Genomic DNA, 72,089 nt, shown 5'->3' on the forward strand with positions numbered 1-72,089 from the left:
TCCATTCCCGAACAATTCTCTGATACAATGAACGGACTGTCGATGTCCAAGCAGGATCGTTGATGCCAGCGGAAGAAGGGTCATCGTGAAATGAAAATAGCAACGAGTCTAAGCAGGATGAATCCCATAGAACCTGCAAAGATATAGTTTTAATCTTAAATATAAATGACAATTCCAAGAAAAGAAAAAATATAGGAGACACTGGGAAAACTACACACGTGCATACACATTTTTTTTACCTGTGGAAACTTATCTCTAAGTTGAATTAGCAAGTTCTCTGCAATATCTCGTATATGATCCTCCCTCTGGGACAGACTTTTGATTAGGAAACAGGTATGCATTGTAAGTATTGAGTCTCGGCCCTCAGCTTCCTGGCCTATCTCAGATATTCGATCTTCCTGCAGGCAGACCAATCAGTTATGCATATATAGAGTGACACAAATAACATACGGATCAGCCTTTAAAAAAGTCAACGGCATAGACACGGTCAGACACGTAAATGAAAGCACTAGTAGGTCAGATAACTACAACCCCATTGCAGCACTTGAAGGGGTGTGAATCTATGCCATTTGTTGATGTACATAAACATGAAACAACATTCAGTTTGATTTTATTATAGTGGGGGAGGGGAGTCCAGTTTTGGACGAAAAGATATGTGGATATCATCATACAGATGCTAATTATTTATAGAATAAACTCTTAAATTGGTCCTCCAAATATTTTTGTCACCAAATTAGTTTCTAAAATATACAAAATAGTTACTAAATTCATCTTTTGTTTCATCATTTCAGTTCTACATAAAGATAAATGTAATAAAAAAACTCTGTCATAGACCAATGTGGTGATAATGTAAAGCTTTGGAGGATCAATATAGGAGCTTACTCGTAAATGGAACAAAAATAATTTTTACAAACAACTAGTGACTTTTTGTTAAAAAAGTTCTAGGTATTGGATTAGAAAAAAAAAATGACAAGCATACAATGAATTATATGCACATTAAGAAAAACACTCACAAAAAAGAAAAGGAAAAAATAAAGAAAATATAAAACTTAAATTAGAGTGAAGAGGGATGCTCACTTTGAAAAAAGTGTAAAGTAAAACAGCTAATATAATAAAAAGCATAACGGAACAAGTACAAATTTCAAAGGAAAATTTACTTCAATGAAAACTATTGTACTTTTATGACAATTTCTCGTCAAACTTTCTGCACAGATTGATTAAATTGTGAAGGCTTTGTAGTTAACAATCAATAAATTGTAGTACTTCCTTGATGCATAAATAAAATCAACGGTTCAGGCCCCTTGCCTTTATTCATAATAAACAATAAATTGTGAATACAACAAGCAATATTCTCAATATGAGAAAATAGAGAACATATAATTGTTTTGCATATGCATAGGAATTTTATGCTACTACATGCAGCCTTTTAGATGAATAGTAAACAATGCTCAGTTAAAACATGATTTTTCAGTATCAAGTTGATACCTCAAATTTATATAAAAAATGCTACTAAGAAAACATGGTATCGTAAGAAAAAAACTTGGTATATTCCTTGTTTTGAAACCTACAACCCTTTAAGATTATACATAAAGGAAGTATAATCAAGTTAAACACAGATAATTTAGTTGAACCTGTTTCAAATCAGCTAAAGCTTTTGCAACAACTGAATTCAGACGAAAACATTGTGAAACTAAAACCTACCATCCATGACACAGCTGTTTCAAAAGCCCTGTGAACGATCGCAGTTAAGCACTGAAAGACAGCTGGCATTAGATTTGGAGTCTTAAGATATTCAAAGACACAAGTAAAAGCACTTCTAGCAGTATCCATAGTGGTGCCACCATTTAGGATTCCACCATTGCTGCTAAAGCGGATGATCTCGAGAAAAGCTACAGCAAGAAGATAAGTAGCCTTCACCCCTGTAAACAAATAATGAGAAAGACAATCACCATGCCAGTCACGATAGAGTGGGGGCAGTAAAAATTAACAGGAGTTAAGAAGGAGCAAGGCAGTGGATTCCAACCCAAACCGAAAGCATGAGAGACATAAGAATTTAATGTAGAAAACAAGGGGTGAGTGAAATTTTAGTTGCTTGTCAACAGCACAAGGCTATGAACAAGTTTTCGTGTAACCAATATTCTATTAATTCTACTAATTAAATAATAAAAACAATCACATCAATCATGAAAGTTTACATTTGCATATACAAACCAGAAAAAACTAAGTATACACTTCCATAGAATATGACATTGATCACAAAACACATGCCATCATGTCACCTAAGAAATAATCATTTGTCTTACTGCTTGTTATTGGAACAATGCTATGAACAAGTTGAATGGGAAATGTCAGTCTAAGAGATTCCAGCACATGTCCAAATGTGTTAAGTGTTAAAACATTCAAAATATATCTTGATTTCACAGTGAATTGTTTCCAGTCAACAATGCATTTGACATGGGAGGAAGTGTTATACAAGAGATGAAACTGATATGTTCCCAAGGCGAGGCAGCCCCTCTACAAACTGATGGTATTGACAGTTTCGTAGAAATATAAGGAATATGGTAAATGCAATCCACCTGAGATTGTGGTCATTGATGCCACATCAACTCTCCCACCTAAAGCGGCAGAAAGAGCAGTTCTCTGTGCAAGAGCGGCTTTCTCATTGCCACTGCCTTGGCGACTGCCTGGGTTGTGCAGAGCATTTAGTTCTAACTCGTCCTCAAGCCATTTCACTGAGCTAACAACCTGGACAGAAACAGAGAGACATAAGTAAAACTTCAGTTCAGACAGATACCTAGCAAACGGACAAATTAAGGGAGGTGAAAGGGAGTTGCTGAATTTGTAGCATTAAAGTTTACTTTAATCATCGGAATGACAACTTTTCTTTAGGATAAAGAGACTTGTGTAAAATAGAATGCAACAAAACTATACAGGTTAAAAATAATATCATAGGCTGAAAACAACGTCACTCATAACTCACTGTTAAAATGGGAGGGGTTCCTGCAGTTGATATGAAGTTCATACTACCACAATCATATTTAACATCTTCCCAGGATTTTAAAAGTAATAATAATATAATAAGCCATCCTACAAATCAACGTCCCCAGCAGACATGGTATTTGGTGAGAACTTAAGGGTTTAACAGATCTTTGATTTTACCATTGGCCTCTCATGTTAAATATCCTATCAGGGGCAAATTTTAACAAGCAATGTCATATGTTTTGCACATGTCTAATTTTTTTTTTTAATAGTTTGATAACTCTGGAGGTCTCTCAATTATATGGGGAATTTTAAATATAAACTAAAAAAGTTTATAATTGGGTCCATAAATAAACTAGTCAATGATTTGCACTTAGATCCCGGAGGCAAAAAAATTAATCTGATCCTTGAACTTTTAAATAATATGCAATTAGGTCCCTGAACTTTCAAACAATTTGTAATTAGATGCTGAACTTTTAAATAATTTGTAATTGGGCCTCTAAATTCAAAGACTTAATTACAAAAAAAATTGACCTGATAAAAAAAAATAGTTAAGGAACCTAATTACAAATTATTGATGATTTTATGGACCCAATTACAAACTTTGCAAGTTCAGAGACCTATTTAAAATCTTCAAATAGTTTAGAAACTATTTTCATAATAATGGATTTAAATTTCACAACATTATACAACCACTGTCATCAGTTTCCATAACTGTCCCTGGCACTCTAGTTTGAAACCTTGTAGCCACCATGCCAGAATCAATAAAAATAGTGCAACTATCATGCAACATAAATATTTGTATTATGTGCATCAGTAGCTACATTAATAAATTTAATCATAAACTTCCTGGTGCAAATCCGCAGTTGCAGAATAAATATATCCAACCTTTTAGTTATTATTATATAGAAGAAAAATGGCAATGCTACTTATCTACTTATTATTTCAATATTTGCATTCTAAAATCAAGGCATTACTTCAAAACAATACCTTCATTACGAATATAGTTCAAATCCTTATGAAGTCCACCTTTATTAAAGCATTCAACAGAAAAGAAGCCCACCTCTACTAAAAAAGAATAAGTATGCATGCATTGAACTGAACAAAAGAAGTCCACCTCAACTAAAGCATTCAACAAAAATGAGATGGAATAACATTGTAGATAAATTTTCTTAGACTGCTTTGCATAGACCTGACACATTCAACCTAGTGCACATTTGGTACATGAAATAGTCATTGCATTCATATATCTATTCCACAGAAATCATAATTCTTTAGTTGGTTAGAAATTAAAAAAATAAATATGAAACGATGATTTCATTCTGGTGTTTGGTTCAGGAATATTTATTCCCTCCTAGAGGTGAGAATGGCCAGTCCAAACAAGCTGGGATTATTAATAATTGTCTTTTTTCCTTGTCTTATAATGATGACTCCATTCTATATCAATTCTTATTAACAATCATACGAAATCCATGTGATTCCCTTCTCTTACTCTAAGTCTTGGAGGGAAAAAATCAATTATTTGTGTATCAGTATTACAAGGAAAAAGACCATCCATAAGCATGAGGCTTTAAATAACACAGTTCAAAATTCAAATCATAGTAAAAGTAAACGTGGTAAAGATCCCGATAGATAGCTAAATGGTATTGAAGTTTTTCCAAGTAATGATGAATCATAAAAATACTTTTAGGCTTTGTTTGGGAGTTTGGAGGGGAGGGCTATGGGGGGTGGGAAATATAGGGGAAAATGCAGAAGTCTTTCAAATTTTTTTAAAAAGTATTTTTTTACAGAATGATAAATTAACGCTTATAATTACATAGATTGAATTTGAAGAAATCTTATAAACCCTCTAAAACCCTCCAAAGTCCTCCCCCAATATAATTTTTTACTCCAATTCCCCCAAATTAGGGGGATTTTGTATTATGAAGAAAATTAAAAACCCCAAAACCCTCCCCTCCCAAAACTCTAAATTCTTTCCACTTGCTCCTTCCTTTTTCCCAAAGTCTTCCCCTCCCTTCCCCTCCAAACTCGCAAACAAAGCCTACGACAAAAACAACCCAAAAGTCAAAGCAACAAATGCACTAATGTATTCTATTAAAAAAAAAAACATGTTGCAAATAAACACCAATTGAATTCTTTCCCCGATAACTAGTATATTTTGGGATCAACTTACTAGTGGAGGAGTCCCTTGTGCAATTTGATTAACAGCAGAAGACCACTCCATATTCCACATATATGGTCCATTTACAGCTTGAAGGGCAATTGCACCCATGCTTCCCATACTGTTCAGTGTACTGGAAACTGATTTTGTAGTCACCTGAGTCTTTTGTACAGGAGGGGCTAGGCCAAAAAGAGCAACATAGAACCAAAGGTTTCGAAACAGCTTTAAAACCGATGGCTCCACGTTTGAAGTAGGATCAAAATCAGAACAAGCTGCAGCAACTGCAGGGAGCAAAGGACCCAGAAAATCTGCTCCACTCCTGTAGTGAGTAAGCATCAGATGTGAAATCTTCAGAAAACATGATCCATCAAGGAAATGAAGTTGAATAAAGGCCTACTAAAATTCTCAGCAAAACATTGCATATTATATATGTATGTGTGTGTGTGTGTCATGTGCTCAGCGTAAAAAATAGGTATACCTTCCACTTTTAGACTCGGCAGCTAAACCAACATCTGAGCACAGGGAGAGTAATCGATGGCGATAATCTGAACGTAATCTATCAGTAGTAAGACCAGTGGCAATAAGAAGAAACCCTGCAGGTAGAGTCTAGAATTTAATTGAACTAGTGAGAATCCATTTGATATTTACACCAAACTAATCAAATTGAACATGTGTTGTTGACATTTTGAGATACTACATACTTCAACTCTCTCAGTTGTAGCTTCAGGTGCTTCTGTTTTGCTTTCAGCTGATCCCACGCTAGAGAGTTTATTCAAGTAACTTCGAGTCATCAAAACCACTGTCTCACGGTAAGATTTCTCAAAACCTAAACTGGCCATTCGAGACACTGCATCTAGAAGCTGTATGGTTTGCAATAAAAACTATATAAGATTCATATACAGCCGCCAAAGGATTAATAGATTGGAGCTATTCTTGCATAAGCATAATGCCTCTAGACAGTGTACTTGTACAGGAATTACTCTTACGGATAATTTATAAAAACAGAGTCACAATAAATTTAAGAATTTCAGATCAATTTTATAATATATTGAATACAAAGTTCCATACTCGGAGTCTCAATAAACTAGGAGTTGAAGCATCGCCCTCTTCTAAGCTTTCTATAAAAAGAGGTAATATCACATCTACCAGCTCAGACTTGTTGACTGCAGCACTTAGTTCAGCAAACAGGCGTATAACGTTTAGCTGTACAAAAGGAACTGCAGGTTTCTCTTGGTTGTCCTGAGGGAAACGAGATTTCGAAAGTAAGTGAATGTTTAACGCATAAATAGATATACGATAAAATATCATGTTTAGAGTAAAAAAATATGTCAACTATTTCGGCACAAGAAAAAATGCTGAAGAAACAGGAAAACCTACTGACCGTATAAATAGATATCATTACCGATGAAAATGATGAAATTAAGGGGAATAAATAGGCACGTATCAGAAAGCACATGTGTACTGAAGTCCACAAAGTATATGGAAATGTAAAAAAAATGGCAGCCCGTTGCACTAAAGCTCCCGCATACGCAGGGTCCAGTAAGGGATCCCACCATTTTGGTAGATTGTACACAGCCTTACCCTGTTTTTTACACAAGAGGCTGTTTCCAAGACTTGAACCCGTGACCTTTCAGTCACGTGACAACAAATAAAAATGTATACATGAATATATAGACGTAATATATGTTATGTTATATAGATAGATATGTACTCACACACAAAAAAACAAAATACAGTACAACATGGACACACTCAAATATATTTTTATTTATTATCAGTTTCTGCCTCGTGGATGCACAAAAAATTAGTACACAAACCTGTTCCCCATAATCATTCCGTTCACGTATGCTTGTAGCTAACCCCATTATGTACGTGTCTACCGGGGCTCGCTCCTTAGTCCAGCAGGATTCGATAATCTGACAGCTGGCCTTTGTGACACTCTCGAACATGGTTCCCTGGTTGCTACTCCATGTTTCAGGCTGCTAAGTAACATTTCAAAAGCATTTAAAAAACAAGCAAAGCAAACTTCATGAAGTTATATGTCAATTGGAATGAAAGTTTGAAAACAAAATGTTAATGGAGATATGATATTGAAAAGTAACCAAAGTGCACCTGAGCACAAACGTTGAGAACAATTGGTTTTAGGCGAATGAGCAAAATCCGCAATGGCTGACCTCCTCGGGCAATAGCAATTTGTGCTACCCCAAGAAGCAAGGAACCAAAGAGCTCTTCACATGTTCTCAACTTCCTCCATCCAGATAGCAAGCACGCCTCGGCTGCATCTATCAATATTGCAACTGCCTCATAAACCAATCTCTTGACGGATCTCGAATCAGAATCCAATGCCGAGAGGCTCTTGATTTTCATAGAAACTGCAGCTTTATAAACTGACAATTTGGTATTAATTCTAGCTTTTAGACTTGACCCCTGCTCGTGCCAATCCCTCTTCCTTATCTGCAAGAACTTGCAAGCATTAAAACATGTCTCACTCCTCAAATAAACCTAAACTTTAACCACTATAGTGGCACTATACCGTTATAGCATAGCTGTATTTGGACAAACCGCTATTGTTCCGCAATACGCTATTTGGTACAAAATGTTATCAAATAGCCGCTATAGTGGCGCTACTGTTGCATAGCGGAATTTTAACAATGCGCAATTAACGACACTAGGTTAAAATTTAACCTCACTCCATTATCCACATTCAACAGTGTAAACCATGACGAATCATAACAGAGAAAATAAATACAAACCGAAGGCATTGTACGAAAAAATGATTACCTTTAGAAAAGCAGACATGGATTGAATCTGCTTCTTCCCAATCAACCTAGCCTGCTCCAAAAGCGCGGGATCAACATGAACCTTTTCCAACACATGAGCAATCACTTTAAAAGCAATTTCTTGTCTCTCCAAAAAGTCCACAGACTCTTCCTCAAAGGAAGTAACCTGTTGCCCAGAAGAGCCTCCACCAGGACCACCATCATTTAAACCTAAATTTTGCGCCAATTGATCGGCATTACTCCTCCATATATGACTTCCCCCATTAGTCACAACCGAACCTCTTGATGAAGCGGTGCTAGCAGTGGCATCATCACCAGCAGCCTTAGAAGCCGCGCCACTCGAATTACTAGTCGGACTACCATTATAATTGGTCTGAGATTGATGGTTTCCACTCAAAGGCGAGCTCTGAGCAGAAGAATTATCCAAATTTCCGGCATTTTGCTCCCCAGGCGTGCTCGGAACAGCCACAGCAATCTGTGCCGCATATTGTTCAATCAAACAAGTAACCAATTTATTTCCATCCGAAGACGAAATAGGAAGAAAATTCTGCGACACAGCGATCAAAAAAGCCCTAGCAATAACAGAATCCTGTTCCGCAAACGCGGATAACACAACTTCACCGGTGAATCCAGCAACCTCGTCGGCGAAATCCGACGAAGATTGTGCAGCTTTGGAAACATAACCAATGAAATCGTTGAAGAAAGATGCAACGAAATCGGCGTTGAACGGTTGAGGCCAAAAGGAGTGAGTAAAGGAATGCGGAATTGAACGGAGGAACTCGATTGCGACTGATTTAGGTCGTAGATCGGTGGAATCTACGCAGTTAGATAAGAAACGAGCGACGGCGGTAACGGCATTGAGCTGAGAACGCGAAACCCTAGGCGATCCGGCGGAGAGATACTCCGGCGGTGGACATTTATCGCAAATCCATGAGAGTTTATCGGAGAATTGAGATGGATTTTGTGCAATGAGGTCGCATAATTCGATCAACGCTTCCATCACGAATAAGGGTGAAAATTCAAACGAAAAATGAGAGAATGTTGAGAATTTCAGAAGAGATCGTGGCGTTCGATTCTCTCTCTAACCACGTACCAACATTGTTACTCTTCTTCTCGTCGTTGCAGTTTCCATGCCATGGTTAATGCTTTCTTTTCTCTTTTTCTCTTTCTTTTTTACTTTTTCTTTTTATATTTTTTAATTCATTTTTTTTTTTCCTTTTGGGTTTGCGATAATTTTAGATTCGGGTTTTGGATTTGTCTAATTTGAACTAGAATTGGGGGTGGGGTCAGTGGGCCACGGCGTGTGTACTGTGCCTCAGCGATACGGCATCCGTTTTCAGTTTCTCACGCGTGGGAAATACATGGTGTTCATTTCATAATTATTTTTGGTTGGTAAATTCATTTTTCTTTTTTTCATACTTCGAAGGCATTCGTTTTTCTTTATTACTACAATAAATAATGATAATGACTTTTTATCTATATTCTCAACTAGATTTCATCGAAATAAATAGGGAAAATATAGATAGACACTTTTTTTCCATACCACTCTTGTACACATTAGGAGGGTATTATTTTGGTAATGTGCAATAAAGAATAGTACTATGTAGTTATTTTGACCCACATTGCCATATGTTGCATTTATGTGTGGGGGTCTAAGGGGTGTATGTCACATATGTGTGTCTATGTATAAGCACTCAAATAAATATAAATAAACTAAAGATCAAAATACGTCCTATGTAGGGCCTTTGGAATGTGTTTTTCAAGCAATTTAGTATTTACCCCTTCTCGTCACATCTTATAGAAAAAAACAATTTTTTAGGTTTATTTAAATAATTAATATATTTGGTATATATATAGCTCATAATACATTAATTATTCAATAAACTTAAAAAGTTGTTTTCTTTATAAATGTGACCAATATTTTTCAATAAAACATAACAAGTTATTTATAATTTTATTTTATCACCGTCGTGTTTGTGTGTTAAAAACATCATTTTTTTTAGAGAAGTTGTAAGCACAGTCGCTTAGACACTCTCTCTTGGCCACTTACTCAACAATTGGACCATGTGGCTATTTTTGAAATCCTTGTAACAGGCAATCAAGTGAACCGACACCCATGGTTTAATTTATTGTAATTTTAAATCCTTCAAAAAATAAAATCAAGTCTTTTAAAATTACTTCGGTGCGGATCCGTCTTCATCGTCATGCTCTATGGTAAGTGAAAAATCGTTAAAGTGAGGTAGTTGCAGAGACAAACAGAGGTCATTGACTAAAACACAAACTTTTGATGAAGAAAATAACTAAAAGTGTTGGAGTTTCAGATTTTAGGGACTGGATTGAAAAAGTTAGATTCAACCATATTTTAACTTGTTAGATTGAGATATGGTTTCTGCAAATGAGAAAATATGGGGACATAGAGGGTGTTAAAACACAATGTATGGTGTTGAATTAGAAAAATACATACCAAAAGAGATGAGACAAGGGTAGAAGTCATAATAAGCAAGCACAGAAGAATGAGATTCTTGTTTCAATCATCATCGTTGATTTTTCGTTTGAACGTGTGTGTTTTTTGTGACACACAGCGCAACACAAATGTAAGCGAGTTGAGTTGTGGGGAGTTAAATAGTGAATATTAAAATTGAAATTTCTACATTTTGTTGCTATTGGTGTTGTGAAATTGGGTTGGATTTGATGTGGCTGAGTGTGGGGTTGTTGCACATCTGATAAAGATGAAAAAATAGATAGAAAAATCAAAGAATCTATTCTTTAATTAGAGAAGTGACTCAATTTTAAACGTAAAAAAGGATAAAGTTTTTAACGTGTTGAACTATGGTTGTTGTGTTTTTGTTTTATCGGATGTTTTTTTTTTTTGTGATTATCAGAAGTGGGTTTCAGATTCATAAGTCACAACCAACAAGGCAACTGACTTTTCATTTATTGATGTTTGAATAGAAAAGAATTGTATTTTTCATATTTAATACATAAGATAAAAAGCCTATGTAAATAAACCAGAACAGTCAGTTATCACGTAAATGGTTTATAAAAAATGATGACATGGACCAATCAATGAAAGAGTATTTAAGAGAGAGTGTGCCACTGATTGTCCATAACATTCCTCTTCTTTTTTTTTTTTTAATGTGATGGAAAGCATAAGAAGGAAGAGTTTAAATTGTGTTGATCATTTTTAAAAGGGTCTTGTTAACCAGTGCCCCGGGGGGCACTGGTTAAGAAATGCAAAAGTAGCAAAGTTGTCTTGGAAATATAAACTGTTACTTTTGACTAACTAATTATTACACCACTTTTTAATAAAATCTTACCTCTTTTAGCTGCTTAACCAATGCCCTGAGGGCACTGGTTAACATTCTCCTTTTTAAAATAGTGTTGATACGTGAACATCCTTGCGTGGCATAAATCTCTTTGACCTCCATCTACAAATTTGACACGTGCACATGTGGCCACTGCACACAGACACACAAGAACTATCTCTCACTCTCTCTTTCATCTATCTCTTCTCCCTCTTCCTGCACTTTCATTTGTCACACCCACCACCATCCCATTGTTCAGTCATCGGCGGGTCACCTATCTGTCTATCTCTTTCTCGTCTCGACCACCGGTGTCAGCTTCAAAATGAAACATTTCCCTGTCTTCTCTCCCCTCTCTATTTCTCCGTTGTCTCTTTCTATCTCTCTCTCTCTCTCTCCCTCCTTATACGGTGGTGGTTAGATCAACGATGGTGGAGGTGTTGAGGTTTGAGAGTGAGGATGACAACGGTGGTTGTGAAATATGAGGATGATGAGATCTGATGAAGTGGGTGGTGGCGACGTTGGTGGGTGAGTGTGGTCGTGACTGCGATGACGACGCTCGTAATCGTTGAAATGGAGACAGACCGACGACGCTCGTAATGGTCGTGACCGGTGATGGTGATGGTCGTCGGCATATGTGATGGTCGTGTCACTGAGAAACCAACACCCTTGATAAAATGATTTTGCCTTCTTACAATAAAAACTTAATTCGCTAACTAAATAATTTTCACACTCCATCTATATACTTTGCAACTATTCTTTAACAACCTTTCTAAGTCACTCGGGTAGATTTTCACATTTTGCTTCACTGTACTGTTGGAACATGATAAGTGCTAGGAAGTGATATTTTCATGTTATATTTTAAGCACTTTTGTTATTTGTTTTGCAAGAAATTTAAGGAAAAGCCGAGATAAAAGCGATAATTGCCTTATTACGCTTTAATTGCCTTACTTTACCCAATTGTGCAGGATTTAACCTCAAGACACTAAGCAAGCATGAAAAAGCCAAGAAAAGTGCAAAAGGCCGCAGGTACTACACTGCTCGCGAGGCGAGCACAGCAGCTCGCAGTGGCGAGCTTCAAAACAAAGCCAAAAGGCCGTGAGCACCCCCTTGCTCGCGAGGCGAGCAGAGCTACTCGCCGTTGCGAGTAAGGGCGGTTTGACCCTCCCAGGGTGACGTGGCAGAATCTTAATGGTGGATGAATCAGAACTCGCCATGGCGAGTAATGCTGCTCGCGAGGCGAGCTCAAGCATAGTGGGAATTCTATAAATAGCCCACTTGCTATTCTTTGTAAATATCTTGTCATATCTTAGCTTGATATTTTCTTAGCTTCTCTTAGGTTTTAATTTAGATATTTTCATAGGGAGAAGTAAGGTAGTTCTTCATTGAGTAAGATTGGTTTTGGAAGTTGGATCTTAATACTTTGTTGAGACATCACAAGTGTAATGAATCCTTCCTTTTCAATCCATCCTTGCATGGCTTCCATGATGATGAGTAGCTAAATCCCTTTTGTTGGGATGAGAGGTACTTGATCTTTGCTTAACATGTAATCTTTTGATTTTGCAAAATATGATTCTAGCAATTTATATTCAATATTGTTGTTATTCTTGTGTTAATGCTTTCAATGAGATTCAAAGATGATTTGGACACAAACTCTTGAATCTTGAGCTAGAATAGCAATATATCTTAGGTTAACTTACTTGACATCTTTGTTAATCTTGCGATAATCACCATAATCAAGAGCTAAATGCTTTCGTATAACTTAACCAGGCTGGACACGGTCGATTAGGTTATCCGATCGACTTTGTTATCGTTTAAGGAATTTGGACACGAATGTTTAAACGATAACTTAGAAATAATTATATCACTTTGGACACGAAGGATAGTTTAGAATTGATTGTGATAATGTTGCTTATGAAGCTAGAATTCATATGGATCAATTAGGTTACGTGTGACTCTTGGTTAAGGAACGCTACTCCTAACAAGTTTCAATCCTTATTTATCTCAACTTTTACTTTTTGCAATTAGTTTAGCTAGATACATTTCTATTCAAACAAACAAGTACTCTTAATTCTTTGAATGATAATCGATGTTAAACTATCATTGATAACGCACTATTCCCTGTGGAGACGATACACAAATACTTATCTTGTTTGATGCAAAATATACTATCATCAAAATGGCGCCGTTGTCGGGGAATGGTGTTTAGTTATCATAGATAGAACGATTGATTTATCGTTTTGAGTATTTGTATATAATCCGTAAATAGTTTTCTTTATTTGATCGTTGTTTATGCTAACCCCTTGTTGATAAACAAAGAAAAGTTTCTTGTTAGTTGTTTCCATTTTAGGATCACTACCTAGCCAAAATCATGGCTGATCATGGTTACTTCAATTTCTATACTCCACCCGAGTATGAATCCTATCTACAGTATCAGCAACATTCTTATGAAGATGAGAAATACAAGGTGATTGAAGATACTTTGAACATCTTCATGCGACAATCCATGATAAACATGCAAGATACCAACCAAAGATTGAAGACTTTATCACTTCAAATTGAGTTGATTCAAGCACAAATCATGGATAACCAAGCCAACAATCAATCCACTCTTGGAGAACAAGAAAAAAATCCAAACATGTTTGAGAGAGTCGGAGAGATTGTTGAAGAAGTTGTTGTTCAAAATGAGGAAGTTACAACCGTTGATATTGAAGAAGCAATGGTGGTTGAGAAAAAGGAACGGTTACTAATCAAGGAAGATTTAATGGAAGTAAGGGGAAAGAAGGTGAACAAGGTAGAAATCGATCGAGTCGTTGATGAAATTTGTGCCTTGTTCAAATCAAAGTTAAGGAGGTCATGGACTCCTCATCATCTGTACTTAAAGTTCATGGAATTCCTCCCAAAGCGTAGGGTTTCGAAAGCTGATGTGCTATCCGTCTCATTTTGGCCACCCTAACGGAAAAGGCGTCGAGCTAACGACGTTAAACAAGCGCTAGTTGGGAGGCAACCCAACTTTGTAAGTTTATTTATTGTTTTACGGCATTTTAGTTATTAGGGTCATGTGCATGTATCAAAACATCCAAAGCAGGAGCCAAAAATTCAAAATTGTCACCACTCGCGAGGCGAGTAAAACTGCTCGCCACTGCGAGCAAGCTGGTAGTCAACATGGTCAAAGACCAAATCACTCGCCACTGCGAGTAGAATTGCTCGCGAGGCGAGTAAGTGCAGTTTTGGTCAGTTACGTATCCCAAGACCACTAACTCACATTAACTCCCCCATTATTTTCCTTAACCACCCATCATTATCCTTTCCCTTATCATTTTCGTTTTACACTCTCTCTCATCAAAATTTTTCACATTCTTCTCTCTATTTTTCATCACTAACCCTAAATCTTCAAAGTATCCAAATCTTTTCTCTTTATTTTGCAATTGCATCAGTTTAATCTTCCCACAGGTTTGTTTCTTCAACTTCTATTTTTCAATTTCGAATTCATGTAAACCCTAGGATTAGAAGATTGATTTTTGTTGAAACTGTTGTTCTGATTTAGAACCCATATGCCTAAGAGAAAACAGAATCATGTACAATTTTGTATTGCTTTTCTTTCTTAGCCACATCTTTTGATTAACCCTTTTTGTAAATTTTTGAAAATAAAAATTAGGGTTTTGTGGCATAAAATTAAATTATAAAGCAAAGGCATGATTCAGTTCATATTTAGGTCACTAAAAGGGGCGCAATTGCTTTATTTAGGGTTAGGATACCTTTTGAAACTGAACCACTGTTATAAAAATTCGATTTTGGCCAATATCTGGGTCACTCGCCGTGGCGAGCTTCATCACTCGCGAGGCGAGTGTTCTTCTTAAACCCAGATTTTTTCTGCTTACTCGCCATGGCGAGTAGAGCTGCTCGCGAGGCGAGTAGCTTCAGAACTTGAAAATTTTTGTTCTGGTTTCCATTCTTAGTGATGCCAGTTATGCTGATTTGTTTCCATACTGATATTTAACTGTTATATTGTATTGTGTATGGATTTCCTGGCTGTTTTGCAGGTATGGCTCCTAAGAATCCTCAAAAGAGAAAGAAGGGTGAAACCTCTGCACCCCAACCCTCTAGAAACCAAAACTTCGACTCATCCAGATTTAAAACCCGTTACCATCAGGATAGGTACGTCGAGTTACTCGACCAAAACATGTGGGCTGAGAGAGTGTTTAACATAAGCCCTAACGGACCTTACGGGGAAATTGCTAAACTTTTAAAAGATCAAGGGTGGGATAGGCTTTGTAACCCCATGACCAACCTAAATGCTGAGCTTGTGCGTGAGTTTTACGCCAATGCTCTTCCAGAAAACCCCCTCACTGATATCTTTCCATATGAGACGGTTGTCCGGGGTCACACCATTAAATTTGATAGGGCAGCCATCAACAAATACCTTGGCAATCCCTTCGAACTAACCCATGACCATGAGTATGATGAATTTCACACCAAACAAAACTTGGGGCACTTTAAGGTTGATGAAACTCATGAAGAAATCAAACGATTTCTTTTGCTTGAGGGTTTCAACTATGACAAGAGTGAAGCCGGGAGAGAACACCGCTGCCAATACAAATTCATGACTAACCCGGCCAAAATAATCCAAAAGTTTATCCTCTACAATGTCATGCCAAGTAGCCACATGTCCGATTGTGTTGTGGAAGTGTGCCCTCTTATCTACTACATTCTTAAGGGCAAACCCGTGGATATAGCTCGAACCATTGCTTGAGAGTTGAGGAAAGTCGCTTTACAAGGGAAGGGTGAGCCAGCAGCCCGCCTATTCTTCCCCGGTCTCATCATGGGACTCATTAAGGATACCGGTATGAAGCTTCCTTCTGCCGTTCATGAGAAAATTCGCAACCCCATCAATGATATTTTCATCACCCGTTTCATCATGGGTGAATCTAAGAAAGATAAAGGTAAGGGGAAGCAAGCTTCATCTTCACAGGCACCGCCTCCACAGGAAGAACCCATGCCATTCCAACCCACTGCTGCCTTTGATTTTGCTAGCTACGTTCAGTGGCAACATCAAAGCAATATGCACACTTGGAATATGCTGACAGCCCAAAACCGTGCAAACACCTACTTCCAACAATCTCAGTATGTCATGCAGCAGCAAGTAGGCTACCCACAGGAGGTGATGGATCAGTTCATGACACCACAGGCTTTTCAGAACTATGTTAATTGGCCTGAGGGCATGCCAGGTCCATATGGAGGGGTTGGAGACTTTGCAGGGCATGAGAATGCAACCATGGGAGAAAATGTAGGTGGTGATGAGGATGATGATAGAGATGATCCAGCAAATGTACCGAGTGCTACATCTTCTCACGATGGCTCGGATGATGATATGCAATCTTAAGGAGGAGGAAAAGTCTTGAAAGCCAGTTCTTCATAGAGTGATTTTATCAAGCTTTCATTCAATTCTTGCTGTCTTCCTTATATTTCATTTGCTTTCTCTTTTGATACTTTTTGAACAATGTTACTTCTTTTGTGTTTTGATTTAGCACTAATGACTCAGTTTATTTTTGTATTAGTACAATCGTTTTGTGTTTTGTTGTATTGTGTTTCGTTGGCACAATTAATTTAATTAGTATTGTGATGTTTTTATTTATCTTAGTATTGTTTATTTTGTATTATGATTAGTTAAATTCATGTTTAGTATATATTTTTTTTGGTATGATCAAGTACCCTTTTGGTTTTAATAGCCAAAGCTTAAATTTCAATTCTCAGATGATTGATATTGATTCATAGTTATGATTAAAAGCGCAAAGCCAAGGTACAAGTTTCCAGTTTTTCTAGGTTTTTACTCTAATATGGAACGAGTACTTTGTGCAAATTTCATTTCATTTAGTTCTTTACAATAATTTATTTGTTTGTGAACCACGTAGTACTAGCCTAAAGTGAGGAAACCTCAAATGTTTGTACATATGCAAGGAGACCGGTATTCATTGTTTAACTCAGTTGTTTTATGTTAAATCAAATAATTGTTTTAAATTGTGTGAAGGCATGGAAGTGATCAAGGCACATTTTTTGTTTATAAGTGAAACTTACTTGACCACAAATAGCCTACCTTGTGAGAAGAGCGAGTACTTGCTAACCCATTTGAGCCAAATGAATCGGAGTCATCAATTATGAACTGTCAATTCATAAGCACAATGCTTGATGAAGTTGCCTTTAAATTTTTCAAAATTCAGTTCATCTTTGACGCACTTTAGGACTCTGATATGTTTTTAATTGTTGAACCCTAAAATTTCAATGTTATTTGTCCCTTTTGCCTTAGAGTAGAGGAACATTCAATTAGGGTATTTGTTGATTCAAGTTGGGGAGAGAAGGTAGATGTAAATCTTTTGTCAAGTACAATGGTGTAATTTTATCTTTGATCAAGACAACATGTTGTTGTAAATACAAAAATAAAAGAAAAACAATGTGTACATGAAAAGAAAAAGAAAAAGAGAAAAAGAAAGAAAAATCCAAAAAGAAAATAAGTTGTCAAGATCAAAGTGCTTCATGTTTAAGCACCAAGGGTTTGTAATGATTGGTAGGAAAGGTTGTGAAATTTAATGGTTGATACAAGGAATGTTCATGATTGTTAGGCTTTTTGATTTCAATTGCCCCACATATGACATTTCTTTTGTAGCCAAGCCAAGTTATAACCCTCAAAGACCTTTTGATCCATGTTCTTTATGCCTTTTGAAATGATATTTGGATGGACACATAACTTGATTGGAATGTTAACTTGATTTCCGGATGTGTGTTCATAACCCTCATTTGTTTGTTTTCAATTGTTTATCTACTTTCAAAGAAGTGTGTTAGGTGTGGTTCGTGAATATATGTATTATTGTTTTGAACTATTTGGCATGAGCTTTGTACATAGGACTCATCTCATATTAGTCGTAGAATTCTAAATTAGTTGGAAACTTAGCCTTGCACGCACATTCATTTTGAATCATTATCTGAGAAAGTTTTCAAAACCTTTTGTACTTGTGTCTTGTTCTATTAACTTGTTTGATTTTCAATCTTTTGTTTGAGGACAAACAAAGAGTTAAGTTGGGGAGAGTTTGATAAGTGCTAGGAAGTGATATTTTCATGTTATATTTTAAGCACTTTTGTTATTTGTTTTGCAAGAAATTTAAGGAAAAGCCGAGATAAAAGCGATAATTGCCTTATTACGCTTTAATTGCCTTACTTTACCCAATTGTGCAGGATTTAACCTCAAGACACTAAGCAAGCATGAAAAAGCCAAGAAAAGTGCAAAAGGCCGCAGGTACTACACTGCTCGCGAGGCGAGCACAGCAGCTCGCAGTGGCGAGCTTCAAAACAAAGCCAAAAGGCCGTGAGCACCCCCTTGCTCGCGAGGCGAGCAGAGCTACTCGCCGTTGCGAGTAAGGGCGGTTTGACCCTCCCAGGGTGACGTGGCAGAATCTTAATGGTGGATGAATCAGAACTCGCCATGGCGAGTAATGCTGCTCGCGAGGCGAGCTCAAGCATAGTGGGAATTCTATAAATAGCCCACTTGCTATTCTTTGTAAATATCTTGTCATATCTTAGCTTGATATTTTCTTAGCTTCTCTTAGGTTTTAGTTTAGATATTTTCATAGGGAGAAGTAAGGTAGTTCTTCATTGAGTAAGATTGGTTTTGGAAGTTGGATCTTAATACTTTGTTGAGACATCACAAGTGTAATGAATCCTTCCTTTTCAATCCATCCTTGCATGGCTTCCATGATGATGAGTAGCTAAATCCCCTTTGTTGGGATGAGAGGTACTTGATCTTTGCTTAACATGTAATCTTTTGATTTTGCAAAATATGATTCTAGCAATTTATATTCAATATTGTTGTTATTCTTGTGTTAATGCTTTCAATGAGATTCAAAGATGATTTGGACACAAACTCTTGAATCTTGAGCTAGAATAGCAATATATCTTAGGTTAACTTACTTGACATCTTTGTTAATCTTGCGATAATCACCATAATCAAGAGCTAAATGCTTTCGTATAACTTAACCAGGCTGGACACGGTCGATTAGGTTATCCGATCGACTTTGTTATCGTTTAAGGAATTTGGACACGAATGTTTAAACGATAACTTAGAAATAATTATATCACTTTGGACACGAAGGATAGTTTAGAATTGATTGTGATAATGTTGCTTATGAAGCTAGAATTCATATGGATCAATTAGGTTACGTGTGACTCTTGGTTAAGGAACGCTACTCCTAACAAGTTTCAATCCTTATTTATCTCAACTTTTACATTTTGCAATTAGTTTAGCTAGATACATTTCTATTCAAACAAACAAGTACTCTTAATTCTTTGAATGATAATCGATGTTAAACTATCATTGATAACGCACTATTCCCTGTGGAGACGATACACAAATACTTATCTTGTTTGATGCAAAATATACTATCATCAGAACACTAGTTAATTCTAGTGAAGAAAATTGGAAAGAAAAACACTATGGAAAAAACTAGTGTGTGGGTGTGACTTAAAAATGTCCCACATTGAAGGGTCACCCCAACTAGTAAGTGTTTATATATGGGAAAAGTGACCTCCAAGGGTGTGCCCTTGGGGTACCCAATTTTGTGAACGGGTGAACGCTTAAAAAAATTGATATATATTTTTTTGTAACTTGAAAATGTTAAATTAATTAATTAATTAATTTAATCATTATCCGTAAGCGCTACGCGTAACAAATAAATTTGTTACGATCCGACCCGATCCAAAAGCATATCCAGAAACTTCCGGATATATCCAATTAAGAAACAAAACGCGTTTGCTTAAGGATTAAGCTGACTTAATCCCCAAGTCACTTGTTTTTTGTTACAAACTCTCCCTATAAAAGGAGAGCTCGCCCCATTTGATTCTTCACACCGAAAATTCACAGTCGATGCTTCCTGTGTTTTTTCCTCTCTTCTCCCTCCGACTTGTTTTTAACAAGTTTCTTCTGCTTCTACTCCTTTCTGTCCCTTCGGTATTAAGATTGTTCTTAAGACCATAGTCCCTTGGTCTTAAGTTCATAGTCCCTTCGATAATATATGATTCTTCGGAATATAGAGTACTATTAAGATCATATTAAAGAATGATCTTAACAGTATATATATATATATATATATATATATATATATATATATATATATATATATATTATTTTAAAGAGAAATGGTGGTATCACCATATTTGAGTGGTCGTAGTGCCATATTCGAATGGTAATAATACCATATTAATTTGAACGGTTTCGAATAAAGCGGTTACGTACCGTATCGAGTGGCTTCGATCAAACGATTGAGCCATATTTTGAGGGTGTAATTCTCGAACGATTTTTCTACAGTGCAGTAGTTAATCGAACAGTTGTAGCTGGGCTTGTTTTATCCTGGAGGCGGCGTGGTTGATAGTCTACCTTGCACAACTTTGGGTAGTGCCACGAAACGTCTTAAAGAGAGCGATCTGGTCGTGACTCAACCTAGTAACAACTTCGGTAGATGATAGAATTTGGAAATTCAAATTTAACAGTTTGGAAATCCAAAAAACAACAATTTTAAGACGTTTCGATTTGCTATGTCTACCGAAGAAGTTACTTTATTGAGGTTTAATTGTCCCTAAATACAACAAGGATAAATCATGTTATAGAATTACATCTTATGACTGAACACAACGAAGTGTTTGTTGTAAACAAGAACACTATGAAATTCACATATGCGACTTTGAAATTTATTTAAAAAAAATTAAAACTGCAGCGTGAATAAATAAACTCTTAACCGTTAAGTAAATATAACCTTCAAGTGTTGCTGCATCGTCTTTTATTTTCTACTTTGACCCTTGACAATTGACAAAGACAATTCAGCATAACAAAGAGCTGATCGAGTAGGATAATATTAAATTGTCAAGTATTGAAAATTTTTGTAGAATGCAATGACAAAAAGGATGCTAAGGTTATAATGGAAAGTTGAGTGTACCACGTAACAGTATGCCTGCGCTATCAAAAATTGATTCGGTTCAGCACACATGAATTAAATATTTTGGTAAATTAATGCAAGAATACGTATTTGATATAACTATAAGCTGAAGCATCAATTTTGGGTAGACGTATATAAAATTGAGCACTCAGTTATTTTAGGATTTTGATCCTATAAGAACAGGTCTAGTGACTTGTACTCTATGCATCCTTGTGGAAAAAGATTGCACCTTTAATGGTAGATTCAAAATTAAAATCCTCCTTCTATTTTACTAGTTGTGTGATTTTAATATGTGAACAAGCCTTTAATTTTAAACTTGAGTAACTTGGACTTAATTCCAAAGTTATATAATTAAACAATTTTATTTATTGCAGTCAAGATATATGAATCAAAAGTTCATATAAATTAGAATTTAGAGGATATGAATCTCTAAACATAATGATATGTGTTAATTTGATGACACATAAATTAGAAATGATAAAATGATATTTTTATCATATTTATTGATGACTGTGAACTTTGAAAAATAAAATTGATATGCTTGAATGTTCAATTTTTTATAACGAAAATTGAAATTTATAGAGTACCCAAGTCTAAGAACAAAAATTCTAATTAAGAAATTTTTGAAGAAAAGACAATCCAACTTGTCTTATTTTTGAACTTGGGATTGTCTGAACTATACTTAGATTCTGGACCCCAAGAGAGTTGAACTCACTAGTAGAGCCTATGAATATGTATTCATCGGGTATGCGATAAATAACGAAACATATAGGTTTTATGACCTAAATGTTAAAGTGATCATAGAATTTAAAAGATGTCGAATTCTATGTAAATATTTACCCCTTTAACTAAAGAATAGTGGGGGCTCTAATGGGAGCACGACATTAGTGGGGGCAAAATAAATTTTCCTTTAAAAATTAAGAACTAGTGGGGGCACTATATCTAATCACATTCATGTAATTAGAAATAGTTATGAAAACATCATACAAGATGTTATAGAACCTCAAGGAGGTAAGAAAGCTAAAATTGCTAAAGAGTATGAACTTGGTTTATACATTGGAAGAAGATTCATTAAGCCTTAAAGAAGTTATATCCTCATTGGATGCTGAATTATGGCAAAAGCAATAAACGATGAAATGAATTTTCTAGAGTCTAACAAAACATGACACTTGGTTGACTTGTCTCATAGTTGCAAAACCAATCGGTTGTATTTGGATTTTAGAAGAAAAAAAAAAGGAACTAAAACCTGATGGTACGGTTAATGAATACAAGGCTTTCCTTGTAGTCAAAGGTTTTAAACAAAGAGAAAAATATAGACTTCTTCGACATTCATTCACCAGTCACGAAAATCATATCCATAAGAGTACTAGTCCCTTTAGCCGCCGTTTATAACTCGATAGTACTCCAAATGGATGTGAAAGTTGCCTTTTTATGGTGAACTAGAAGAACAAGTCTATATGAAACAACCTGAAAAATTTTGCAATTCATGGACAAGAAAACAAGGTCTGTAAGTTAGATAATTATTTGAATGGTCTAAAATAAACTCCTGAGGAATGACATGAAAAATTTGACATTCTAATGTTATCGAATGAGTATAAAGTGAATGAAAGTGACAAATAATATTTGCACGATCATATGTCTCTATGAAGACGACTTGCTCATATTTGATTTAAAGATTCATGTTATGAATTATGTGAAATCATTGTTTATCAACAACATTGATAAGAAAGACCTAAATAAAAATTGAAGTAATTCTTGGTTTCAAGATTACTAGATCAGAAAAGATAATTTTTTTGATAAATCTCACAAAGTTGAGAAGATCTTAAAGAAATGTAATTATTTCACCATAAACTTGCAATCACATATTATGATCCAAGTGTAAGAACACTTGAGATGGAAAAACAGAATATACGAGCATCATTGGCAGCACTTAGGTATGCCACTGAATGTATCAGATCCAACATTGTCGATGTCGTGAAACTCTTGTGCAAGTTTACTAGTAGACGGATGGGAAGCATTGCCATGCTATAGAAAGAGTCATGAGGTGTCTTAAGAAGACTATGACTCTAAGATTACTTCACTAGGAGTAACATATTGTACTTAAATGGTACAAGATATAGAATTGAACATCTTTCAGATGAATATTTAGTGACTAGTGTTTGCACATTGAGCATCACTAGAGGAGTTGTTTGTTAAAACAAATGATATTGACTCAGTCCACTATGGAATGAATCTGAGATGAGAACACTAGAGAAAACTAGTGAAGAAGCAAGTTAGCTAAGATTCTTGCTAGCTGAAATCCCTTCATGGGAGAAACCGTTACCGGCTATGTTAATTCATTGCGATAGTACCGCGGCTATTGCAAAGATTAAGAATCGTTATTACAATGGTAAGAGACGACAGATAAGGTGAAAACATAGCATGATTAGAGAGTGTATCTCTAAATGGAGCGGTTAGAGTTGATTTTGTACGTACGAATGAAAACTTAGCTGATCCTTTGACGAAAGGACTTAATAGAGAGAAAGTCCAAGAAACATCCAGTAGGATGGGACTAATGCCTATAGCCCACAAGTGATGGTAACCCGACCTACATGACTGGAGATCCCAAGAAATAGGTTCAATGGGTAAAAACAAGTCATGAAGTGGTAGAACATGCTATGAGAGAAAGAATTTAGAAAGCATGATCCTGCAGCGAAAGAAGGATGAGGTAATAGTAACTCTTAATGAGATCTATACTCTATGTTGAGTGGGGTACACAACTACAGGAGTACCCTTGATAGACTCACCTATACGAATGTGGAACTTAGGCCGGTCCTATGGAATTTCGAGGCAGAATTCCTAGAGCATTCGTTAAAACCGGGATACACGTGCAGGGCCTTAAAACGCACGGGCTTTTAGAATACACCTATGAAAAGGTTTGTGTGTGGATTCTATGTCTGAGATAGAGTTCAATGCTGTAAGCAACTCTTGTTAAATCAGAATATCTTCCACTATGCTAAGGTTCAAGTTGTTGGCGACACCTTTGTATATTAGCAAATCTTATGGAAATGTTTTACGTTATTTCTCGAAACCATTTTGAAGTCAAGTGGGGGATTGTTGGAACACTAGTTAATTCTAGTGAAGAAAATTGGAAAGAAAAACACTATGGAAAAAACTAGTGTGTGGGTGTGACTTAAAAATGTCCCACATTGAAGGGTCACCCCAACTAGTAAGTGTTTATATATGGGAAAAGTGACCTCCAAGGGTGTGCCCTTGGGGTACCCAATTTTGTGAACGGGTGAACGCTTAAAAAAATTGATATATATATTTTTTGTCACTTGCAAATGTTAAATTAATTAATTAATTAATTTAATCATTATCCGTAAGCGCTACGCGTAACAAATAAATTTGTTACGATCCGACCCGATCCAAAAGCATATCCAGAAACTTCCGGATATATCCAATTAAGAAACAAAACGCGTTTGCTTAAGGATTAAGCAGACTTAATCCCCAAGTCACTCGTTTTTTGTTACAAACTCTCCCTATAAAAGGAGAGCTCGCCCCATTTGATTCTTCACACCGAAAATTCACAGTCGATGCTTCCTGTGTTTTTTCCTCTCTTCTCCCTCCGACTTGTTTTTAACAAGTTTCTTCTGCTTCTACTCCTTTCTGTCCCTTCAGTATTAAGAGTGTTCTTAAGACCATAGTCCCTTGGTCTTAAGTTCATAGTCCCTTCGATAATATATGATTCTTCGGAATATAGAGTACTATTAAGATCATATTAAAGAATGATCTTAACAGTATATATATATATATATATATATATATATATATATATATATATATATATATTATTTTAAAGAGAAATGGTGGTATCACCATATTTGAGTGGTCGTAGTGCCATATTCGAATGGTAATAATACCATATTAATTTGAACGGTTTCGAATAAAGCGGTTACGTACCGTATCGAGTGGCTTCGATCAAACGATTGAGCCATATTTTGAGGGTGTAATTCTCGAACGATTTTTCTACAGTGCAGTAGTTAATCAAACAGTTGTAGCTGGGCTTGTTTTATCCTGGAGGCGGCGTGGTTGATAGTCTACCTTGCACAACTTTGGGTAGTGCCACGAAACGTCTTAAAGAGAGCGACCTGGTCGTGACTCAACCTAGTAACAACTTCGGTAGATGATAGAATTTGGAAATTCAAATTTAACAGTTTGGAAATCCAAAAAACAACAGTAGTAAGTATTTTTTAACTACCCCAGTAAAGAACTTTTGATACAACGTTTAATCGTGAGTTTACCTCTCTTCGGGAGGATGCTATTATCAATATAATGTTCAACTACAACTTGATTGATCTACAACATGATCTAATGACTCTCATTTAAGAGGATATATAAAGTTTTAGACTTTAAGTTTGTTTTTTTTTTTTAATATATTATCAACTCAATGAACTTGCATCTTTCTTCTCATTCATGGATATGGCATAAAACAATCTCGTGATATGATATGCCAGATGATAATTTATTCAACCATTGGTTTCTTCTTGTTGTCTCAGACACTTAGTCATAAACTTCAAGCTCGTGTATTATAAGTTTTTTTTATGGACTCATTTATCATTCTTTCGACGACAAGTCGAAAACTTATTTAATCTGAATAATTTTACTTTTATACTCGTGAAGAAACTAACTGCTGAGAAGAAAGACATTGAAAATTTATGATGAGACAAGAGCTTGTACAAAGTGTCGCTGTGGACTTCAATGATTTTACAGATGCTTGAAGACTATATCAATTGTACGTATTGACCGTTGTAAATTCCAAAAATTCTAATTTATTATTTGAGAGGTGATTCTTGCTTGAGAAAAATTCAATAACAAAAATGAAATTTGTGAGATTTTGTGTCCTAGATGTCTTAGAAAACTATTTATCACGACTTTAGAGATTGTAACGGGGTCGTGCAAAATTTGGTCTGGCATGCCTTTATCCATTAATTATCCAATCACGGTGATACAAACTTTTTTATTGAATGGATGATTGCAATTTAGAAACCTCGTCTTTAATGGTGGATATAACTCATGAGATTGGGATAACAAGGAATACACACTATTTTGAAGGAATTGAAACACCTGTTATGAGCAACGTTACGAACGTTGTTCGAAGTGTTATTGAGTATCAACAAATATGCAAAGTTTCGTGTGGAGCTACAAGCATGAGGACGAGATTGATAAGATAAAAAAATCGGAGGAGCCCGCATCACAATTGTATTGAGGAAAATAGTGATACCCGCATTGTACTCGATGGATAGGGAACATTGGAAGAAATATAAACAACCATTCACCGACATTGCTTAACCTAAGAACGATTAAACGAGATGACACCAATATCTTGCAGCTTAACCAATGTCATGAGTTCGAATCCGGCATGGGGCAAGCAAAAATGTTAAAACTCTTAAGGAGAGATGTTGATCATCGAGGGATCACCGACATTGCTTAACCTAAGAACGATTAAACGAGATGACACCAATATCTTGCAGCTTAACCAATGTCATGAGTTCGAATCCGGCATGGGGCAAGCAAAAACGTTAAAACTCTTAAGGAGAGATGTTGATCATCGAGGGATTAGCCTCCCAAGTTGTGAGAAAGGATATTCGATTTACGCCAAAAAAAAAAAGAATATTTGCTTAAGTCATGTTGAGAGAAGTGATGACTAGTAGCTCGAGTTTTAGCCCATTTGCGTATATAGGAATCAAACTTTTTTGATTGTATTGTAACCTAGTTTAAATTCAATTTGTGATTTCTTAAGTAGTATATAACCTGACATTTTTTTTTTGTTGTAAAAACGTATTAAAATTTACCTTTTTTTAGTGGTGTTCGGGTTGAAATTCCGGACATTGCATATATTAAAATTTACTTTGATAATATTTATATGTTTTTGTAATTTAAATTTAAATTAAAAAAACAAATTAATTGAGACGATATTCTAATGTGGTTCCTAAGTTTTCCATGATAGCTTTTTTAGGAAGTATTATCATCTATATTATTTTTATTTTATTTTTACTGTAAAAAAAACATTTTGTCAAAAAAAAAATTAACAACTTACATCTATTTATCGGTTTTTTTTTTTTTTTTTTATGTTCTCTTTTCAACATGCGGTCCTTAGTTTTTCTCGTGAAATCATCCCTCTTCAAGTTTTTCCTCTCTATTTCAATTTAAATAAGTGATTTTCACATAAATTTAGTTTTTTTTCCTTCGTGATTTCGTCACCTGAGTGTGGTGGTGTGTTGTTCGGTGTATTTTGCGGTTGAGTTTGATTTATCGTATTGTTGTGGTGTTCATTTGATTGATTATTCAATCAAAGATTTGAGTGTCAACGTTGCAGATCCGACGACATATATTTCAATCACTTTAATTCTTTTTGTAAGCATTATGCCCTCGTATGCTGTTAATTTAGACGATGTGAGTTTGCTGACATATTCATCTTTACGTTTTTAGCGGTATTAAAGGATGTTCCATCCTTTTGTTCTTGTAAGAAAAACAACATTTTGTCAAAAACAACCGTAGACGATAATATGGCTAAAATATGATTTTGGTCCCTGCAAATATGCATCGTTTTGGTTTTAGTCCCTGTAATTTTTTTTTGTTGTTTTTGGTCCCTGCAAATATGTCTCGTTTTGGTTTTGGTCCCTGACCCCACTTTTGTGATGATATGCACATGTGGCACATGATGAGTAAACCCATTTATTAGAAAAATAGTCCCTCCAAAATCTTTTGATTTTTAAAAAGATAAGTAAAATATTTTGCAGGAACCAAAAACAACAAAAAAAATTTACAGGGATTAAAACCAAAACAAAACATATTTGCAGGGACCAAAACCATATTTTAGCCCGATAATATTTGTAAAAAAAAAAATGGTGTTCACTGAAAGTAAAAAAAATTGAGATGAGATTATAATCGCTAATCCACGTCATTTTTTGAAGAGACCCACCCATTGTCATATTCATGGCTGCCGTCGAACTAAACTAAACTGCCCGTAATAATCAAAATCTGCCGAAATCGCAGCCGGAGTCTATCACCCATCGGAAGACAAAATCCACCGTTAGTTTCTTTTTCCTTCTCCCAATTTTCAATTCCTTCTCTTGCAGCGCGCGCAAGGACTTGATTCCAGCGCTATTTCATAGAGTTGCGTCGCAGCAGATCTCCACTCTCTAGCGATTCTGTAGTGTTTATTTTGATATCGTAATTTGGTCTGGGATTTATCATTGGGTGATAATTTTTAGTGTTCTTCATGAATTATTTGCCCTTTTGTGTTTCATAGGTGTTTAACATCAAAATAAACAGGATTAATGGACAGTGTGGTTGATTCTCTAAATAGTGCCTATCTAGATTTTATTGCTGCAGCAGCAACTGTGCTGGAAGCAAGAGAAACTTCCACTGCCCTTAAAAACATTGCAACAGACACTGCTCTCGAAAGCTTTAAGCAAAAGTGGGAATTGTTTAGAGTAGCGTGTGATCAAGCCGAGGAGTATGTGGAGTCTGTGAAGCAAAGGATTGGATCAGAGTGTTTAGTGGATGAGGCTACAGGGCATGTGGCAGGGAAGCCTGGACAAGCTACCATGACGGGTCTTCCACCAATCAGCGCCGTTCGCTTGGAACAGATGAGTAAAGCGGTTCGGTGGCTTGTTATTGAATTGCAGCATGGCTCTGGAGGACCTGCTGGTTCTTCTAGTTCAGCTCTTTCACATCCCTCTGCCCCTTTTGATGCCAGGTTTTCTGAAGATGCTGCTCAGTAGCATTTACCTAACTGTATGGGATTATTAATAATGTCTTGGATTTTATATTTTCACTGCTCAAAATGCACTTGACTTTACTGCTTTTGCCGTTTTTTACCTGTTTAGTAGCTGTATGTTAAAGGATGTAACTTATGTGCACAGTGCATGATGCAACACTTCTAAGTTTTCAGTTGGTGATGCTTTGGTGTTTTATTGTTTTATATCCCACAAAGTGACTGTGCCACCCTTTTGTAACTGAAGATGGATTAGTGTAAGATTAGGTTTGACCCACCCTTTTATTAAATACCATATACACAATTATGTAAGGTTTACCCATTTCCTTGTGATCCTGTGTTTTTGTGGCCTGTAAGACGAGGGTAAAATTATCTTGTGAGAATCATCTTGATTGTGTGATTTATAAGTATGCTTCTTTTTAGTGTGTGTGTGTATGTGTGTGCGCGTGTGTGTATTTGCCATTCAAATTTTTTAACCCCCATTAGAATATATCTTCAGCTTAGTCTTTCAATAATCTCATGGTCCATATATAGAGATTATTATTTTAATGTCATTTTCATGATCGAACAACTACCTAAATTTGAAAGACTAGAGAGATGCCAACTCATTCCTTAACAGTTCAAACTTTAAACCAAGGTTTATTTTTATAGACAATTATTTATGACACAGACCTTATTTAATACACAGAAATAAGACCTTATTTAGTACACCAACAAAACCTTATTTAGTACACAAACAATGCCTTATTTAGTATACAGAAATAAGACCTTACATTACTGAGAAATTCACAACAACATGAAAAGTATTGGGAACGACACAGACACCGATTAACAAAGATATGAACTAGTTCCCTCTTGTTCAGTTGGTGGCCTCTGGTGGGAGTGGTGCCCATACAATATGCTTTACAGGGAAGAAATGACACAGTGGAGCTTCCCCAGGCTTCATTCCAAGTAGTTGAAATATAAAATGATTAGGATTCATGTCAGACGTGTCTAGGTGGCAAATGCCCAAAGCATCCATTATGTCTCCATATTGACCCTTTAGAAGAACTTTGAAGACCCTACTGCCTATGTCTAGGTAGTGGCAATAGTAAAGAGCATAAGAGTAAGGTCTAGGGTGACAAGCTACCCATTTAGGAGCATAGATATCCTTTGAGATTTCCAAAATGGTGTAGTTTTGCAAACGCACATCTGATGTTGTTGGATAGCTAGTTGTGTGAATGTTATATCTGGCCTCGGCATCGAGAACGCTGTGAACAAATTCAAGCATGGACTCTAAAGAAGTGGGACAGGCCTTGGTTTCCCCTTTTGTGGGTTCAAACTCACATTGATCAATTATGTCTTTCATATCTTCACCTTGGGGAGAGTCTTTTGTGAGTGAGAATAGTTGAAGAAGGCTAGGTAGTTGCGACTTGGAGAGAGGAATGTAGTCGGCTACTTTTCTTGGCAAGAAGCGAGCATATTCTCTGATAGGAAATTGCAGGGTCATTACATTCCCTACGTAAAGATCATCCAGAGTAAAAAAAAGCTAACTTGAATGCCTCTGTATGGTCAACTTTAGAAGATAGTTTCCTGTCTGATTCTGTCAAGTCTTGTCCAATTTTCTTGTAGTTTGCTGCGTGTGAGTCTTTCAACCAACCATCAAGATAAGCTTGATTGAAATTGTGGGTGGATTTTGCTTTCTCAACCTGGGTATCTTTTAACCAGACGTCAAGGTATGCCTGATTGAAGTTGTGGGCAGTCTTTTCCTTTTGATCCCTGGTATCTTTCAACCAACCATCAAAGTAAGCTTGATTGGAGATAGGGTTGGGTTTTGCTTTCTCAGCTTGGCTATCTTTTAACCAGCCATCAAGGTAAGCCTGATTGAAATTGTGGGTACCCTTTACCTTTTGATTATTGGTATTTTTCAACCATCCATCAAGGTAAACTTGATCGGATGTAGGGTTAGATTTTGCTTTCTCAACTTGGGTATCTTTTAGCCATCCATCAAGGTAAACTTGATTGGACTTTTGTGTAGTCTTTTCCTTTTGATCCTTGGTATCTTTCAACCATCCATCACGGTAAACTTGATTGGAATTGTGGATAGCTTTTTGGTTTTCTTCAGGAGTATTTTTCAACCACCCATCAATGTAAGCAGAATTAGAATCAAGGGTTGATTTATGTTGGTGATCCAGGGTGTTTTTCAACCATCCATCAAGATAACTTGGATTAGAGTTAGGGGTGAGTTTTTTATTTTTCAGTGGAGTGTTTTTGAGCCAGCCATCAAGGTAAGGCTGATCGAGTTGTTTTTCTTCTATACTCTCTTGGTGAAGCTTCATATCTCTAGCATAGCTTCTATTTTCACTCTACAATGCAATTGAATAAAGGGATATTAATGAGTGATAACTTAATTACATGTTTAGGATGATATATATGATCACATACAAACACAAGTGTTTTATGTGACGCATTCTGCTAGTGAGGTAACGTTCATTATGCATACAGCAGATAGATACAAAATCTGAAACAAAGAATAAGGAATAATACTCTTTTGAATTTAGTTACAGCAAACAACATCATTCTATCGATTCGAGTAGATCAACTCGAATGCGAGTGTGAAGAATGCAACATAAAACAGCTAAAGAGGAGGAACTTAGAAGCATGCATTAAATTCAAGGATTAACAATGTTAATAATGATATAAAAGCATTTAAGAATGCATAACAAGAGCATATATGAAAGCATTTAAGCATGCATGCAAAGTGAGTAACTCACGATTAACAAGAGCATGACAAATGTGAGGAGAGATTACTCTTAAACTCTTATGATAAATTTAAAACAGTTTAAGATATAAATTATTTTATAATTATTTAATTGAAAAAAAAAATCGCTCGGGTGTAAGATTGATAACAACAAACATGCAGAATCATTCACTGGCTGGCCAACAACATAAGTTACGCATAACATAAACCACTAACACACATGATTCAAACTTATAATTGAAAAGTACTCAAGTAACTGCTGCCAAATATTAAAAACTACTCTTACTGCTCTACCCAACTCTGTGTGCCATATCTTTCTGCTATATTAATTGTGGGAAATTTAGTGCGAAAGATGAACTGAAGTGGAAGTGAGCTTAGCTTTTTATAAGCGAATGATTAGGAAAAGTACAAAAAATGAGCTCATTAAGCTTATGTGAGTCCGCTGATTTCTCTAGAAGGGACTTGATTGAAAATTAGTTCTTCAACCTTAACCTGGGTTTGAGACTGACACTGCAAAAAAAAACTTATGTGAATCCTTGTCAGCAGTTTTTATTTTTAGACTTCCTTTTTATTATTATTATTTTGATTCAAAAAAATTCCTTATTTTTTTTTTTAATTTCTTTAATCAGCTGTATTTTCCAAGTACTAAATGAACTATCTAGTACTAGTATCGAGAGGACGGCTGAAACGATTATACTTATGGATGTTAGTTGCTTAGTCAGTAGTCGGTGATTATCAAAGAAGGCCAATGTGGCACAGCCACATATGATACTCAACAACTCATGAAGGGAATATTTACATATTTTGTAAAGATGAGGCCAGAACAGCATACATCATGAATCATGACTTTTTGTTATGGTACGAGAAACACTAATATAGTATCTTAAGTAGATAATCTGACATATGTGGATAATATAAAAAAATTGTTATAATTATATGAAAAGCAGTAGTTGTTAAGGACGTGTTTAGATAAAATTACAATGCTATTTACAATGATTTTTTGATTTAACGTTAATTTATCAAATTTGACCATAATCGAATGTATAATCGGTCGCTATAAAGTTCAACAAATTATGTAGCAATCTTATTGACACATCTAATAATTTGACAAGCAGTTTCAACATCAAGTGTTCTAATGGAAACAATATCGAATTACGAGAACTAAACTAAGAGTTTGTGAGGAGTTAATAGAGAGAAACTTACAATTACTTTGTATTGGGGCGAATATCATCAATAACCAAATAAAACAAGCGTAAGCTAAAAGCATGGAGGGTTTGAAGTAGTAATAATAAAAGGACATATTGATGAAATAGATGACAAGCAACCTCTGCAATCAAAGCACCACACTGGCATAGCTTCAAACAGAGATGATGAAATTAAATTTTAGTTTAAAAATATGGGACTGTAAATTGAAGAGAGGATAAATTAACTTCAAATCCATAATAAATAATGTTTAAATCAAAGTCCTCTCATACTAAAAATATTAATTAAAGAAGCAAAAAGGAAAAGAAAAACATAAGAAGAAAAAAGGAAAAGAAAAGAAAAACATAAGAAGAAAAAAGGAAAAGAAAAACATAAATCATGGGTGATGAGTGTTGAACGAACAATCATGGGTGATGAGTGTTGAACGAACTCAAGACCCAAAGCAATGGCAACTTGCTTTGAACCGCTAGGCTACTTCAGTAAGCGTGTACTATTATTCGCGCTATATTTATTTATTACATATTTACTTGGCTATAATTTTTTTTTGAGGCCCATGCCTTGGGGAGGCCCAGCTCCATTGAGCTGTTTGCACCCCCTCAAGGCCGGGCCTGGCCAGGAGTCACCAAAAATTGCTTTGGAAGACTAATTTATGTTGTTCTTGAAAAATTTACAATTATCTAAGGGCATAAAGAATCAGACACTGTTGCAGCCGGAAGATGACTTGCATATTTTGTTGCTTCCACGTTTGATCAATAAAAACATCAGGGAAATGAAATTGCCACCCTTGGACAACAATGAAATTATGAAAGTGTTGATCACACAAAGACAAAGCAAAAAATTGTTAAGGAAACTTCACAAGCCGTGCTTTCCACCATTCAAGGTTTTCCTATCCCTACTCAAGAAGACAAAGACGTTGTTAAGGAATTGCTGAAAATACACATGGAGGCACAAATTCATAATTTGAAAACTTCAGAAGTGGTGCTTCAAAATGTGTTTCCCTTACCTCTTTCCATTTCCACCAATCCTAAAAGAAAGAAACGAAAATTGGTAAAAATTGTAAATCTTCCCCAACACCCGATAAGTGCAACATTTACCTTACCACACATCTGGAATCGAAGAAAACATTGTTGAGAAATTTCACGAAATTTGACTTCGCTAAGTGAAATCAAGTCAAAAACATTTATTTAAATATTTTGGTGTTAACTCTTCAGTCTTTAGGAGTAAAGGGTCATAGCAATTCAGATTTCAACAACAAAGTAAGTAAATAATGATCAAGAATTGTTCCACTAGAAATCGAACTCGACTTTTCTCGAACGATTTATACCAGAGAAAATTGTTGTAGTATGACTCAAAATTTGATGGATGAAAAATATTGTTGCTAAAGATATAAAAGATTTGTTTCAAATATATTTTGTGTTGAAAATATATTTATGGACAGTAAATATATTTTTGTACCGTATGAAGGAAGATTTGATGCAAATATATTTTGAAAGAGAATATTTGATGCAAATATTCTTTCACTGAAGGAGAAAAAAAAACGTATCTTCAGCGTGATATCTATTCCAAATTTACGAGTTATATTTTTCTATAAATACATACCTTGTATCGGATGTAAAACTTGAGAGAGTAGAGAGCTGAAAACAAGGGTTTAGAAGCCAACAAGAAAATTAGGGTTTGTAGAGTCTGCTCTTGGCAACAAACGTTGGGATTGATTCACCTTGGGAAACACTATTAGTATTGAGTCTTTTGGTCACGGGAAGAGATTGAGACTTTGGGTAGAATTAAGTTTGAAGACTAATTCTTGTAACCTTTTGATATCTCTTTGTAAAGTTACTCTCTCCCCTAGACTAGGTCAGTATTGGACCGAACTGGGTAAACAAATCTTGCGTGTTCTCTCTTTCTTTCTCTTGCTGTTTTCTATCTTTTGTTTGTGTTTATAATTGTTGCCCACTTTATTTTGGTTGCTTGATTACTTTGCTCCACACATCAAGTTTTATTGGTGTGATTTTTCAACGAATTCACGACAAAAACTCATTAACAAGTTCAAGTTCAGTTCAATTCAGTTTAGACTCTAAAATGAATTGTTAACTAAGCCAAATCTCATTTAAAATAGGAAGTGTTGAATTATTTTGGCTCTTACAGATCAAATATGGAACATGAGTTTTCTTCAATATTATTTATATTATTATATCATAATAATGAGTGCGTATCGAACATGATTTGAAAATCTAGTACTCCTACCAAGGCCACAAAGAGTATTTTATTTAATAGAGCGGTGGGTTGGTATAAGTATATAACATGAAAGAGCATGTTAAAGTGTCTAACACGACTATGCAAACACATTATAGAAAGTGTTTGGCTTGAAATATAACTAATTTTGATGCAACTCTTTTTCTATTTCATAACTGAATAATGGATTCCACCTCGCGAGGGAGAGGCTTGGGATCTTTAACTAACTCTTTTCCGACTTGGAAAACAAACGTGATATTATAATAATAATAATAATAATAATAATAATAATAATAATAATAATAATAATAATAATAATAATATTTGTAACAGAAAACGCAGTTCCTTCCTCATCACCCGCCACAAACATTCAGAAATTCCGCTACAAGGTTTTCTTCTCTTCTCTTGTAGCGATTTCATAGAATCTATTTCTAATTTCAATTTCATTAATTTCAACTTCAATTCACACTTATTTGCTACTGCATTTGCTACTTTCTTTCTTTCTTTCTTTCTTTCTTGATGATTAACTAACCTCACAATCTCAAATTCAATTCATACCTAATTAATTCAACTTCACTCTTTCTGAATCTGAACTCCTTTTCTTCGTGATCACGAATTCTAGCATTTAATGTTCTGCTTTCTAATTTGTTCTCGGATTTATCTTACCTTTCTTTGTTTAACATGAACAAACAGGATCAATGGACAGTGTGGTTGATTCTCTAAAAAACGCCTATCAAGATTTTGTTGATGCAGCAGCAACTGTGCTGGAAGCAAGCGACATTTCCGGTGCCCTTGATACCGCAGCAACAGATACCGCGCTCAAAAGCTTTAAACAAAAATGGGAATTGTTTAAAGTAGCATGTGATCAAGCCGAGGAGTATGTGCAGTCTGTAAAGCTAAAGGTAGAATCAGAGAGTTTAGTAGTGGATGCAGAGATGTTGTTGGAAAGCATAGAGAAGTTACATAACTGATTAAAGCACACAGATGAGGTTAGTCGTGCGTTGTAGAATATTTTGTATGTGTGCAATGGTGGCATATGAAACATTGAAATTAGTGAGAATCATCCTGATTGAGTGATGGATTCTTTGTAGTGTGCTAAGGTTAATGCCATGGCACTCATTGGTGTAGCTGCTTTCTTGAACCATTGATGCTCAGTAGTACTCTTAGCTCAATACATTGTATGTTATCTTTAGATTTGTTTTAATTTTGCTAATGCATTGGGTTTTTGAAACCAAAATAAATCTCTATATGTTTGATATGGTTTATTTGAATATATAGTCACACATTGGTACAGAAAAAGATACAACGTGCGACTAGATTGCGAGTTCAAATAAGTGACTATATACATCAATTTAACTCCCAATAACAGAATATGGCACCAGATTAGTCTTTTGATAATCTCATGGTCTATATAGAAATTATTATAATGTCATCTTCATGATTGCACAGCTAGCTAAATTTAATACTCAGAAACAATACCTTAACTAGTACACACACGGCCTTAATTAGTACACAAACAAGAACTTAATTATTTAGTACGCAGAAACTAGACCTTAATTAGTACATAAACAAGACCTTAATTATTTAGTACGCAGATACTAGACCTTAATTAGTACACAAACACAACCTTATTTAGCACACAAACAAGACCCTAGGATACATAGAAATTCATAACATTTAAACACCATGAAAAGCATAGGGAATGACAGAAATATGATCAACAAAGATATGAACTAGTTCCCTTTGGTTCAGTTGGTGGCCTCTGGTGGGAGTGGTGCCCATAGAACGTGCTTTACAGGGAAGAAATGGCACATAGGAGCTTCCCCAGGCTTCATTCCAAGTAGTTGAAATATAAAATGATTAGGATTCATGTCAGACGTGTCTAGGTGGCAAATGCCCAAAGCATCCATTATGTCTCCATATTGACCCCTTAGAAGAACTTTGAAGACCTTACTCCCTATGTCTAGGTAGTGGCAGTAGTAAAGAGCATAAGGGTAAGGCCTAGGGTGACAAGCTACCCATTTAGGAGCATAGATATCCTTTGAGATTTCCAAAATGGTGTAGTTCTGCAAACGTGCACCTGATGTTGTGGGATAGCTAGTTGTGTGAATGTTATATTTGGTCTCAGTACCAAGAACACTATGAACAAATTCAAGCATGGACTCTAATGAAGTAGGACAAGCTTTGGTCTCCCCTTTTGTGGGTTCAAATTCACATTGATCAATTATGTCTTTCATGTCTTCACCTTGGGGAGAATCGTTTGTGAGAGAGAATAGTTGAAGAAGGCTTGGTAGTTGCGACTTGGAGAAAGGAATGTAGTCAGCTACTTTTTTTGGCAAGAAGTTAGCATATTCTCTGATAGGAAATTGCAGTGTCATTACGTTCCCTACATAAAGATCATCCATAGTGAAAAAAGCTAACTTGAATGCCTTTGTATGGTCAACTTTTGAAGATGGTTTCCCTTTTGATTCTGCCATGTCTTGTCCAATTTTCTTCATGGAGTTCGCTGCATGCGAGTCTTTCAACCAACCATCAAGGTAAGCCTGATTGAGGTTGTGTATTGGTTTTTCCATTTGATCCTTGGTATCTTTCAACCATCCATCAAGGTAAACTTGATTGGAGTTAGGGGTGGATTTTACTTGCTCAACTTGGCCATCTTTCAACCATCCATCAAGATAAACTTGATTAGAGTTTGGGGTCGATCTTGCTTTCTCAACTTGGCTATCTTTCAAGCATCCATCAAGATAAACTTGATTGGAGTTTGGGGTCGATCTTGCTTTCTCAACTTGGCCATCTTTCAACCATCCATCAAGATAAACTTGGTTGGAGTTTGGGGTTGATCTTGCCTTCTCAACTTGGCTATCTTTCAACCATCCATCAAGGTAAACTTGATTGGAGTTAGGAGTGGATTTTCCTTGCTCAACTTGGCTATCTTTCAACCATCCATCAAGATAAACTTGATTGAAGTTTGGGGTTGATTTTGCTTTCTCAAGTTGGGCATCTTTCAGCCAGCCATCAAGGTAAACTTGATTGGAGTTAGGGGTGGATTTTTCTTTCTCAACATGGCTATCTTTCAACCATCCATCAAGATAAACTCGATTGGAGTTGTGGGTGGGTTTTGCTCTCTCAACCCGACTATCTTTTAACCAGCCATCAAGGTAAGCCTGATTGAGGTTGTGGATAGTTTTTTCCTTTTGATCTTTGGTGTCTTTCAACCAGCCATCAAGGTAAACTTGATTGTAGTTAGGGTTGGATTTTTCTTTCTCAGCATGGCTATCTTTCAACCACCCGTCAAGATAAACTTGGTTGGAGTTTGGGGTCGATTTTGCTTTCTCATCTTGGCTATCTTTCAACCATCCATCAAGGTAAACTTGATTAGAGTTAGGGATGAATTTTGCTTTCTCAACTTGGGTATCTTTTAGCCATCCGTCAAGGTAAACTTGATTGGAGTTAGGGGTGGATTTTGTTTTTTGAACTTGGGTATCCTTTAACCATCCATCTAGGTAAACTTGATTGGAGTCGTGTGTAGTCTTTTCCTTTTGATTCTTGGTATCTTTCAACCATCCATCTAGGTAAACTTGATTGGTGTTGTGGATAGCTTTTTTGTTTTCTTCGGGAGCATCTTTCAACCATCCATCAAGATAACTTGGATTAGAGTTTAGTTTTTTGTTCTTCAGTGGACTGTTTTTAAGCCAGCCATCAAGGTAAGGCTGATCAACTTGTTTTTCTTCTACATTCTCGTGCTGAAGCTTCATATCTCTAGCACAGCTTGCATGGCCATTCTATAATGCAATTGAATAAAGGATATTAATGAGTGACAACTTATATTCATGTTTTGGATGATATACATGATCACATAACTAAGCATAACCAAGTGTTTTAACTTTTATGTGACACATTCTGCCGCACAGTGAAGACACGTTTATTATGTATACATCAGATGGATATAATTCGGGTAAACAACTATTTTGATTTTTAATGTGAGACAATGGACGCGTTTGTTTTAACTTTAAAAAAAATTGATTTTGTGTTAAAAAAAATATAGAGATTTTTTTTATATTTTTTTAATGTTATTTTTGTTTGTTTAATACAAAAAAACATGATTTTTAACTAGTTCATGTGTTATCTCCTTGTTCATGACCAAAATAAATTTTAGGAAAAACTAATTCCAACAGTTTTTCATTTTAAAGTCAAAAATGATTTTTTTGATGAAATGTTATTTTTTAAAAATCCTAAACAAACACTTTAAACTGCCAAAAGTAAGTTTTTTTAATAAAAAAATCTTAAGCAAACACATCCAATATCAACATAGTCTTTGAATGTATGAAAATTGCAAACACTTCTTCTAGCAAGTAATCTGAAGGATTGAGTTGACTAATGAGCAACACATTGAAGGACCGGTATTAACTAAAGACACATTTGAGAACTAAATTGAGTTATAAAAAATAAATTTGGTATGTTTTTTTGTAATCTCGATACATTAAAAAATTATAGTGACAACATCACATATTTCCAGTGACTAAAATAGTTGTTTACCCGATACAAACTCACATCTAACGGATCAACTCGAATGTGAGTGTGATGACTGATGATATCAGTGCATGGAAAAACAACTGAGTGTATCTTAAGAAACATGCATGCATTAAAGAAACATGCACAATAGCTAATAAAGGTGAAAATTAATGATGGATTATGATAAGTAAACGATGAAAAATGCAAGTATAAAAGATACAAGCGCATGCAAATTGAGTAGAGTAACTCACGATCAACAAGAGCAGGACAAGAGGAAGGAGAGACCGAACAACTTTGTGTGTCATATTGAGCTATACTTAATTGGGAAAACTGTTTTACTGCGAAAGATGCTTTGAAGTGGAAGTGAGCTGATCCTTTTATAAGTGAGTGAGAAGAAAAAAATACAAATAATGAACACATTAAGGGTCTGTTTGGTAAATACAATAAAATAACTTTTTTGAAGGAATATCTCTTATAACTTATAAGTTCATACTTCATAACATGACTTAAAAATATCCGTTTAATAACTGTCATTTTCTCTTGAGTTTATGACTTATTTTATTAACATTTTTGTATAAGATAATTCAAGGAGCTTATTGCTTATCAATTTTTCCCTCAATTTTATTAATCGAAAAACTTAAACATTTATTAAACATATGTTGTTTATGTCATTTTATATTCATAAGCTAATTCAACTACTAATTCAACTAAACACTACAAATTCAGTAGCAACAATGGAGAAGTAGCAATAATTGATAAAAACCATAGTACTTCCTCCATTTCAGAACAAATGCCATTTAAAGTTTTTACACACTAGATTAAAAATATAATGATTAGAAGAAAGATAATTGTTATTTTATCAAATTATCCTTATTAACTATTGATTTATTTTTAGTAAAAGTAATGCTTAGAGAGTAGAGTGCATATAATATTTTTTTTTTTGAAGAAGCTAAATAGCCCACCCAAATTGGCACCGGAGAGAATCGAACCTGAGACCTTGTGGAGGAGCACACTCCCAAGACCCAAGCCAATACCACCAGGCCAACCCAAGTGGGTTGAGTGGATATAATATTAGTTGGAGGGTATATTTGGAAAGAAAATGTTAACATTACATGAAACTAAAAATAACATTCATTTTGAAACAATTTTATTTGTTGTTAAAGTGACACTCTTTCTAAACTGAGTAAGTAATTAATATAAGAAAATGCTAACAAGTGTCCTTAAGATATTGTTTAAGTATTAAAAAATAGTAACTTTTACATTAGAAATTGTGTAGTTATGACTTTAAGATGTGTTTGACTTGTATTTTCAAGATAAACTTACTTTTTATGAGTTTTTTAAACAATGCCCTTAGGACACTTGCTAGCAATAATTATCAATTTTTTTTAAGGAATGAATGGCGAATTCTAAGAGTCTACATTGATGGATGAGAAGAACTAATTATTTGTAGCCTGGAGGGCATATGAAATGTTGAATTTCAATTTTCAAAGTAATGCAATAAGTAGGATTTAGGGTGGGACTACACATGTGGATAGGCCAATTGGGAGAGGTTGGGAGTGATTTACAAAATAATTCCTCTCGAACGAAATATTAACAAAAAAAGGTTGGTGAAAAGTTGATGTATATGGATTAAATTTTTAACTGTATACATTGACTTTTCAACTATTATTTTTACTTATATTTTATTCCGGATGTAGTACACGTAAATTAGAGTTTGGATCAGGTCTTAGTAGGGATGTCAATGGATACCCATAGGTTATTATTGAGGATTTTTAGGTGGGCGGTAAAATTTTCTTCAATAAGGTACCAATTTAAGTAATAAGATATGATATATAAAGATATATTAGTAATTTACTTAAATTAATATCAGGTATAGGTACCAGTGAATATGGATACAATCCAATCCGTGTCTGTGTCCTTATAATAGTGGGTAGTCAAATACCCGTTTATTATACCCGTGGATACCCGTTTAGCTACCCGCTCCATGCCCGTGACGGATTTTACCCACGCGTACCTGCGGGCATGAATATTTTTGCCACCCCTAGGTCTTGGAGACTATTCAAAGATTGGAAATAAAGGATAATCAACTTTCTCAACTGAATACTAAAAATGTTTTAGCCAACCTTAGTTTTAAGAGAGAAACTTCACTTATTCTCTAAATAGTCCCTTCTTTCTTGCTATAATTTGAGTCACTTTGGATTCGGGGAATCATCCAACTGCATGGTTTTTTCTCTCATATTATCTAAATTAGTGGTTTCCATCTAGATCTAATTTTCCTTTATGTAATTTTTCATGATTTATTTGCTTCGGTGAGACGTTGCTTTGTTCGTCATCTTATTCCGTTATTGTTTGATTTTCTCGTATGTTGTAGTGTTTGTTTGGGTTTAGATTGACTAGTAAACTTTTATCCATTAGAGTTAATGACTTAAGTGTCAATGTTATAGATCTAGAATCATTGATATTCCAATCCCTTTAATTGTCACATTTGTAAATATTTTGCCGTTTTAAATATAAACTTAGATACGGTAACTTTGTTCACAATTTATCTTTTTCAATTTTAACAAGGTTGAATTTACGCTGTTCTTCTTGATGTATAATGTCAATTTAAATAAATGGATTTTTTTTCTTCTTGATAGTACAAAATATGAATACTAGATAAGTATTTGGTAACACCGACTGGACGGCTGAAACCATATGCTATGTATTAGTTAGTACTGAGTGGTGATTTATCAAAGAAGGCCATGTGGGGGTCCACATCCTAGATAGTTTGAAAATATTTGTTGTCTAAGACTGAGGCACAAGTACGTACACATGATCCTCAACAACCTATGAAGGCAACGTTTCTGTATTTTGTGCAGTTGAGGCAATACCACTATACCAGAATACCTTATACATCATTTTCGTTATTGTAAGTAGCTTATCTCTTATCAATTTTTTTTCCTGAATTTTACTAGGATTATCTTAATCAAAAAAACTTAAACATATATTTTTTGTGCTATTTTATATTTATAAGCTAATTTAAGTGTTAATTTTATCAAACATTATAGATTCGGTAGCAACAATTGATAATATACACAAGAAAAATGAGTTTTTAGGGATGAAGTGCAACCATTTATGGCATATATACATGAGGAATTTGCATGCATTGTTACACGTGTATCCATAGGGAAGCAAATTACTAGTTGGAAAGAGATGTAGAATTTAATACAAACCATCGATAATACATATAGTACATAGAAAAATCAAGTATTTTAGGGCAAGGGCAAGCATAGTATCCATAAGGAAGCCAATCACAGTTGAAAAGAGATGTCGAATTTAATGCAACCATTAATAATATAAACATAAAAATCAAGTATTCAAGGGCGTGCGCGCACACACCCTTGTCCATCTAAATTGAGCTATTAATTTTTCTTTAAAAAAAATCTAAAACAATATTTAAAAGTATTTGACCCTTTACTTATTCATTTACTATCATAAAACTATCATAAAAGAATTTTTTTTTTTAACTTTAATTAAATTTAATGTCTTTTACCCTCGTTGATTGACAATGGTATGGTATATTTTTTTTAAGGAATGTTATGGTATATTTTTAGGAAAATGCTAGATATCAAGAATGGATTTTCTTGATGGATTCAAGAATGACATGGCAGAATAATCACCCTTAGATTTCAGTCTTATTTATTAACATTTCATTAAAAAAAAATACATAACACCCACCACCCCATGATTTCCGGCCAGGCTGAGATTTTATTGGCTAACATTAATTTCGGGACAATTTCTTGATAAAATCTTTCTTGATGTATAGCATTGCTCATATTTTTAACACTTGTATATGTGTTTTTTTGGTGGTGGCCGGAGTTTGAACTTCAGACCTTGCATATATTATGCATTGTCCCTACCAACTGAACTAAACTCACGATGACTTGTATATGTGTCTGAGATATGTCTAAGGAGTCTATAAACAAAAGAAAAAAACAAACATTTTTAGAACACTTGTCTGAGTTGTCCGACATTTGTTGTACATGTGTTCGACATCGATCAAAGAAGTGTCGAAATAATGAAAATACATATTTATGAGTTTTCGGCATGAGTTAAACAAGTGTCGGACACCGGCGCATGTTAGATACTCCGACATACCTAATTCTAAATGTGTATGTTCTTCATAGGATGGATGTGATAAAGAATGGACTTGTATTGTGCCAAGGTTTTTATGTTTCAATGGTTAATTTGATGAATGGTAAAAACCATTCATCAAATTACTAGGATTAAACACTTGTATATGTGTTCTACCCTCATTGATTGACAATGTTATGATATATTTTTAACCTTTGTATATGTGTTTGAGATGTCTAAGGAGTCTATAAACAAAAGAAAAAAACAAATTTTTTTAGAACACTTGTTTGAATTGTCCGACATTTGTTGTACATGTGTCCGACATCAATCAAAGAAGTGTCGAAATAAAGTAAATACATATTTTTTGAATTGTTTTATGAGTTTTCGACATGTGTTAAACAAGTGTCATACGAATGCCGGACACCGACGCGTGTCATGTACTCCGACACACCTAATTCTAGATGTGTATGCGCTTCATAGGATGGATGTGATAAAGAATGAACTTGTATTGTGCTAAGGTTTTTATGTTTCGATGATTAATTTGATGAACGGTAAAAATTGTAGTACTTCCTCCGTTTTAGAACGAATATCGTTTAAGATTTTTACACACATTAAGAAATATAAAAATTAAAACAAAGATAATTGTTATTTCACTAAATTATCCTTATTAACTATTATTTAAGTAAAAGTTGACATGATGTTGCCAAATTCAGCCTGGTTGTTGGTTCTATCCACTATTTCATCCGTCACTAGCTTACAATCTAACTCAATATGCACATTCGAAAGTCCCAATTCACCAAGCCAGAAAATGGCCTCTTTCAAGCCCAATATGCACATACACCGACTTTTTAACTATCATTTTTATTTATATTTCATTATGGAGGAAGTAGACGGAAATTTAAGCTTGTATTACGTCTTGGAGACTATTCAAAGATTGGAAATAAAGGATAATTAATTTCCTCAACTTAATACTAAATGTTTTCGCCAACCCTAGTTTTAAGAGAGAAACTTCACCTTTTCTCTAACTTGTCCCTTTTTTCTTGCTAATTTGAGTCACCTTTGGATTCGGGAAATCATCCATCCATCTCTCTCTCTCTCTCTCTCTCTCTCTCTCTCTCTCTCTCTCTCATATTATCTAAATGGGAAATGTTAACGAGTGCCCCCGGGGCACTCTTTAAGAGCCTAGAATAGTAACTTTTTATGAAAACTTGTGTATTTAATACATTGGAAATTGAACTGTTTGACTTTTTTAAAGAATAACTTCCTAATTTAGCATGTTTAAAGAGTGCCCCGACACTCGTTAACAAGACCCTTTGCCATTTTAAATTATGAATTTAGATATGATTGGTTTGTTCAGATATTCATCTTTTTCAATTTTAACAAGGTTGAATTTATGTTGTTCTTGATGTATTATATTAATTTAAACAAATAGATGTTTTGTTCTTTTCTTGATAGTACAAAATATGAATACTAGATAAGTACTCCATCCGGTCACGTTTATAAGTAAAAAACAACTTTTTAGGTACATTCAATAATTAATGTATCTAACCCATAAATGTGACCGAATACATTAATTATTCAATGTACCTCAAATGTCATTTTTTGCTTATAAATGTGACCGGATGAAGTATTTGGTAACACCGACCGGACGGCTGAAACCATATGCTATGGATGTTAGTTAGTACTGAGTAGTGATTATCAAAGAAGACCAATGTGGGGGTCCACATCCTAGATAGTTTGAAAATATTTGTTGCTTAGGACTGAGGCACAAGTACACATGATCCTCAACACGACCCATGAAGGCAACGTTTCAATATTTTGTGCAGAGGAGGCAATACCAGAATACATTATATATCATCTTCCTTATTATAAGTTATAGCATGCAATGCATCTTCAGCTACCACCTCACGGGATTGTAAGTTATAGCATGCAATGCATCTTCAGCTACCACCTCACGGGAATCTGTTATGGACCATAACCTCTAGTCTTCATTGGGCTCTTGTTAGTCCATAACAGAATCACAACATAGCCAAAACTCACCGAAACTTCTGGACAAAACAGTATCACGAGAAACACTAGTATACCGTGTAGGGTTTGCATGCTAAGTAGATAAGCTGACATATCATATGTGGATCATTTTGTTGTAGTTATCGGAAAAGTAACGGTTGTTACATTAAGTTAAAGAAAATTACAACACGCAAAGACTGTTTTAATAGAGACAGTGGCAGACTGAAGTGTCTAGCATATCTATGCAACACAACATAGCAATATATATGTCAGAAAGTTTGAAATATTAGTAACCTTCGATGTTCATCTTTTTTTGAAATCACGGGTGTCTTAAGGATGAAAATGACAATTTTCGTCTAGCATAAATTGAATGGAGTCCTCCCACGTTGCAAGTTTGTGAGGGAGGTGTGGAGTTATTCAATTGGTTTGCTGGGAAGAGGATATTTGAGCTTATAGTTTTCAGGAACGTAAAGATGATGAATTCGAGTTTTTGGAATTCTTACGATCAATTGTAGGAACATTATCTCTTTAATGTCATACTGTAGATTTTATGTGCAATTTCTTAATATCAAGCGAATATGCCTGTAACTTTTTTTTTTTGTAACTTTTATCTGAATAACAATAATTTATATTTTTTCTATCAATAATGGTAACTTTTTTTAAGGAAAGAAAATATGCGTGTATAAACATTTTCTCCCACTTAATTTCAATTAAACATGCTTTGTAATATGGAAAATTCTATGGTGAAGTCGTGAAAATGACTTTTCTGATGAAGTTAACTCTATGACCAACAAAATTTTTGTTTGGTTTATGTACTTACTGTTGGTTGGTAAGTCCTTGGCATTCTCAAGAAATCTGAAGCCTCCCTCACAACTGTTTGAACTCGCCTACAATTAGGATGGATGCATGTGGTTACAAATAACATTATCGAAGCCATATTACTTTACAAGTCAATATCATCATTTCTCCTTAGAGATGTTCATTTTATTTTCAATAACCACACACATCTAAGTTTCAAATTTACTACATCATGATTTGTCATTTATATAGAAAATGAAAGTTCATTGCCTCCACTATGGCTAAATGGAAATCTATCTTCAGGTCTACTTGAGACTGCTGACAATGCTTCATTCACATGACAGAATATAGAAACTGTATAGAAACTTTGAGGATTAATAAACAACTTAACAAAAAGGGCTTGTACATAAAAGCTGAATCAAGGAAGATGCAGGAGACAAAGTTGAGTAAAAGAACCATGAAAATTTCAATAAAAAATGCATGTCAGCTGCAGAAACCTATGAAGCACGGACACCTCTAGGACTACGCGTGCCGCGGTGTCCGACACGTGTCGGTGTCTGACACTCCTATGACACTCGTACGACACATGTCGAACCGGTGTCTTAAATAATTGTTTTTTTCTTTACTTCGACACTCCTACAATCGGTGTCCGACACCTATATATAACTCATACGAGCCGTGTCGGACAACGCAGACAAATATCTAAAACAATTTTTTGTCTCTTGCTTCCACACACCGTATATACATTACAATTGATTATATCATTTTTAGCTTTTTTGATTGTAGATGAATAAATAAAGGTCAAATACTATGATATCTTGTAGAACTTTTTCTAATTAAATAAATTGCTCAAGTTATATGTTATGTATGTATTTTAATTTTCATTTTAGACAAACTTTAAATAAATTAACATATATGTAGTTGTGTCGGTGTCCTACATTTTTTACATTAGCGGTGTCGACGTGTCCGTGTCAGTGTCGTGTCAGGTGTCCATGTCGGAGTCCATGCTTCATAGGCAAAAACTAGTTCATATTGAGTAGTAACCAATTCAATAATACCCTTATCCTTAATCCATTGTGTTTGTGTATATTGTGCATAAAGTTTAGTCTTAGAGTGGTCTACCAGCAGGACAATAGCTGACATGACATTCACAATTATACTATTGGCTAAACAAAATAACTTTTTCAAAAAAGTCAATTTCCTGACTGCACCATAGAAGTTCCCTTGTAATATATCCTTCTACAATAGGAAGAAGAAAAAAAAAAACCCTTATTGGAGATTTTTAACAACTCATGCTATTAGACCAACTTGTAAAGCTAGTCCCCACATTTTTACTACTATTTGTAGTCATTGCTATTTTTTTTATTGAAATGACTTATCTTTTTATTTTTTGGTACAAGAAATGACTTATCTTTATTACGGTAAAAAAAAAATTAAATTAAAGTTACATGTATAAGTTTCAAATTCTGTCCGCAAGTGATGAGAAAATGAAACAACTAACTAAAGGCTACTTTTAATTAGGCATAGCTTGGACTTTGGAGTATAATCTATACTATATATATATATATATATATATATATATATATATATATATATATATACATACATATATATATATATATATATACATATATATATATATATATATATAGTGAAAATAGAGTAATTTGGACTGGTTTTTTTTATTATTTCAATTATATACTTAAACAAATTTTTCTGTAATAATGTTATATGGTCGGAGTTATTAAAAAAAATATAAGAATTTATGTTATATTTGTTATATAATTATTAGTGTCTTTGAAAAAGATCAACAAGATTTGTTGGGTTTATATATAAAACACCGTTCATAATTTACTCGTGTTAGCGTAAAAAAAACTAACGTGCTCGTCTTTTCGTTAGTAAATATATAATGTAGGGGTGTTCGCGGTGCGGTTTAGTTCGGTTATGAGGGTAAAACTCATCTGAACCGCAAGATAAAAAAACACGTGGTTGGTTTGGTTTGGTTGACTTTAAAAATAAAATTCGAACCAAACCAATGTGGTTTATGTTGGATCGGTTAGTGCAGTTTTTTCGAGATGATGTAATTTTTTGTTTCCAACATTAAAATCAAGTTAAAAAGCTGAAACAAAACATATTTTCAGCAATGTTTTAAATTTCATCAAACATTACAATTTAATTTTCATTTTACAATGTTTCCAACAACATAGACCAAGTTATTTCAGCAATGTTTTAAATATCATCAAACATTACAATTTAATTTTCATTTTACAATGTTTCCAACAACATAGACCAAGTTAAAAACATGGATAAAAAATAATCCTATTTTGTAAGAAATGCAAAAGATTAAGATTTTATCATTATCTAATAGATCAAGTAGCACATAAATACGTTTTTGAAATAAAAAGCAAAGAATGAACTTAATAAGAGAAAAAACATTCCTTTAAAAAAAAAGACAAGAAATATGACATTTTATAAAAGTTTCCATTGAGTTTATGAGTATTGGTTTAGGTGACATATTTTTAATTAACATTTTTCTTATGTTGCGGTTTGGCTTGGTTTGGTTCGGTTGGTAAAATGAAAACCGCAAACCATACCAAACCAAACCATGCGGTTGAGTAAAAAAAAAATGATCCGATTACATCTAAACCTAATGCAGTTTTTTGCACTATTGGTTTAGGTTGGTTCGGTTTGCGGTTATTTTATGAGGTTCATTCGGTTTTGAACACCCCTAATATATAATGCGTATGTTTGAGATCATTCAAACCAAATAATCGGCTTGTGTTATTCGCTTTCCTGTGGCATCGGAATCAAGTGGAGGCTTCTTTCATGTTTTTCCTTACAAGTAACATTGCAAAAATTTTTTTTTTTTGGGTATTGTTGATTTATCTCCATTCTCCAGGCCTCTTTTCCCTTATTTTTCCCGTCTGCTCTCCCACTATTTCCATGCTCCCTTTTTTCACCAATATTTAAGAAATTGGCGTAAAGCTCCTGCTAACTAGTAAAGATGGCAACTTGTGATGGAGCCAAACCCTCGCATCAATTTAATTTGTTCAGTCGCTATGATAATATGAATTTGAATATTTATGATTTCTATAAATGAAATGGATTGGCATTGACATATACATAATGATATATCCGACAATTTATATTGTTAAGTTATCATGGCTATATATGAAATTGGGTTCAAGAGATAACTCTTGAACGACCTCAATACACATAGAAAGGAAAGAAAAAAGAAGCAGCAGAAACCACAATGTGATGAGCATTTTGAATCTTTGTAGCGAAAGAGTGAAGAATGATCCTATTTCAAGTAAGGATTGTAACATGAGAGGCAAAGACCCTAAAAACATAAAAATACTATCTTTCGGGAAGGAAAAAGATAGATAGACACCCTTTTTTATGTACCTCTCATGTACACCCCCATGTGGCAGAGATATTTTAGTAATTTCACATCACATCATCACCTCCTCTTATATCCTTTCAATGTTTTTGCCACATGTCACAATTGTGTGTGGATGTCAAAGTGTGTATGCCTCCTAAGCTGGTCCATGTATAAGGGCTATTCGGAAATTATCTCCCAAATTTGAGTGAATACGAGTTATCAAGGAGGACAGAAAAGCAACAAACTCTTAAAAGATTTACTATGTATAATAGTTATTCATTCTTAAAAAAAAAACGAAGTTATTGTGTTTTCTCACACCAAAAAAGATAGGAAAATGTAAATTAGTATCCTGAAACACAAGTTAAGAAAACAAATATAGTATGAATATTTTAAAACTTGCATAGTCAAAGTTTTCTCACACACCTCCCTTAGAAAAATGAAAATAATAAAATTTGTAAAATAATAAAATATGAAAGTTGCTTTGCATGCCTTGACCTTGATGCAGCTTCTCGCTCAAGAGTGGGCCTGTTCAAGGTAGGGTGTGGCAATAGCCACGCATGCCCATGCCCAATTTTTAATTTTAATTTTTTTTATGTGTTCGCTCTAGTCAGCCCAGTCCATCAATATTACACACACTTTCTCTCTTGATTTTTCTCAAAAACACAGGAAAATTTACCTCACAAGTCACAACCCAACAATTATACCCATACCCTTATAAATTATAATAAAAAATATCAATTTTAACCATTTTCAAGATCACACCCATTCACCCATCACTCATCAATTTCAATTGGCACTTGCTGCTTGTGCTAAGACTCATACAAGTGTTAGTGGTTTTTTTCGGCAAGGTCAATATGATTGTTAATTTAACTCGATCGTCTAATTTTGGTTGCTACAACTATTTTTAATACAATTTTTCGTTAAATTTAGTATTATTTAATTGAAAGGAGAGTGTAGTCATTCTTATAAAGCACATTGTTATAGTTGGCACATTTAGTTATGTGTAGTGTATTTTCTGAAAGAAAAATGTGACAACCAATTATCACTTTTTGCTAAAAAAAAAAAAAAACAATTATCACTTTAGTTACTTGACATCATTCCAAAGTAAAAATTCAATTTTGAACACATTTTACCCTAAAATGGTGACGTGGCAGAAATGAAAAGAAAAAAAAAAAAGGCAAAAATGAGTTTTCCACAACATACTCCTTTCTTATACTGCTATATAGATATAAATTGATTTTTGAATTTGTTCTCTCTTTTTTTTTGGTTAATTGTTTTTGTTGCTGAAGAATAACAGATTGCATGAACAACTTGTTTTTCCTAACTTGTTCTTATGTAGTTCACAACCAAAACTAAGATTTATGCGTCTGCTCCGTTATTTGATTTGATCTGAGACTTATCATCATGTGTCTGTAACTATAATAAATCTAATTTTAAAAGTGACCATCATCCATAACTAAATAAATAAGCATATGCACAAACAAGATGATTAAAAATTATTACCAAGTCTCTAAATCACACCAAAATAACATCTTTATTACATTGTTTTGCGTCTATAGCTAATATTATAGTTTGACATAGTTTTTCCAAATATATAATACATAAAAAAAAGACCACAATTTGTTATGGTGTTGCAGCCAAAGGCACCCAAACTAGATTATCAGGAGGGAAGAAATGACATACTGGAGAGTTTCCAGGTTTTACATTAAGCACACGAAAGGCGACATGATCTGCGTCCCATTTAGAAGTATCCATGTGACAAATTGCTGCAGCTTGAACAATTCCTCCATTTTCACCTTCTACTACAATTTCATACAAACTAGTATCACCCTTTTGGCTGTGACAATAGAAAACTGCAAAAGGGTAAGGCATAGGGTGACACCCTATTGCATTTGGAACTGAAATCTCATTCACTTTTGAAATTGTGTAGTTCTGTAAAGGGATAGAGGATTTTGTGACATGGGTTGTGGTCAAAACTTTGAATTTTGAGTTGGGTCCAAACATGTAATTTGCAAAGTCAAACAAAGACTCTAAGGATGTAGCACAGAATTTTGTCTCTCCTTCCATAGGTTCAAAATTGCATTGTTCAAGTGTGTATTTCATGGCTTTGGCTTGTGGAGAGTTTTTTGAGATGGAGAAGAAATCTAGAAGGAAAGGTAGTTTTTTTGGTGTGAAAGGAATTTTGTTAGCTTCTTCTTTTGGTAGAAATTTTGGAGCTGTTGATGAATCTTTCTTGGAAAAATAAATTGGCATTATTTTTCCAACTTGTAAATCCTTTGGAACGAAAAACACGTTCAATTCAGGGTCTATTTGATTGTGATGATCATGCACATCCTTTGCAATGATCTTTTTGTGTTCATCTTTTTTATTCATTTCTACATGATCAGAGTTTTCAACTTCCATGATATTATTTACTAGACCCTCTGTTGTAAGCTGTTGCAAATCATAGGCTACATCCTTAATTATAGTTATCTTTCTAGCACAACTCTCTTGTACAATCTGCAAAACCAATCATAAAAGAGAAAAATTAATCAAGCAGAAAAATTTTGCACATAATTTTTCTCTTATAAATAAAAAAGTAGTATATGAAAATCTTACCAAAAAGACTAGTAGGGTATATAGGATGAAGCTCCAAGAAGAGATTAAAAGTCTCATTTCTCTGTTTCTTTTGAAACTTAGGACCTTATTTTTTGTGTTTTGTTTGTAGGTTCCGCCAGGGGAAAAAAGGAATATAAGGGTGGAGTGTGTAGGAAAACTAGGGAGTTGATTAATTGGATGTAGGTATAAGGGGTTGCTATTCACATGGGAAACTTGGTCATTGACTTCATTATATTAGTAGTAGTGCAGTCAGGTTTTAGATTGCTGTGTAACCTCGTGAATGAAGTAAATTTCATACCACCAAATAGTACAGATAACAATGTGTGGAATTTTAATATACACCCTTCGGTCACAAATATAAGCAAAAATCAATATTTTAGATTCATTCAATAAATGATGTAGACAACATACATCATTTATTGAATGAATCTAAAATATTGATTTTTGCTTATATTTGTGACCAGAGAGTGTAAACATTAGTTGGTGTATTTGATTTGAAAAAATATCTTGAAAGTTGAAATTACTCAAGTTTCTTGTTTTTTTAATCTAACATAAACAATTTTTACTCTATCCAAAATGAAATATAAACAAAAATAGCAGAAGTAGTTGATGTGTCTGGATTAAATTTTTAACCACGTAAATTGACCTTTCAACTATCACTTGTGTTTATATTTCCTTCTGAAGAGAGTAAGTGTCTTAATGACATTGCTGGTTTTTTGTGGAGATTTTTTTTTTTGTTGACATAGACCTTAAAAACATTGTTTAACGAGTCTAAGAAAAAGACTCACATTTAAGATAGATAAAGAAACGAAAATATATTAATATAAGAAGTGGCATCACTAATAATAAATTTTGACTTATAATGAGTTAGACTCAGTATAAAAACTTAATACAAGAAAACAAGTTTCCCACGTAAGTCATTTGTAAAAAAATAGTTTCAAAAGATATGACATGTTCATGAGTAACTAGCTCAATATTTTTTGTCTTATCATCTCAAATGAAAAGTTTTTAGTTCCTTAATAAATAATTTTCTCCGGTCTAAATTGTTTTTTTAAAGGAATGACATGTTCAAAGCATTTCTACGGTTACTCTTGCTTTATTAAATATAATAATATATTTAAAAATGTTATCAATATTTTCTTTGGTCAAAAGCATATATGCACCCACCCACAGATATGCATGTAAAAAATTTAAAGGGAAAAAAACGCATATGTCACCCTCCTCGGTCATTTGGTTAAACTTAAGTGCATCCCTTGATGAAATAAATATAGTTATATAATTATAGTTAAATATTTTTTGTAATCCAACTTTTTTTGACGAAAAAAAACCTTACATTAACTATTATTAAGATTGAAAGTACTTGGATTTAAGAGGTTCCGAGTTCGAGTCTTGTTGGTGCATTTGCAAGTTTGAAAAGAATGAATATAAATACATTTATAAATGGTTATTGAGTAGAAGATCTTCTCTTCTCTACTTTGAATTGAGGCAACATCCTCTCACCATAAATTTTGTACATATAAAGAGAAAAAAAAACTATGATATGAATTAATTCTATTAAATATTGGTCTAAAATCATTGTTTTTCATAACTGTGTATAATCACTTTGGTTTGAAGTAAAATTATTTTCTTGTAAAAATCATTTGTTAAATACCATATTGATGGAGTACTTTTAAATAATCAAAATCATCTTGTAAATATGTGATGGTTTAGAATCAAATTTTATAAATGAAGCTTGTTAAATTAATAAAAATTTAGCTCATATAAGAAGAGAAAAAGGCAAACAATTACTTTCTTATTGTTCTTCGAACCCTTTAAACTTTGTTGACCAATTCTCTCAAAATCAACCCATCAACTCTACTAATTCTTTCTAAGAGCCTAGTGGCAAAGGTGGTCCTTCTCTAAGATGGAGATTTATCGTGATATCCCTCAAATTTTATTCTTTTAGATCGTTTATTATAAAACTCTCAACTTTTGGATATTTAAGTATCACGTGGATACAACATTTGCTTATGAATTTTTAATAATTATATCTATTAAACACTTAATTCCTCTAGGACGTCAAATAACACTACACCATCAATATTTTAATATTGAAGATTGTGTTGGGTTTCAAGTGTGAGTGATTATGTCCCATATCGACTAGGAATGGATGAAACATTTGATATATAAGAGAGGGGACCCATATACCTGATGTCTTAAGGTTTTGGGTGGAGATGTGGTGTCTAAGTCTCTTATTGGTCCTGGAAGTTTGGTCCATTGCCGCTCCCGGGGCTCCCCGGACTCCCCAACAAATTGGTATCAGAGCCCTGGTTAGGCTCGGTGGGGATGTGGTGTCTAAGTCTCTTATTGGTCCTGGAAGTTTGGTCCATTGCCGCTCCCGGGGCTCCCCGGACTCCCCAACAAATTGGTATCAGAGCCCTGGTTAGGCTCGGTGGGGAGCGGGAGCGGGATCCTAGTGTGGATCAGGCTAGTGATGTGGGTGACTCACATTTGAGGGGGAGATAGTTGGGTTTCAAGTGTGAGTGATCATGTCTCATATTGACTAGGAATGGAGGAAACATTAGACATATAAGAGAGGAAACCCATATACGTGATGCCTTAAGGATTTTGGGTGATGTGGCGTCTAAGTCTCTTATGGTCTTGGACGTTTGGCTCATTACCACTCCTGGTTCTCCCCAGACTCCCCAACATATTGGTGAGCTCATAGAGAGAGTGTGTTCACGCTTAATATAACAACTCTACTCTATAAACACAATCCACGTTTTCTCCCTAATTGACATCCTCTGCAATTTTAATGTGATTGTCTGACGACAAAACTCACACACATTAAATACGAGATATTATATATCAAATGTTCCTTAAACTTTTTATGATATGAGTTATACTAAAAGATCAACTCATCTAATCTTTATTTAGTAGGACAAAAAATTAGAATCAAATGATCTCTACAATAGTACAAAGTCGCTATAGTAAAGTTTTGACCATATAAAAGTAGTGGCATCGGATACCACATTCTTGATTTGTATATATCATATCCCCGACGCGAGTTCTCTAGTTCTTATCATGTTTACTCTTAATTAGTATCAATGTATCATATCATCATGTGTTACATTTGACTATTTGTGAGCCTCACAATCATATAATATGAAAGTGGAAAACCGAGAACGTTGACAAAGTTGTTGAATGTGGAGCAGCTGTCATGGGCCAAAAGTCCCACGTACCAACCAAACATTCCACTCAACTTTTCATCTTTGACAACCCACTAATTCCGGCTGTGCTAGAACAAAGATCTCAAACGGAACTTCAAAGCCAATTAAAGTGGTAATCGTACGTGGTTCACCCATTTTCTGATCCTCATATGTTCATCAAGTATCAAGTAAAAGACCAATACAATACCAAAGTAAAGTATCAATATGATGTAACATGATATTGCCTTTCTAAATTAAGTCTCTACAATCTCATTTTCCCCTAACTTATGATCTGTTTAGCAATATAAATACACGTGTGAAGCATACTCCATTGCTTTGAAAGTTGAAACCTTTTATCAAAGCATTTTTAACTTTAGAGAGTGAATATCTAATTTCATCCTTCATAATTTTCAGGAATAATTAGTTTATGACTCATTATGACAGAGAAATTAATTTGTCTAATATGAATATATCATAGACTACTTTATATTTTATTTTTGTTAGAAACCAAATTGATCTCATGGAAAATTATGAAGAGCAAATTGAGTCTTCACTTTTACTAACTTATTATCTCATAATTAAGTACACACCATAAATAATATTTTATGATTTTCTATTTTTTGCATACCAAGCAATTTTGCCACTTTTTGGTTAAAAAAGTAATAGATTGCCACTTTTCAGTCCAAGTTACAAAGTGTAGCTTTAACCAAAATTACAACATACACCCTCTGGTCACAGATATAAGCAAAAATTTACTTTTTAGGTTCATTCAATAAATGATGTATGTGGTATATTTAATAGTCCACATACATCATTTATTGAATGAACCTATCATTTATTGAATGAACCTAAAAAGTAAATTTTTGCTTATATTTGTGACCGGAGGGTGTATATGATAATTAAGGTACAAACAAGTTTGATTTTAAGATGAAAAAACTTTTTTTTTTATGAGTGTGATAAAATAGGCGATTAAGAGCGGCTAAACTTAAAATAAATATAATATTCAAATCTATAGAAATATAATTTCCATAAATTGGTTGTTAATTATTAGAGAGCAAGTTGGCCTTCTAATTCGAATATATATTTTTTTTAATTTCTTGTCAATGAAATAAAGTTGACTTTTCTTATTAAAAAAAGAAACAAAGTTGACTTTGGCAGCTCAAGATAGGTCGCAAACCATATATGGCGCAAAAAGATCAAAGAAAAGACAAGCCATGTAAGTACACTACACGTTTGAAGTTGACTTTAGAAAAATCTAATGGAGCTCTTGGGTGAATCTCTTATCTATGTTGTGGATTATTGGATTTTAATGAGATAATGATATCGTTTTCTTTTACAAAGATAATGATTATTTTAGTGGTTTTTACAAAGAAGATGATATCGTTTTAGTTTCTATTTTTTTAAAGAACTAGTTACAAACCCGTGCTTCGCACGGGTTGAATAACGTATCTTGTAAAAAAAATTGTTCCAAATGAAAAATGAGCAAATTAATGAAAATTGTTACAAACTCGGATATTCTAAATAAATCACTTTTACTGTATTTTTAAAAAACTTTGTTATAAAGGATAAATTGGCAAATTAAGAGAAATAGCTGCATTTTTCTAAGAAATTGATGTCGTTCATAAATGTGAAAATCAAGCAAGCATATTGCACAAATCTCAGCTATATGTACATTTCTAAAACATTTACCAAAGCATTATAAAGATTTGCTGTAGGAAAAGAGCATGTTCTATTTTGTTCAAGAGATTAGGAAAACAACATTATAATTAACATGATACTAATTGGAACCAATGAAGGAACCAACAATGTGCAGATTAACGTTACATAATAGTTAGGTTTATAAAAGAAACTGCAAGTGTCATAGACTAACCAAAAAGGGATTTTTGCCAATATTTACATCAGACAAAATGAAAAGAACAAATGACATCCCAAAGTCAAGATAGTTTACGATTACAGTCCAAAGCGATACGCCAAAATAGTAGAAGTTCAAATAGTTCAACGGAAAAGATCTACTTTGGAATAACTCAAACGTGCAAGTTCTTCAGTGACTTTTCGAGATCAAAGATGAGCTTACCACTTTCTTCCATCACACGTTCTCTACAGAAATTGAACCACTGCCCACCCAAGTATTTTTCATAGATTGCTCTTTCGGCGGTAATGAGGAGACACTTATACTTTCTCTGCGTCTGGTCATCAATGAGAGTGATTGTTTTGGGCTTTTCTTTCAAAATTGTTCTTGACACCTCGTTTGAGAAATGCTAAACAGATAAATAACTGCAATATTAGTCTAATGCATATTAACATGGATAAGATGTATGCGAATGTAGTTATATATAATTTATAAAATGAAGGTAGCATAACTGATTTTAAGCTAAAGAAAATGTACCATGACTTCTAATTTATATTCCTATAAGTCTAGATAAATGCATGCATGTGGATTATATGTACCCCATTGGCCAATTAACATTGTTGAAACAAATGAAAATTTAGCATCACTCCCGCATGTACATTTATAGCTAGCACCATTTGACATTGATGTCTTCGAATATTTGGTGCAACACTCATAATACCATCCAAACTGGTTAGGATTGAATTTAGTTTTTTCCAAATAGTGATGTAGTATGTATCCTAACACAAATTATGCACATGAAATAAAGAATAATGCAATATGTATTTTTAATTTGTGCATAAAAAAACTCAAAGCATGTTTGTGCATAAAAAAACAGACATTGACTAAGTTTATAAATTCAGCAATTGGCCTAACTTGAGACAGATTGAAAAAATCGTCGTACGAAGTACGTTGAGAAGAAGTCGAACTCTGACTTAAGTTCTGACTGAAGTTTTGACTCTGAGCTTGAGAAGTGTTAAGGTCACGACAACAATTCAAGAAACATGGTCAAAAAATAATCAAATCAGATTGTGAAATAATAAGTTACTCTAACATTGTATTGTGAAATCATAATGCAAACTTACTGAGTCTTAAACTTCTCAACAACCGGATGATGTAGGTTGATGAGCAACCTCGAACCTGACCAATTGTTACATATATTTGGTTTGCCCTTGGCTACAAAATGGAAGCAAAGAACTCAAAGTAAATAGATGCTAAATGATAAAGCTACGAAGTATTTTTCCAATAGTGTTACATCAACCATATTCCCGCTGGATAATGAAATACATCTTTCAGGTCATTATCAAATTTTAAAAAAATACTGTCATCTGATGATGACAAATTAGAAGATAATACATTTTATCTTTCAACACAATGTTCGTACATGATTTCTTTCCAGTCCCAATTGGTTGTCTTGACAATCTCATGAAGAAGCCCGATGATTTCTTAAAAAAAAAACATCTATAAGAACATTATAATCGGAGAAATCATAGAAATAAAATAAAGCACATAATTATATCATATAAAACGTCAGTTTTGAATTTTCCATCTTGAATTTCCTTAAATGACTTAAAGCGAAATTCATGAGTAAGAACGTTAGTTAACTTGTCATATTTCTGCACCTTTTTACCAGAACCAAAAACAACCTTAAAAGGATTAAATGCAATGTCATTATCAAACTCATGACAATTATACAAAGTATAAGTCTTGTTTTCCTCAATCAAAGTCTTCCAATGCTCCAATTCTCTATATCGAGTTATCACATGAACTCGATCACCCTAAATCCAAGAAAGAAACCAAAAAATATAAATAAATCAAAATGTACACTAATAAGTAACATTGATAAATCATAAAGGAAATTACAACAAATCTTAACTAACTCATCTAACCTTTGCATCACAAATAATGAGCTTCATATGTTGATTCTCATTACTACCAGTCACAATCCAAGAATCTAGCACTCCAAATCCTATTTTCCAAATGTCCAAATCATTTTTGAGATCCTTAATGTAGTCATAATCCATTGACATTGAAAGTCCTATACGGAAATACAATAATACATCATTTAATTTTATTCCCTTTGTTCATTCTGATATCGAAAGAAGCTAACATATTTCTATGTGATCAATTTTTGTATCATCAAATCAACCTGATCTTAAATGCACAAATTTCTGTATCATCAATTTTCTAGACCTCAATGATATGACCAAAACAAATCCACACCAATCAACTTTCGTACGGCTCAATGATATAGGAAAGAATAAACCAAATATGAAAATTGTTACAGCTTTAGGATTACTCACAAAAACAAAAATAACCCACATGCATCAATTTTTTTCAACTACAGTACCAGAAGCTAAAATAACAATTGTGTCAAAACCTTACCATGGCTAAAATTCAATCATCATGACACTATACTCCACATAACTAAGGAATATTTTTCTACCGCCATGCAACATAACAATTTATGGTACATAATCCACTAACAATTGAAAAAAAAAACAAAAAACTAAAACCATTAAAATGCAGAATCGTGAAAAAAAGGAAGAAAACTACCTATGATGAAGAAAAAAACTAAAACAGTGTCGAAAAATGAACCCCTCAAGCCATAAAAATCAGTCAACTCAAGTCATGCATGGTCTCAGAACCATGACAAAAAGGAAGAAAATGACCTCTTATGAAGAAGAAAGTGAAACAGTGTTCCAAGTTGAACTTAGATACCGTTTGGCCAAGATTTTTTACGGTCTAAAAGTTACTTCAAAACAAAGTTAAAATAAAGGTCTTTAAGAAAGAAACTAAAGTTGTTTGGTTTCTTTGTTTTTTTAGTTTTAAAGTTATTTTTAAGTTAAATGTTGTTTGACAAAATATTGTACAAACTTTGATTTTTTTTTTTTTTATGGTGTCCGGGGTTCGAACCCTGGACTTAGCATATATTTATGCATTGTTCCTATCAACTGAGCTAAGCTCACGAGAAAAAAACTTTGAATTTATTATGAATTAACAAAATAAATAAAAAATGTATAAATATTTTCTGAAGGCTAAAAATATTAAAAAATAAAATATATTGTTTTTTACAAATACTATATTTACTCAATAACGTTTATTTTGTGTAACATGAATACAAATTTGTATGATCATATAAATGACTTGTTAAATATTTGAATAGGAGAAAGAATTTAAGGAGCCTGAAATAATAACATAAATAATATTAAAATTGTTGGTTTTTTCTATTTCAATTGTACTCTATAAGAATTTATATTATATGATATTATATTTGTTACATTGTTGGTGTCATGAAAACATATATGTTAAGTTTTTTAATAAGAAAAAGATATGCATAGTTTGTTACACTATAAAAGTGCAATATATATATATATATATATATATATATATAAGTATAATTTTTTTTAGGCATCTATACCCTTTTTGAAGAAAAGACATCTACAATTTTACTTTTAATTAAAATCAAAATTTTATAAAAATAATCATATGCATTATGCAACGCCAAAAAAAATTATACGCATTAGCGTAATAAAAAATAGACACACATAAAGTATTACTCTAAACGCTAATGTGTGTGTATATATTAGCGAGGTTGAAGAAAGAAAATAAAAATATTTGGTATCATTAAATGACAGCGCGAATAAAAATATTTGTGAGGTTGTGATGATTAAACGATATTGAAATTAAATATATAAGTGATAAAAAGATAATAAAACTCCTTTGAAAAAAAGGTAATAAAATTAAATGAAACCTGCTTAAAAAAAATTAAATAGAACGGTTAAAAAAAATTAAATGGAAGAAAAAACATATTTAAAATATAATAACAAAAAATAAAAGAAAAGGTTCCCAACGTGAATTGAAGAGAGATGCTTGAGAAATAAATTGTCGAGAAGTAGTTTTTTGAAGTAGCATTCAACAACTTTTGGCCAAAGCTCATTCCACTCAATTTTATACATTAAAAAAAGTACCTTTTTTTAGTAAGTACTTAATTGATATTGTATTTGGCCTAACTTCTCCTTAAAAATGTAGAGAAGTTGGAAAAAAGTCGGGTCAAACGATACCTTAATCTCCCACAACGACAATGTAGAAGCAACTGAATTTAAGATTATTTTTATTCTTATAAAATAAATATAAAATAAAAAAGAAAATAATATAAAATAAATATAGAATTATGAGGTGGCACTCTCCAAGGTTAATGAATTGTGAAATTACCAAATTGCCCCTCCCAGGGGTAAAATTGAAAATCCACATGGCATCAATTTTAATAAATAGTTAATAGATGACATCGTTTTAGTTGTATATATATATAATGAAATGAAATATAATGATTTGATGTGCTATTGTAGGATTTTTATTTTTTTAACTTCAAGATGTATAATTTAAATTTTGCTCGAAACGATTGTCAAAATGTCATTAGTGCTACTTTAATTAATAAAAATTCAACTTTCTTCAATTAAAGAAAAACGATGATTTGAAAACAAAATTGATATATTATGTTGTCTATATCTTCTTTTAAATCGGACATGTTTTACATGCAATTAAAAAGACTAATTCATCAAATCGAGTAGATGATTTATTCATAAAAAAATGTTTCAAAATAGATTATCATTTTCGATTTTTAATATAATATTAATTATTATTTTTCAATTGTAGATCTAATTAATATTAATTGAATCACTCAAATAACAATTATTTTAGAGAGGTACTTTACGTTTATTTTAGAGAGGTATTTTACATTTAGTAATGATGAATACACAAGTACTTAACAAGACACTTTAGTAAAAACATTTTTCTCTCTATTTTTTTTAATATATGTAAAATCTAGAACAAATAACAATCATTAAAAATTCATATACATAAGTGGAGAAGTCAGAGTTTAAATCATGATCACGACGTCGACTAAACAATTTCGGCATTTTTTTCCTTTGAACTACCACTTGAATTTATTCTTTATTCATAGCAAATTCGTCATGGCATTTTGACCGCTTTTATAGCATAAATACATAAGTGGAGAAGTCAGAGTTTAAATCATGATCACGACGTCGACTAAACAATTTCGGCATTTTTTTTTCCGTTGAACTACCACTTGAATTTATTCTTTATTCATAGCAAATTCGTCATGACATTTTGACCGCTTTTATAGCATAAATATACAATCCTTGCAAAAATAAAGAGTTTTTGTCAAGATAATATATATAGAGTTGCTGTCATTGACGTCAAATTCTAAACAAACTGAGTTTATTCAAGGACATATAAATGTGGCTGCTCACTAGGAGTATTTCTGAAGAAACTCTGATTGGTAAGGGCGATATTTGTTTTTGAAATAAAATATAATTGATTCCGTAAAAAGGGTTAAAATTGTTTTTGAATATTGTAAAATGAACTGATTTTAGTTTTTGTTGATATAATTTTTTTTCTTTGCCATTGATCCCTCTAAATTATGATATTTTTTTCTTTGACATTAATCCCTCTAAATCATGATAATATTGATTTTAGCCAGACAACAACCAAAAATAATACGTTAAAGTCCTAAGGGATGGAAACAAAAAAGATGTTACATAAAACAAAATGAAAATTTGTACATTTTACGTGACCAAAATATATTTTACCTAAAAAAAAAGCCTAAAGTAAAAGCTAGAAAATATAGACATTAGGGAGTGTGCCCTTTTTTAGTTGTGAGAAAATGAGAATCTATCCGCAGCATGCTTGAGACTTTGTTGATGATGTGTGATTAAAGGACAAGATCAACCATGTCCTTAACTAACAATAACCCTTTCAATATGTGTAGATGGCGTTTAGTTTTTAGTCTAGATTACATTTGTGCGGAGGCTTGATATTTTTCATTGCCACAATCTCATAGCACTTATAGTTAGATTCCAAATTTAGTCGTTGTTTGTCACACATCATGTGCACCTAACATTAATTATAAGTAACACACCTGTCGAATTAAGCACCTTTTAAATTAACTGATTTTTATATAGAACCGCATAATGTACGTAATTTAGAATAATTTTTTTTCGTTTGGCATGAGTTCACACTTGGGTATGGCAATCAGGCGGGATGAGGATGAATTTTACCTTTTCCGTCTTTATTCTTGACTCTTACATACTTATATGTTACTTTATACATACTCAACAAAGATGAGAAATTGAATCTCATCTTCATCTTCGATGAGTTCGGGTATCCCCGCGTCATCTCTGTTTCCGCAATGAATTATTTTTTTTAATAAAAATTCCAGACATGAGAGCGATTTGCATTGTAAATCTGTGAAAGTAAGGCCGATTGAGAAGAGATAATGGAGATAAATGTTTATGGTAATGGGAAAGAGAGAGAGGCCGAATGGGTGAGATGATGAAGATCGATGTCTATGGTGACGGAGAAGAGAGAGAACTGAAATGAGTGTCGTATGACATAAACACTCTAACTGTGTGGGTAAAATGTTTAGGATTTGGGTTTCTATTTTTATATAAAGGGAGTAATAAAGAGGTACAAACTATAAAGTAATTTTCTACATTCAGAACGAGTTTGGGTACGAGTTCGGGTGGATACCTATATCCCCAATACCCGTCCTGTATCCGTGTTTTAAAATCAGACAAAACCTAAATTCAAACCCAAACTTAGTCAAAGCAGAAAATTCAAACCCAAACTTAGTCAAAGCAGAAAAACCCGTCAACACTGGCCACATACCATATTCTGTGCCGTAGCTTTGAGTCTGCATACCTTGCATGGGAGAACATGTTCAAATTTGGGGCCTAACTCATCCTTACAAAACTGGCTTGTGAGGTGAGGATTGTCTCCTCTATATAAACTCTTATCAAGAGTCTTATCTATCCGATGTGGGACTTGGGTTTTTCCCAACACACCCCCGTCACGCCCAGCACTCTTTGGGCTTGGTGCGTGAATCGGTTACAAAACCGGCTTGTGAGGTGAGAATCGGTTACAAAACCGGCTTGTGAGGTGAGTTTGGGCTTGGTGCGTGAATCGGTTACAAAACCGGCTTGTGAGGTGAGGAAGGATTGTCTCCTCTATATAAACTTTTATCAAGAGTCTTATCTATCCGATGTGGGAACTTTTATCAAGAGTCTTATCTATCCGATGTGTGACTTGGGTTTTTCCCAACACACCCCCGTCACGCCCAGCATACCATGTTGAAATTTGGGGTCCAACTCATCCTTACAAAACCGGCTTGTGAGGTGAGGATTGCCTCCTATATATAAACTCTTATCAAGAGTCTTATCTATCCGATGTGGGACTTGGGTTTTTCCCAATACACCCCCCTCACGCCCAACACTCTTTTGGGCTTGGTGCGTGAATAGGTTTAGGCGGTCCATGAATTCGACAAGCTCTGATACCATGTTGAAATTTGGGGCCTAACTCATCCTTACAAAACCGGCTTGTGAGGTGAGGATTGCCTCCTCTATATAAACTCTTATCAAGAGTCTTATCTATGCGATGTGGGATTTAGGTTTTTCCCGATAGAACATAGCAAAAGTATTCTTTTTTACTTCTATTACTTGTTAAGAAGTTAAAACTTGCATGGCAGAACATAGCAAATCTGTTTTACTGCATAATATTCTTTTTTACTTCTATTACCGGTTAAGAAATTAAATAATAGATACCATTCACTAAAAAGTATAATCTTCAATTATTATTTTTGAAAGAGTATAATCTTTAATCTATTAAAAATATAAAGTTATATATTTTTTAAAACTATTTTTCTAATTTTTTTAATCTGTCTTAATATATTTTTTTTGTGACCAAGTACAATTGCATAATAGATACAATATTGTTGATCCATGACAGACAACACACGGTTATTCAAGGCTTAATTGACTTTTAGTCACAATTGTTATAATTTTAGGGCAATGTTATTTCTCTCGAGAGATATTGTTCGGAATGGCTAGCGATAATCAATTGTCCAATTAAATTTCTTCTTGGCCATAAATCAAGGGAGATGATGGAACATAATTTAGAGGAAATATTGAGTACATGTTATCTCGTGAAACTCTAACAATAGCTGTCGTGATACATAACAATTTCCTTACAAAATTGGTTTCCATGATGTTACAATTAGGTCCTCCATTCATTAACTTTCCAAATACTATTATTAAAAACATAATCTCTACGTGGTCAACATAGGTTTAAGGTTTCTTCAGAAAACATAGGTCTAAGGTGCTTGCTTACTTGGTCTAAAAAGTCCATACACGCATCCACAATTAGAGGGAGCATGAAAATTAAAGTATCACAACTTTGATTAGAATCATGAATCTAAGAGGAATTTGGAAGTGTATTTCAACCGATTGGAGGAAATAACACTACCAGGAGATCAAAATAGGGACTCAACTCTCACAATTAGAATTTAGAGACCAAACTAATACAATTGTGATATATAAGGAACAAAAGGTACAATCAAGCATATAAACAACAATCCATTCTTAATAATTATGGAATCAGATTTTTAGACATAGTATTAGTACTAACCTTTCACTATTATAGACTCATTCTAAAGGAAAATCAGCATTCTGCTTAACATATAACCATGTTCACCCCAACTCACACTGTCTCAATAGAATATTTGTGTATAGATTCATGATACTGTCTCAATACAACTCACACTGCTTAACATATATACTTATACTATTGCTATACATTCATGATCTCTACGGGTCATATTTGTGTATAGATTTACCATATATACGTATATATGTATGGGAGCTTCAAACCATTTTGATAGTTTGTTCAACTTCAACCATATTGATATTAGCATCCTTCAGGTCTGCTTCATGGACATAACATGGGTCTGATATAATATGACATTAGGCTTTGCATCAAAGTCCCTAACAAAACGATCCTTCCCTGCATATATTGCTTGTGGATCCTGAATAAGTCCTTTAATTGCTTCTGGCATAGCTTCACCCTTCATCATGTTCTTCCAAGTTCCAATATTCAACCGTGGTTTCTTTTGTAGCACAGCTCAAGTTAGTAACCTATTCACAAAAACATTTCAAAGAGGTTCAGATTGGAAACTCCTAATATTACTTGAATTTGAAAATGAAATTACATTTCATAGAAGATTTAGAAAACTTACAAAGAGAAGAGAAAAGAGTAGGAACACAACAAGGATGGACTTCATGGCTATGGTGGATATCTTGTTTGTTAGCCTATGGTTCTTCTTAATGTTGGAATAATCCACGCTGAACACATATATTTATGTTCATCTCATATCACTACGGTTGAAATAAGAGGCCCTTTGTTACCAAAAGGTTTGGTAGAAACTATATAAAGTACTTTGATTAATTGAGTGAAATCGTGGAGAAATGCCCCTCTTAAAAAATCTTAAAGTTAATTTGTACCCAAAAAATTCTTCTGTTTAAAATAATCATTAATTATATATTTTTAAGACAATAATTTCAGATACTCTCACCGTTACATTTTAGTTGTCGCATTCGTTGAAAAATTGTGTTCCTATAATATAAAATATTTTGGTATACGTAAAAAACCAAAAAACAACAACTAAAAAAGAACAAAGGGAATAAAAGGATTAATTTAGGTTGACATAACAATAAATAAGAGTTTTTCAATAAAGAGAGATGGAATTTAACAAAAAAGACTAAACTCGCAACATGATGAAATAGGACTAGACCATATAGTTAAAAAAGGGTAATTACATCCACCTCCATCGTGTTTTTTCTACGTTACCCCTTTATAAATTGAAGGTAACTTACCCTATCAAAAGAAAAACTCATTTTCTTCATCTTTATTATTACAACGAGTTACCATTTTCATCTCAATAACATTAAATTTACTAAAAATGGTTAATGTGGACAAACAAAATTGGGACTCAAAATTTAAGATTTCGAAAGTTTATTAATAATTGTTCACTCACAATTAAAATTAGAGAGGGTAAGTGAAAGTGGGGGAGGTTACCAACGGAGAACTAATGTGTTAAATGGATTAAAGATGTTTTTTTTTAATAAAAATGGATTAAAGATGTTTGTCACTTTGAATAAAGAAGAATGAAGGTCAGTATTTAGTTTAAAACTGGAGGGAAGTATTAGTTTAAAACATTGTCAACATTTTTTTCCTAATAAAATCACAATTTTGTAGTATATGTAAATGTAGCATTTTTATTATATTTATTAGTTCAATATTGTAGGAGTAAGATAAATAATATTTATTAGTTCAATTATTGAGGATTGTGTAGTATTGTAGGAGTATGATAAATAATTATATCAAAAGTAAAAAAAAAAAAATTATTGACTGTACTTATATATGTAGAAAAAAACAATAAAACGATAATTAAAAATAACGAAGTAAAATTAAAATAACTTTTAGAAACTAACTTTTTTTGTTTTCACAAGAGATGCTAACTTCTTGATGTGGATATTTTATGAAGAAAAAAAAACTAATATTAAAAGACTATACATGACGTTTCAGCAAAAATACAAGTACTAATATTAGTGTCTAGCCTTAAGTTAGAATGTTGCTTTTTTGACAAGGAATACTTCCAATTGACACATGGAAATAACCTTAATGCCCCCAGCGGTTGTTAACTGCCGCTGGGATACACGCCGGTCGTTTACTACCGCTGGTACCCAGCGGTTGTTAACTACCGCTGTGTTTGTGATATATTCACGTCAGTAGCCATATTCCAGACAGTCCCTCCATCATCACTATCACCATTTTTTCTCTCAAAATTTCACACTCTCTCTAACAAAACTCTACCAAATCATCCAAAATTTCTTCCACTAAATCACAAGTAAGTTATCACTTATGCTATTGTCATACATTTTAGTTAGTATATGTGTTTATATGTTTATAATTTTAGTTGTTGTTTAATTATTAAATTTTGAATATTTGTTTTTAATATAGTTATGGTTGTAGATCTGAAATGTTATTAACATATATTATGAATATCTGTTATAATGAACTTATATTGCTTAAATGTATAATTTTTTTTCGAATTTTAATTTTTTTTCGAATTTTATAAATTTTTTAGGGTTTGAATATTTGTTGTTAATATAGTTATGTTGTAGATCTGAAATGCTATTGACATATATTATGAATACCTGTTATAATGAAGTTATATTGATTGAATTTATAATTTATTTTTGAATTTTATAAATTTTTTAGGGTTTGTTAAGGATTTTTAGGGTTTATGTCAAATTTTCACTACAAGTGTTTGAATGAGTTTTTCATTGATTATTTTTAATTTCTATGTGTGTAGATTTGAAACAATGGCCGGGTGGATCGACGTTCATGCAACATTCAACGGCGGAGAACCTCAGAGGTTGAAGGTTCGGTGCCTTGATGTAACGTTAAGAGATCTCAAGGATCAACTGAATGAATTCAACCAAGGAGTCAACCCAAGAGACACAAGGAGGGTGCAAAATGTTTGGTATAAACGTCCAAAGCTCGACGAGGGGAGCGTATCATTCACTTGGGTGGAGTTAAAGAACGACGAAAACGTGACGAGTATGTTTTGGGAGCACACCAAGTTCCAGTGGATCGATATGCGGGTGACGTTGCTGAGATCAACTGAAGATATCATCAACAACTTGATTCCGCCAGAAGATCGTCTTTAGTTAGGGTAAGGTGCATTCCAACTACAACAATTGTCTTACCTCTGAAATGGGGTAATTCAAACTTGCCAAACGGCGAGGACTCAAGCATTTCGCTCCGCATTTATGTTTTTCCTTTGAAAAGATTAAATTTTTGTTAGGCTTGCTTAGATAATGGTATTAAGTGTCAAGGAATGGACCTCATTTCGTTGGCACTTGAATACCATCATCTAAATCAAGCCTGACAAAAATTTATTCTTTTCAAAGGAAAGCATGAATGCGGAGCGAAATGCTTGAGTCCTCGCCGTTTGGCAAGTTTGAATTTACCCCATTTCAGAGGTAAGACAATTGTTGTAGTTGGAATGCACATTCCAACTGCAACAATTGTCTTACACTGGATGGGGCAATTCAAACTTGTTAATCGGCAGGTCTCCAACATTCGATGGGCATCTTGAACGATGGTATTCAAGTGTCAAGGAATGGACCTCATTTCGTTGGCACTTGAATACCATCGTTCGAGATGACCATCGAATGTTGGAGTCCTGCTGCTTAGCAAGTTTGAATTTGCCCCATTCAGTGGTAAGATAATTGTTGCAGTTGGAAGGTACATTTCGGAATGTAATGTAATTGTTGACATACATGTCGTTTATGTAATGTAACGAAACCTCTATCGCAATATTTATTCGAATTCACGCTATCGCAATATTTATTCGAATTCACTCTATCACAATATTTCAAATAACATAAAATAATTTCTAAACAATTCCTAACATTTCCTAACACAATTCTACTCTAAACAACATAAAGCAAAACCTCGGCATAGAATGTACCTTACGTGTATTGTGTCGCATAATGTGGAAAATTTGATGAATTTCAAACAATTGTTAAACGTTAATGCATTATCGGTTTGGTGTAATGTAACCGAATAATTGATAAACTATGAAATGTTGATGTTTGTGATGGCTGGATGTTGTTGTTTTGGTTTGATTTGAAGGTGAGAAAAACACAAGAAGGGGGGTTGAATTGTGTTTTAGAAAAATTCTTCGTTTCTCCTAAAAACTGAACACACTGATCAGAAGCTAAGCGAGACAGCTTCTGAAGTGATAATCAGAATCTAAATGCAGCGGAATAAAACAGAGAGAGAGAAGAAGAACGACACAAAGCAATTATACTGGTTCCTTCCACAATCCGGAAGTAGTCCAGTCCCCCTTGCACTTCCAAGGAGATTTCACTATGAGTAATATCTGATTACAAATGCTCAAGCACACAAGCAAGAGACTTCCAATGCTCAAGCACACAAGCAAGAGACTTCCTTTGCTCAAGAACACAATCAAGAGACTTCCTGCTCAAGCACAACTGCAAGAGACTTCCTAACTAAACAAAATTACACAGAAAATTGTTTAAGGTTGAACACTTGATATACAATCAGAGGTGCTCACAATACAAATCAGATACAGACTCAATGGACTTAAGAATTTCTAAGATATGACTTTGAGACACAGAAATTCTAAGTGAATGCAGAACAATTTCAGCAGAGGTTTGGTACTTGTGAAAATCTTGTGAGTCTTTCGTTCAGCGTTCTTGCATTACCGAAACTCTAATTCTTCACTCCTTTATATAGAGGTGTGAAAGAGACGTTGTGAAATTGCCAGCACACCAAAGAGTCGTTGTTGAAGCTTGATCTTTCACCAATGATCTTTTGCCTGATTTGGTTGTTGTCCTATGAAGAACAAATTTGAAATCCATTCCTTATCCAAAGGAACATCTATGCAGGCGAAGCTGTATTCTGGAGCTGTTTTCTTGTCTTGTAGCGTGGACACAAAACAGAGTAGTGGAGAACGTGGTTGTACAATTCGTACAAAGTACAATGTCAACGCTTTCGTCCAAATTGCAAGCACAAGCCTTCAAACACCTTTGAAATGACCGTTGCAAAACTCCACTAATCCTTCGTTTGTGTTTTCGAATCCAATAGACAGCTTTTGCATTGATAATTCTTCAAATCTTGAATCTTTTGTAAATCCAGTTGAGATTCAGCTTCTGGTGAAATAGCTTCTGATGAGGCAGCTTCTGATGATGCAGCTTCTGATGATATGACTTCTGCAGCTTCTGGTGACGCAGCTTCTGATGATGTGGCTTCTGGACCTCTTGTCTTCAGAAGCACTATTCTTCAGGAGCAGCTTACTTCAGGAGCGCTATTTCTTCAGGAGCAGCTTGACTTCAGGAGCGTTTTGCCTTCAGAATCATCTAAGCTTCATTTCCTTTGCTCTTTATTTGCTCATTCAGAACCAATGATGATGTAACTTTATAATTATGGTCCTGTACACTTGAACAAATATTAGCTAGTCCAATTTACAATTTTTAACACCTTGTTATCATCAAAACTTTTTAAGGTTCATTGTTAAACACATTTTGTTCCAACAATCTCCCCCTTTTTGATGATGACAAACAAAAGTATTTAAAATTGATCAATTGTTGTTAATCTAATTAACAAGTTGACTTTGGGGTTCTGAGGTTTGTAAGCTCAGAATCTGAGGTTTGTAAGCTCAAACTCCCCCTGAGTCTGATAGTCTTTAAGGTGAGGTTTGTAAGCTCCCCCTAAGTTCTATCCAGGTTAATTAAATTCATTTTTCGCACAATAAAAAATATCAGAGCTTAAAAACAAAATTGAATCATTGAAAGAATTAACTTATAGATAAGAAGAATGGTTCAATTAATTTTACTTGAATTTTGATACTTCTTCGTTCGTTCAAAGCTTATACCAATAAGGTAAAAAAAATGATAGAAGTTTTTCAAAAATTTCAAATGCCATTAATGGGGCTCAGAGCCTTTAAATACTTGTCACATATACTCCCCCTTTTGTCATTATCAAAAAAAAAGGTAAAAAATAAGCATAAAAGACAAAAAGA

General features: G+C 33.9%; 5 protein-coding genes and 2 pseudogenes across 8 annotated transcripts in view; 1 reads left to right on the forward strand and 6 right to left on the reverse strand.

Moving 5' to 3' along the window:
• The window catches only part of LOC146943135 (Phosphatidylinositol 3- and 4-kinase family protein), a 22,961-nt gene extending 13,881 nt beyond the window's left edge, over positions 1-9,080 (reverse strand). The window contains exons 1-11 of one of the 2 annotated variants that reach the window (XM_085757248.1): positions 7,922-9,080; positions 7,253-7,594; positions 6,958-7,119; positions 6,209-6,379; positions 5,842-6,000; positions 5,619-5,746; positions 5,153-5,459; positions 2,577-2,745; positions 1,702-1,919; positions 240-398; positions 1-133 (exon numbers count right to left, since the gene is read on the reverse strand). The exon at positions 1-133 is cut by the window's left edge and continues 50 nt beyond it. In XM_085757248.1, the coding sequence (XP_085613374.1) occupies positions 1-133; positions 240-398; positions 1,702-1,919; positions 2,577-2,745; positions 5,153-5,459; positions 5,619-5,746; positions 5,842-6,000; positions 6,209-6,379; positions 6,958-7,119; positions 7,253-7,594; positions 7,922-8,920 (2,947 nt within the window). In that variant the 5' untranslated portion in view covers positions 8,921-9,080. Of the gene's footprint in view, positions 134-239; positions 399-1,701; positions 1,920-2,576; positions 2,746-5,152; positions 5,460-5,618; positions 5,747-5,841; positions 6,001-6,208; positions 6,380-6,957; positions 7,123-7,252; positions 7,595-7,921 lie in introns of both variants that reach the window. The other variant, XM_085757247.1, reaches the window with a different exon arrangement.
• A 19,037-nt stretch (positions 9,081-28,117) lies between these two features.
• MED32 (mediator of RNA polymerase II transcription subunit-like protein) lies at positions 28,118-29,179 on the forward strand. The gene is made up of 2 exons (XM_085757251.1): positions 28,118-28,273; positions 28,494-29,179. Exon 2 carries the CDS (start codon positions 28,522-28,524, stop codon positions 28,966-28,968), a length of 447 nt encoding a protein of 148 aa, XP_085613377.1. The 5' UTR covers positions 28,118-28,273; positions 28,494-28,521; the 3' UTR covers positions 28,969-29,179.
• A 394-nt stretch (positions 29,180-29,573) lies between these two features.
• LOC146943137 (BURP domain-containing protein BNM2C pseudogene) lies at positions 29,574-30,450 on the reverse strand (annotated as a pseudogene).
• On the reverse strand, positions 29,574-32,050 carry LOC146943138 (uncharacterized). The gene has a single exon (XM_085757250.1). It carries the CDS (start codon positions 31,277-31,279, stop codon positions 30,470-30,472), a length of 810 nt encoding a protein of 269 aa, XP_085613376.1. The 5' UTR covers positions 31,280-32,050; the 3' UTR covers positions 29,574-30,469.
• Positions 32,051-36,638: 4,588 nt separating this feature from the next.
• LOC146943139 (uncharacterized) lies at positions 36,639-40,026 on the reverse strand. The gene is made up of 2 exons (XM_085757249.1): positions 39,897-40,026; positions 36,639-38,915 (listed from the first exon to the last, which is right to left on the reverse strand). Exons 1-2 carry the CDS (start codon positions 39,948-39,950, stop codon positions 36,882-36,884), a joined length of 2,088 nt encoding a protein of 695 aa, XP_085613375.1. The 5' UTR covers positions 39,951-40,026; the 3' UTR covers positions 36,639-36,881.
• An 11,405-nt stretch (positions 40,027-51,431) lies between these two features.
• Positions 51,432-52,823, reverse strand: LOC146943140 (BURP domain-containing protein BNM2A-like). 2 transcript variants are annotated; one of them, XM_085757253.1, is made up of 3 exons: positions 52,638-52,823; positions 52,544-52,605; positions 51,432-52,444 (listed from the first exon to the last, which is right to left on the reverse strand). In XM_085757253.1, exons 2-3 carry the CDS (start codon positions 52,598-52,600, stop codon positions 51,569-51,571), a joined length of 933 nt encoding a protein of 310 aa, XP_085613379.1. In that variant the 5' UTR covers positions 52,601-52,605; positions 52,638-52,823; the 3' UTR covers positions 51,432-51,568. The 2 variants fall into 2 exon arrangements, with proteins under 2 accessions (XP_085613379.1, XP_085613378.1); XM_085757252.1 differs by having other exon boundaries at positions 52,544-52,650.
• A 13,362-nt stretch (positions 52,824-66,185) lies between these two features.
• On the reverse strand, positions 66,186-66,888 carry LOC146943141 (uncharacterized; annotated as a pseudogene). The gene is made up of 2 exons (XR_015032961.1): positions 66,711-66,888; positions 66,186-66,609 (listed from the first exon to the last, which is right to left on the reverse strand). The product of XR_015032961.1 is annotated as an uncharacterized LOC146943141 (transcript).
• Between the last annotated feature and the right edge of the window lie 5,201 nt (positions 66,889-72,089).

This window comes from Medicago sativa, chromosome 3 (genome assembly GCF_051527215.1).
Source record: "Medicago sativa cultivar Bolivia chromosome 3, Bolivia_mono, whole genome shotgun sequence".
Lineage (NCBI taxonomy): Eukaryota > Viridiplantae > Streptophyta > Magnoliopsida > Fabales > Fabaceae > Medicago > Medicago sativa.

Bases quoted from the DNA above. Each gene is read 5' to 3' on its own strand.
- MED32 (XM_085757251.1), top strand. From the start codon at position 28,522: ATGGACAGTGTGGTTGATTCTCTAAATAGTGCCTATCTAGATTTTATT.
- LOC146943138 (XM_085757250.1), bottom strand. From the start codon at position 31,279: ATGAAGCTTCACCAAGAGAGTATAGAAGAAAAACAACTCGATCAGCCT.
- LOC146943139 (XM_085757249.1), bottom strand. From the start codon at position 39,950: ATGACACACAAAGTTGTTCGGTCTCTCCTTCCTCTTGTCCTGCTCTTG. The intron at 38,916-39,896 runs GTGAGTTACTCT...ATTGCATTATAG, and splicing joins TTGTCCTGCTCTTGTTGATC to AATGGCCATGCAAGCTGTGC.
- LOC146943140 (XM_085757253.1), bottom strand. From the start codon at position 52,600: ATGAGACTTTTAATCTCTTCTTGGAGCTTCATCCTATATACCCTACTA. The intron at 52,445-52,543 runs GTAAGATTTTCA...TTGGTTTTGCAG, and splicing joins ATACCCTACTAGTCTTTTTG to ATTGTACAAGAGAGTTGTGC.